The following is a 63871-nucleotide window of genomic DNA, read 5'->3' on the forward strand; positions in this document are numbered from 1 at the left end:
CTTCGGAACGCACTTCTTTTTGTTATTATACGTCTCAAAATTTATAATTTCATACACAACGTTTATAAAAACGAATTCTTACTTACCTCATTTAATCTATTACAAACCTATTATTAGAGGAAAAGGTGTAAATATGGGCACCATATTTATTTATTGTCTTAAAGTTAATTTATTTTAAAAATATTCTAGATTATTGAATTTCATTATCTACTATTACATGTTTACTACATTATAGGTGGCAAAACTATTATTAATATCTATTATTTCAATTCCAAAACAAAGATTTACAGAAAGCTTTAAAAAATGCCTCTAGAAAAATGGAGTGTAAATATGGGCCCTCTCCAAAAAAATTCTTTTAAACCTTTTTAAAAATATATAAATAATTCAAAATGTTACACAGAACATCACACCAAAAATTATTTACAAAAATCACAAACATAAATGTCTCTTTCAGCCCTGGCACAATCTAAGTGTGCCCACATCTGGCACATAACACATTTAACCCACACTTCTCCACGTGTGTCTTCAGAGAACTTCATATCGCAAAAGATGCAAGTTGCATCGCTCGAATATGGTGTATCCCCATCATTTATATTTAATTTATCGCTGTCAACAAGGGGAGGGTCGCTGGAGTCTGATGAGTCTGATGATGAAATGTAGCTTTTCGTGGGTTGAATTTTCTTTTCCTGAAGGACTTTTGTCTTTCTGCCCCTACCTCCTGGCTGGTCTCTTGCCCCGGGAAAACTCAACGACCTCTTCTTGTGAGCACTTTCGTCAAGCGATTTGGTCAATTGCATCTTGTATGGTGATCCAGTGATGAAGGTGGCCCTTGCTGCTTTGCACCCCCGAGTGGTGGTTCTCCTCTTAATGTTGGGGACAGGAGATACGTCAAATGGTGAAACTGCATTTGAAGTTCCTGTGGAACATTTTGGTGTTTCAAGAGCCTCATCAACTGGCATAGAAGGAGCCTGATGTGCTTGTATATCAGGATAACTTGAAGGAGAGGCAGATTATGTTGATGGTCCAGAGAAAGCAAGTAGAGGAGCACATGATTCAGAAACATTATTTGCCACTATGGAGCAAGTTTTTCCTGCTACCTACTCAGCAGCTATAAAGTCAGCGTCATTGAAGATATAGCGATTCATAGGGTATATTCCAGTTACTCTGAACCCATTTATTGCTATCTCAGCCATTTGGGCACGAACATAGGCTTTGCCAAAAACCTCCATAACATCATAGGGTGTGAGAGGATGCCCATTCTGTTGCAACCATACTCTCACTGCCTCGCTGTAGTACAACTTCAGAGGCCTCATAAAAGTTTTATCTAGGGGCTGTAATTTGTGGGTGGAATGAGGAGGAAGCGAGATGATAGTCTCATGGTTCTGCCTTGCCAAGTCAATTACCTCTGGATTACGAACATGGCTATAATGACCATCCAAGATGAGTAAAACAGGCCTTTGTTCAGTAGGGCATGTTTTCTCAATGAAGTGAGTGAACCATTCTGTGAACAAATTGTTTTGAACCCATCCAGAAGGATGGGCTCTACCAACTGCACCATCGGGACATCCTCTCATCAGAGCATGGGTCATATTTGTTCTAGGGAAAATTATCATTGGTGGGACATAATGACCCGAAGCGCTCATGCTTGCGATAATTGTAAATGTAGTCCCTCTTTCTGCGGATGTTAGAGCTGCAATTTGTTTCTTTCCTTTCATCCCTATCACTTTATGAATTCTGCTCTGGACAATGGACAGTCCCGTCTCATCCACGTTATACACTCGATCTGCTGGAAATGAGTGTTTGTTAAAAGTATCTTCCAAGAGATCAAATAAAGCAGCTACATTCTCTTTATTGAAACCCAAAGCTCGAGCATAGGATGTTCTACAGGGTTTGCGAATTGATAGCCGATCCTTGTCTCTCACAAGAAAAAGGTCAGCCCAAGCTCGTCCTGCCTCTCCATTTTTGAAAGGGGTTGTCAAGCCATTTCTCTGGGCAATTAAATATGCCATTCTTCTCAGGTCTGTCAAAGTGCACCCAAAAAAGTTTTGCTCCATCACAAGGAGGTAAGAAACTAACTTTTTTTTTCGAGCTCTGCATTAAAAAATGGTTTACTTCCAAGCCTTGACTCTTGAACCACTTGCTCGGGGCTTTTATCAAGTTTAAAAAATCTCTGCAGAGTACTACGTGGTACTCCGAATCTTCTTGCGGCACCTTTCACAGAAACCTCCTTTGCTTTTACAGCTGTGATAGCATGTACCATCTGAGATTTATCCCACTGATTCCTCTTGTTCTTGCATTCATAGCGCTTCTTAGTCCTTGGCATTCTGCAACAACCAGAAAATAATTACTACATATTTCAATGGGGAAAAACTGCTACAATGCCCTCACATTGATTTTTTTAGCTCTTACTAAGTGAATAAGATAATGTTTATAATGTTATATGCTGCACATTACCCAATATATTATAAAATAAATCTTACACATGCTTTGAGGAAGGAGAACTTTAAATGTCCATATAATTGTTTAAGATAAATTTTATGAAAAAACATGGTGTAAATATGGGCACTCTTTAAATGGAGGCCCGTATTTACACCAGTGAAGAGTGCCCCTATTTACACCATCATCACCAGAGAAAGATGGCCTCTACCTCACATAACCTAAAAGCATGCTCGACTAGAGGGGTGCTTCTATAGGTAGCCTAGGATCTCTGATTACCGAAGACCACTGTGAATTTATTTTGAACTAACACAAAGTACATGAAAATAAAACGATTTCACATACCTGCCAAAGGTTTGCAGGCCAGAACAAACACCAATTCACACATTAACTGAAACTGTTTCCACCCTTCTTGAAATAAAGATTCCAACTGATTGCTGCTATCATATAGCAACAATGGCCGCTGTTTACATTACTGGCCGCCAGTCTGCAGCATTTCCAATATCCTCTTCTTGAGGGGTGTCCATATTTACACCTGTGCCCGTTTTACACCTTTTCCTCTATTATTAATAGAAGAACCAATGTAACATGCAAACCTTTGGTAAACACTGGTAGAGAATTGTTTGGAATAACTGTAATGCTATGCATATACTGACAATGTAAGAAACTTTCAATTTTATTAATTGTTTGCATAAGAATTAATAATTTAAAAAAAAATCATAGAATAGGCCTTTATAGACTGAAAACCTTTCACGTAGTTTCAAGTCGCGTACATAAAAGTTTTTTAATATATATAAATACCAAATATTGTTGAATATATTTAACATTTTTATACATGTTACAACACACATATAATAACAAACCTATATAGTATATAAAAAGACAAACGCCAAATTTTAGCATTTTGTATTTCTTTTCTCTGTGTGAATAAAATATTAGTTCTTAACGTATTTGCTAATACTGTACTATATTTCTAAAAAAAATTACGAAAACCCCTGACATCGTCACCATAACAATGATAAATTTGCAAAATAATTAAGGCACATCTTTTAATGCTACAAAGCACACTCTTAAGAGAAATGTTTTAAACTTATGTTGGGATGTAACTAATATCTTAAAAGCATTGTGAAACCGTTACTTTGAGGGAAACCTTAATATACCGAACACCATACCATCCTTTAATCGAGTACGATTTTCGCTTCTTAAAACCCATTTGTCTTCAAAATGCACTGTACTGTGTAAGTACATAATAAATCAGTCTTAAAATAAGTTAATTATTTTGTCTTCCTATTTCGTATTTTAATTGAGATAAATATCAGATAAGCATGTGTTACTTGTATCACATCAAGGTATTATTTATCAGTAATTAATATTTCATTTTATTTTTTTGTTAACTAATGTGCATAGGGCAGTGCACTAGACATCACTACCTGTGTGTAGTGTTGCGTTACACTTTTTAACGCATTAGAGTTTACATAAAATGATAAATCCAAAATTTCGTTTAAAAGTATAAATATCAGCAATCAATTTAATTAATGTTCAGTATAACTCAGTCAGTAAAACATTCGGAAATATGTATAGGACCTGTTAACCTAAATATTTGTTAACAGTTAAACTGAACTATGATGTGTTAGAGTGGTTTTCTCTCTCTCCGTATATTAGAGGTATGGGACATCAAAATACGCATCTGTCACCCATTTACTTTAAATACAGAATTATAAACTACATATTGTGAAAACATTCTGCAGCAGTTTTTGCTGAACGGTAAAACACGGATGAGAAGACAGACGAAATGTGTTTGGTAAGTGATGTTTCGTCAAATGAAATGGAACAGGACAGTGCTTATCAGAATGAAATTACAGAACTACTTTTGTGCAAGGAAATGTATTTTACAAAGACATTTCAAGAGAAATCACCTTTAAATGAAATAGATCTTGCTGACATGGAAGAAATAGACTTAGATTTAGAGGCCAGGCCCCTTTCAAGTGACGAAATTTCTCTTGAAGGGCTGAAATATGTTTCTGGCTATAAAGCTCACCGTTTCAGAAATAAATATCCTGACCTTAGCACTACGGATTTCAATTCGGAGGACGATGGCTGGATACATGTACAATCAAAGGGTAACTTAAAATGTCCCACTAATGAATTTTTTGAATTAATAAAGATCGCTGAAATGTGTTTTGATAATGTTCATGGCAACAATTTGTGCAAAAAAGAGCGGATTTTTGAATCACTGACTAAAATTATTTGCGGAACTACTGAAAATAAATATCCAGAAGAAGTTATATACTGTTTTGTCAGGACAAGAACGTATATGCATATCAAGTATTTGAACATGAAATATTTTAACGAACAAGACCAAAAACGCAAAGAAAGAAATAAGATGAGGAAAACTACCCTCTAAGATTTTTCAGTGTGATAGTGTCCACTTTCCTTCACCATAATATGTATGTTCATAATTTATTTACGATGTTTTTTAATTACTATATTTAAGAAAATCATTTATTGTGAATATCGCAGCAATTATGTAGGCTTAAGGTATTTATTGTATTCCAAATATTGATTGTGTCATTTTTATTGCCTTTATTAAAAATAATATATATGTTAACAATGTAACAAAATTGCGATATTTTTGTATTGCTATTGCAATTTCGTTTCTTGTAAACATTATTATAGACTTTATCATATTGAAATTAAATTTGCTATAGGGTTGTTTGTATTTTAATTTTACAGTTATAAGATTTTTTATATTGACGCCGACCGCCAATGCTCCTCTATGTCGCATAGACCGCTATGCCTCATCAACGTCTCCTAGAAGCGTGTGCACCGAACGCGCCCGTGCGCGCAGCAAAGTGCAGTTCGTGCGACGAGGCGAACGCCATACAACGAGTGCTACACCGGCGCAAGGATCCGGCCGGGTGTGGCATATCCTTCCGCCGCACTACAACAAATTGTTATAATTATGTTTTTCCACAGGATTTTATTAAACATTATTTTTTATTAATTAATAATTAAGTCTTTGCAAACTCATGTTTCAATGTGCGATTTGTCCCGAACCTGGCCGGTTCAGTTTCCCGCGAAATTCACACGTTTCCGCGGGAGGGCTGGCGGGGGAGGGGGGTCGTGCGCGGCGACACCTGCAGTGTCCTTCGAGAGCTCAACCAGGCCGGCAGCCTGCGCGCAACGCGGAGCCTTCAACCTTTGCATTCACCGACATGTAGTTTTCCATAGTGTAATTTCTTTTCAACCTTTTGTACAGTTCCGCGGTCGGCCTAAATTTACCATGAGGTACTTAACTTAATTCAATCAGTGCTCCGAGATGAGTGTTTTACGTCATACGTAAGTACTGTGGGGAGAGTATGTGTTTTTACGTCGGCGCTTCACGCCCAACCTAGCCTACAGGCTACTTAGTTTTGGCCCGCACGGGGCAGCCAGCAGGCGACACGTGCCATCCAACTTAATAACGATTCAGTCCCTGGGACACACCTAGACACCACGTAGAGTCGCCGGAGACACGGGCCTACGTGTTGCTAGCCCAGTTTATCAAGTGTAATGTGTTAGTGGAATAGTTGTTCGCCTAAGTGTAATTCGTCATGTCAGGGCTTATGTATCACCGTCGTACGGCAGTGCGCCACCAAACTTAATAACGATTCAGTCCCTGGGACACACCTAGTCACCACGTAGAGTCGCCGGAGACACGGGCCTACGTGTTGCTAGCCCAGTTTATCCAGAGCTAGGTATTAGTGTAGTGTATTGTGCTTCAAAATATCGTGTGCCATGTCAGTGTCTTTTGTAACTTTCGCGTCACGTATACGAGTCTGCCCCTCACGCGCATAAGAATCGTGAGCCGCCACTGAGGAAGTGAGCTGCGCGTGTGACTAGTCGCGTCGGGCAAACCGTTACGGCCAGAACGGGCAGCACCATGTATTGGGCTGTGCTGTATTAAATTCACCAACTATCTGAAGAGGTTTTGTGTTATTATTCAGGCGTCCCGATTGGCCTCAACAGCTCGGGTGGCCCTACTGCGTTGACCCCTACCTCTAGCCACAAGGCCGAACCTTCCCTGAGAACACGAACCTAACAAAATCTCGTCTAAATAGTCAGAGGTAGCGGGGACGGCGTCAATATGTTGTTTACTGTTTACAAACATTTGAAAAATATTTCCTTAACCATATTTCCATTTTCATGGCAATAGTCTTGTTAGCTTTTCGGGTAACTCTTCTACATGGATGATAAGATGGTGCGACATCTAAAACACATTACACCACCTTTACATAACTATAAAACTAAGAGGTGTTTTCTTTACATAATATTAAAGCACAATGTTTCCTTGTGGCGTAGGTGATTTATAATTTCCATTTATCTAGAAAAATGGGCTTTCAGAATGTTTTTTAACACACAGTGTTTCGGAAGGTTTTTGAAGAAAAAAATTGACTACCCCTTTTATTTTTTTGCAGCTGAATTCGGGCACGTGCATGAAATATAATTAATCCGTAGGAAGCGCAATGGTTTAAAGTATTAATGTTGAAGATTTGAAAAGATTAATTGAAATAGTGTGAGAGAACGAGCGAGTTGAGTGAGAAGATGTGCGGGAGTGGAGAGGTTAGCTCTTAGCCACATGTGCGCAGTTACGGACAAAAAATAATCCATTCCGCCTCCCCATGGCGAAGGATGAGTGAAAGAGAAACCTGCTAAACCTTCCCCTCCTCCGGGCACGATAGAACCTTATCGGCTGTGTGTTAGAGGGAGAGCGAGATACAATCTTCGAGGTTTTGTTAGTTACAGCTAGATAGCAGGCCGCAGAGCGACCACCAGCGACACCCTTCCTGTATGAAGGCCATCTCGCCACTGACGAGCTGGAACTAAGCTCCTGACCTCCCTACATAGTAACGGTCACCCACATAGGCATCTAGACTCTTTAGTGGTCATATGATACAAAATTCATTGTTTTCGGGCCTGTGACCGTTTTTTACCGCGCACCAATCGCCTTAATTGAATTATGGGTTCGAGCCTCCGGGGTTCCGTACCTTTAAATTTCATTACGTCTATTGGGGTCACGCCCGAGGCGCTCGCCTGACTCAATCTGGCTGGGCAAGGGGCGCATTCCGAAAACGGGATACGATACTGGCGGTGCGGAGCACGGGCTTAACGGCCATGGTTGGTACGACATCAGTGTAAACATTGATAGAAGAATGACCTAAGTAGCTATTTATGCTAAAACCACATATGTCACAAGCTAGCATTTTCGTACACGTGGCGGCATTGTATTTTACTTAATACGTAATTTTATACTCTATTTAACAACATACCTCAATGAAAATATGGCCAATAAATAATTGAATAAATAAACGCCAGATATTTTCCAGTTTCCACCTATGAAGCAATAAGCAAGTAGCACGCAAATAACCTAAAGTCTTGACGCCGTCCCCGCTACCTCCTATGATTTTTACGCGATTTTTGCTTGGGTTCGAGATCTCAGGGAGGGTTCGGCCTTGTGGCTTGAGGTAGGGGTTAACGCAGTAGGCCCCCCCGAGCTGTTATGGCCACTCGGGACGCCTGAAGGATAACACAAAGTTTCTGGAAGATATTTGATGAATTTATTACTGCACAGCCCTATACATGGTGCTGCCCGTTTTGGCCGTAACAGTTTTACCGACGCGACTAGTCACACGCGCAGCTCACTTCCTCAGTGGCGGCTCACGATTTTAATGCGCGTGAAGGGCGGACTTGTACACGTGATGTGGCGGTTACAAAAATACACTCTAACATTACGAACGATATCTTGACGAACAAAACACTTCACTAGTACCTAACACTTAATAAGCTGGGCTAGTGGCATGTAGGCCCGTGTCTCCAGCGACTCTACGTGATACTTAGATGTGTCTCAGGGACTGATTCGTTAGTACATTTGGTGGCACGATACCGTGCAGCGGTGATACCTAAACTCTAACATGACAGATTACACTTTGACGAGCAAACATTTCACTACTACATAACACTTAATAAACTGGGCTAGTGGCACGTAGGCCCGTGTCTCCGGTGACTCTACGTGATACCTATATGTGTCCCAGGGACTGATTCGTTAGTACATTCGGTGGCACGTGTCGCCTTCTGGCTGCCCCGTGCAGGCCAAAAATAGTTAGATGGTAAGCTAAGTTGGGACGTGAAGCGCCGACGTAAAGTCTCGTAGACTCCCCACAGTACTCACGTATTATGTAGAAATGAGCACTGATTTAATTAAGTGAAATAATTCATGGTAGATTGAGGCTGGCCGCGGAACTGTACGTATATGATTAAGAAAATATACTATTGAAACTACATGTCGGTGAACGCAAAGGTTGATGGTTCCGCGTTGCGCGCAGGCTGCTGGCCTGTCGGCGCTCCTGAAGGACACTGCTGGTGTCGCCGCGCGCGACCCCCCTCCCCCGCCAGGCCTCCCGTGGAAACGTGTGAATTTCGCGGGAAACTGAACCGGCCAGGTTCGGGACCAAGCGCACAGTGAAACATGATTTTGAAAGGACTGAATTATTAATTGATGAAAATAATGTGTAATAAAAACCTGTGGAAAAATATACATAAATTAATTTGTTGTAGTGCGGCGGAGGGATATGCCACACCCGGCCGGATCCTTCCGCCGGCGTAACACTCGTTGCCTGGCGTTCGCCTCGTCGCACGAACTACACTTTGCTGCGCGCTTGAGCGCGTTCGGTGCACACGCCTTTGCGAGACATTGATGAGGCATAGCGGTCTATGCGACATAGAGGAGCCTTGGCGGTCGGTGTCTGTCCTAAACAAAAATACGAAAGAAAAATTTCCGCCATTACAAACGAGCCTTGGCAACGAATCGTAAACAAACATTGAGCAGTGAGCACACTAGCGCTCTTACGGCCGTGCACACAAACAAAACGTTGTTCAAGCATCTCTCTAATGAGTGCACATCCCGTGTAGTAATGGTAACTGGATAAATCATTATAGACGAGTTTGCAACCTATCCTGTTCGCGGTCAACGTCAATGTATTGAACCAATCGAGAAGTGACGGTCTGACAACAGACTCGGCCAGGCATTGGACAAGCAAGTGTATCAGTCTTAATAAAGTGCAGTAACTATTCAGTCGGTTTTCCTTTTATTTTTAAGACATCCTGGGTGGCCTGAACAGCTCAGGTAGTTTAAAATCGCGACGCACTCCTGCCTGCAGCCACGAGGTCGAACCTCCTTTTTTGCCCCCTGAGATTATTTTCACCTTAAAATTCACTCAAAACTTAATCAGGCAGCGGGAGTGTCGTCAAAATAATTTGTAGCAATTGTTTAAATTATTATTATGTCAGCGTAATGAACGATATAATTGTTGTAATTTCAAACGTAACATTAAGAACGCAAAGTTGCTGTTTAGTGTAGAGTGTCAAATGGTACCGTTCACACGAACACACGCAATCAAAGAGAACAAAGGTCAATTTTGTTTACAAATAATGAAATAATGGTCTAAATAGTTAAAGTTCAACAAAGCTGTAATATGGCAAACGTAAACTTTTATAAATGAGAAGTATGGCCGTGGGAAATATGCAATGTCGTGGTGTTTGTGGGAAGTGAAACGATGGAAATTTTCAAAACGGAGTGTTGAAATTTTTCGTGGTTGTTTGGTCCCTGCACGTGACTATTCATTTGTGGTAAAGTTACCAAGACCTAGAATTGATTCGTTTTGTGCAACAAGTAAAGTCCACCAAAAAATTATGGGTGTTTTGGACGTAGCAAAGAAAGCGGCTGCGTTCAAAGCCGTTGATGATTACGTCAAGGTAATAATAATAATATATTTTTTTGACATTAGTCGTTGCATGAAATTTCTTAAAGCTTTTCTCAATTCCAGGATAATTTATTTTTTTCTCTATACCGGGAAATGAAACATTTTTACATTTTAGAATATATTTTATTCACTTAAGTTTCTTACTAAATTTCCTTACACTATTCACCATAAAGCCCAGTACACATATGGAAATGATATGCAAGGGTAAATATGTAGAGTCGCGGTATATGCGAAAAAAATGCTAAAAATCCGAAAATACTTTTATTCTATGCTCTTTCACTTCCTCTTTTCAATAAACCCGGCGGAGATAAGAAATTCCAAATACTTTAGGAGATATCAAATTTTTATTTTCCATCACAATACCGACCATTGTTGCTGGTTTACGTTTATGATTTTTTTATTTTCGCGACGTAGGTAGAACGACTACATCATTTTCTACTAATGGCAAAGGAATTGTAGCCGCCTCTGCTCTAACGTAGGTGAGTTTTAACATTTCAAATTTTAATGTTTTATTTGTTGCGCAAGTAATAAGCAAAAAAAAAAAATTACGTGAGTTCCTACCGTTAATCCTTTGTCCCGGTTTGTTAGGTCAGGTCAGCTACATTATAAATACTTTAAAACTAAACAACCATTAAAATTAATTTATATTATTTTTAATGTCTGCTTAGTTTGAAAGTATTTATAATGTAACTGACCTGACCTAATTGACCATTTTAATTAATTAGGCATTCACGAACGGTAAATCAAGATGCACATAAAGTTCGCCATTCCCGATTACACCCGAACAATTTACCTTTGGCCAACCTCAGGTTTATTTATTAATATTTATATTTCTCTGTTTATTTTAATGTAGCTATACTAACCTAACTAACCGTCCATAGTGTTTTAAAGTGTTTTAATGTAGCTAACCTAACATAACATAACTATAATAATAATATTTTCAGATTTTAATAGATACTCCTAAACAAGCAACAATGTAGTCGTTCACCTACGTCGCGGAAAAAAAAAAATCATACTCGTCTCGTAAACAAGAAACAATGGTGGCCGCCTGAATTCACAGGTATTGTGATGAAAATTTAAAAATTCGATATCTCCTAAAGTATTTGGAATTTCTTATCTCCGCCGGTTTTAATGAAAAGAGGAAGTGAAAGAGCATATAATAAAAGTAATTTCAGATTTTTAGAATTTTTTTTTTCGCAAATACCGCTACTCTACATGTTCAAAATTAAAAAATTCCATATCTCCTAAAGTATTTGGAATTTCTTATCTCCGCCGGTTGATTTGAAAAGAGGAAGTGAAAGAGCATAGAATGAAAGTATTTTGGGATTTTTAGCATTTTTTTCGCATATACCGTTACCCTACATATTTACCTTTTATTTAAACTTATAGTTTCAGTGGCAATGATACAGCACCTGGAAGAAAGCAACACTTCCTGCCAAAAGGTACCTGCTGCTAGGGCAGTACTTAAGGACTCTCCAAGACCCTGCCTCTCTCCCTTTTGTTTCACTATTCATCCCTTCTTAACCTTAATCCGCCTGAACAGTTCAGCTCAATTTTTCTTCACCCAGTCGTACCAGGAGCATCTTTCTACCTTTAATATTAATATCCCGCATAAATATTTTATGATACTTTGTCCTCAGCTGCTCAGCATCATTCAGGGCTCCGTGTTTCTATGGCAACCATTATATTCATTCCATTTGCGTCTAATCTACCATAGGAACTGTCCAACTGAGTATTGCATTATTTTCTCATCACACACTCTAATGTTCTCAAATATGTGTTATGTTTTTGCTTGGTCATCTACCTACCTTACTCTCCCTCTCCCTGTTCAACTCCCTCCCTTCTGATCCTCGACCGCTGTCAACTGGCTCTGCTCTGCAGATATACCCCCTGTCTCACTCAGGAACCTAGACTAATTTCCTACCTTTGTATGGGTTTCCAGTTCGGTAAAGGCTCAGTCTCACACACTATGTTGCCTGTTTCATTTTATGGTCATTACTATTATTTGAGGGTTTTACTGGTAATTCACCACAATAGGTCTCTTGTTGTTAGGTCTCAAATTTTCTTAAGAGCTTTTTACTTAATGTTATCTATTTATGGCCATAAAAAAATCACACTGTTGTTTATAGTTACGGTTACTTGCGTTTGAGGATAAAGTTTATAAAATATCTGGTGAAAAAATAAGTGACCCAAAATAAAATTTTGAGATAACTAGGTATTGGAATACAGAAATGACAGGAAAACATCTTAACAATTATAATAATAAAATTAAAGACAAACTCAGAATGTGAGACAAAACCATAAGTATATAACTAAACGCATGTATAAAGGATCTTGGTGATTGATTGGACTGCTGAGTCATGTTTTGTGCCTTTTGGTTTTGTTCTAGGACAACGACATAATTGGAATAGGGAGTGGCTCAACTATTATTTATGCTGTGGAAAGGTTAGGTAAGGCATTGGTATAAATTAAACATTACCTACCAACCTCCCAGTGTCCTGCCAGAAGAAATTATGGTGATACTGTACTTAAAAAACAAACTTGTGTTCCCTTGCTAAACCATGACATATTGGAAATGAGATGTAATTTAGTAGTAGGGATTGAGTATATATAGGAGTATACCAAGAATCACACATGTCTGCAGATCAAAGTTTTACACTTGAGGAAAATCAGAATCTGGAAGATTTGTTAATTGAACTGTAGAGATGTTAGTGTTCTTTTCAGTTACTGTTATGACCCCTTATTGGTTTTTATGACATCAAGTAGACAGATTTTCCTTTGAAAAGTTATATTTTGAGTGTTTTTGTGATGAACAGTAATGAATAAGAGCAACTGGATTTATAACAACAGCAAAATGGTTAGTTTAAAATTAGTGCTTAGCTGTATGAGCATGTAATATTTCAACTGAACGTTACACATAATATCTTTGTTCACATGTTCATTCCTATTCGTGTAAGCTACATCTAGTCATTTGATTCTATGTCATAATACCAGGAGTGTGAATCTTGAGTCTCAGACCAGTTCAGTTCAAACTGAAGAAATTGTACTGGTTGTAATATTGATGACTGTGACATTGGGCACCTAATGCAAATAGAAATAAGAAAATTATATAAAACTCTACTTTTTAATAACAACAGAAGTTGCAAAATACATTACATGTAATAAGACTTCAAAACCGTAGGCTCATACAGGGCAGTGCACACACATATAGTACCGACATTCAACCCTGCGAAGGTTCAGCGGATGTCCGGAGGGGATACAAGGGCAGAAAGCCACTGGATGTGAAGCAAATTTATCAATGCAGCTTAATTTAAGTTGATTTTTTGTTTTGAAAATATTAATTACCTAAAATTAGTGTTACTAGACATCACTATAAAGGAAGTACTATTTTGCAAAGTGACATGCTACATAATAATTATTCAGAATTTTTTATGTATTCACTTTTTTTTATTGCCAGTAAGAATTTTTAATTATTTTATAATTATAGCTAGTCAGAAATAAAATGTTACAACAGAACATAACTTACAGTGATACTATCTGAGGAACACTTTACAGTGCTCTTGCTCTGAAAATTTATGCCATCTTCATATAAAAAAAGTTTTAAGTCCAGTGGTTAATTTGTTAAATGTGATGCTACTATAATAATAATAATTATTTTCATTGTAGTTTTTAATTTTAAATATGATTTATTTAGTGTTTTTTCTTGTTTGTGCCCTATTTCAAGCATTTGTAAGTTTCATTTAACTCTAAATATGTTTTTTTTTCTCCCCAGATTGTATAACATTTTGGTATGGCACCCTTACAATTGAAGTTTTTTTCTTCTTTAGAATCATTAGATTCCATTCTAACGTAAGATAAGTCAGATGGAAGTATGCTTCCAAATTAATTGCTTGTGTATGATGTTTTTTTTCCCCTTCTGTTAAGCATGCAGTTAGTATGCAAAAATTGAGATAGATGTAATTGGATGAGAGAGATAGAAAATGATCGGTAGATTGAGAAAGACGGATATAGCCTAGTTAAGGGGATAGAATTGTTAGTTGAAATTGACAAATACCAATAAGTTGAAAGTTGTTCCAAATTGGGAAGTGAACTCTTCCTGAACTTCTTGTATAATAATAATCTAATGTTATAAGAAAAAAAATAGTTCATTAATTAGGATGCTGGACAGATGGATGTTAAAAGTAAAGGGTGATGATGTCTCAATGGATTGTGTTGATGAAAATGTGAGCTTTATGTGCTTAGCTGAAAGAGTGGAGAAGGAGCGCTTGCGGCTGGTGTGCGTGCCGACATCGTTCCAGGCAAAACAGCTGATCCGGCAGTACAAGTTGACGCTCGGTGAACTGGACGCTCACCCAGAGGTACTGGTTCACTGTATTGGCCTGTTTCAATGGATTGCTTAGAGCAGATTATTTGGCCAACTGGGCCGTGGGCCGGATCCGGCTAGCAGCAACGCTATTCATGGCCCGCCTAAGTAATCTTTCAACAAATAAATATTATCATGTAGGTATATGTCGCATATTAGCATTTTTTGTTGCATATGTATAATAAGTTGGCAGGAGATAATGTTATGAAGCTGTTGTATCCTCACAAAACGTTGAAAGATATTTTTATTATTATTTATTATTTTTGTACATTATGCATAGAGACAAGATAATGTCATGAATTGTGATAAAACTGAACTGCATGTTGAAACACCGCGTAGCACTGAAATGTAAGTTAAGGTAAATGTACCAGTAGTCGTCATGCTAAGAAGAGTTTTAGAAAAAAAAATTGTGTACATAACCTCATGGTGTATTACTGCCCCTACATGTTTGTTTTTAACCTCAAACTTTACTCTACAATGCTATCCAACACTCTTCGATAAAAACAAATAATTTTTGTAGATTTATAATTTTGAAAAAAGTGTGATTTCGAGCCAGTAGTCATCATGCAAATTTTCGTGTTTTGCCAGTGTTCGTCACATGTTTGTGCCAGTAGTCGTCATGTGCGATTTCGGCTGCATTAGTTTTAATTCATGGATCCAGAATGATAGTATTGTACTATTTGGGCTTCAAATTTTATTTGGTACTATATTTTAAACATCAAAATGGCAATTCATAAAGACCGTTTAGTGATATAATGAATAATCCTCATTAAATTTTGAATTTACTTACAGCACTCATGGAACAAAGAGGGACAGCACAACTAACATGAAAATGTATAGAGCTGTAGCAAACCGTATGTATTCGTTACTGAGTAACGGGTGCGCCGTCTAGTAACGAGTAACGAAACGTTACACACGGCTGCATTTTGTTACTCGCATTTCTCGTATATTTTATGCATGCGCGCGCATATTCGATGAATTTACGTTACAAAGCACGATGTTTGTTTATTAAGTAAAGTATAATTTGTAAATTCCACGTCTAAGTTTTTTTACTGTTTATTAAAGGTATTATGTGTGTAGACAAAGTTTGAGATTGGAACAGAAACAACGTAACAAAGTATTTTTTTGCAAATTAGAAATATGTGTGTTTTTGTTTTTCACTATCGCGTATTTTCACGTTTTTTTTTGTTCTTATCTTAAAAGAGATATAATAAAGCCGCTCTAATGAGATTTAATTGTTTCTTGGTTAACAAAAACTGTTTAATTGTCAAATATTGTTAATTGTTTATATTCTATTTATTATTATTTACGCGACGTCATACTGTACGCGTACGCAATACGACTCAATTCATTGCTGCAACATAACATAGCATGTTATGCGGTATCAGAAGTAAAATTTAAAAATGAATCAGGGCCCATCTTCCTACCCAAGGGCGATTTGCCTTTGTGTTTATCGTACAATGTGTTTCTTGGCACACTATTTTTTTCCTCTGCTCGTTTTATACTCATACCATTCGCTACATCTTTAAGAGCAGCTTCCATGGCTGACTCTTCATACAACAGTATTTTCCGTTTTGGCATTTTGCCCTGTAATTAAAGAACGAGACACATGACAATGTTTAATTTAATTATTAATGTCAAAATATTTATCGAATGACCCCTGAATTAATGTAAACAACAATGCCTACAAAATTTCTGCAATCAATAAAGTAAAGTAATTTCCGACCCAGAAGTCGTCATACACATGCATCGGAAGTCGTCATAGGTGACGACTACTGGATCTGAACATAATAATGTACTTTGTCTATCAACAACAAAGAACCAATATTATTTAAGAACTCTAGGGTGTAACTTAGCACAACTTTAAATAAAATATTAAATGTACCAGTGCTCGTCAGGTATGACGAACACTAGCAATACAAGGTTTTTATTGATCCAGTTTTCGTCACCCTAACTAAATCATACAAAGAAAACGAATTTTTTTAAATAAACACTTTCACCTCTTCAAGAACATTTAACTAACACATTCAGCACAAAACATCACGAATAAACATGAAAAATTACAGAACTAGAAGTAAAAATGTGCACTTACGTCCTTAGTGTTTTAGTATAGGAATTCCCCTATTTATCTTCACTGCTCTACGAACTTTTGATGCATGGACTTTTTTTTGATTGAAAATAGTGTTTGTTCCGAAAACTATTGTGGTAATTTCAGCTAGAACGTGGACCAAATTTTTGTCAATATTTAAGTTGGCGATATATTGAGCTACTTCTCTATTATTTACATTTGAAGTTGCTAGTGACGACCATTGGAGCAGTGACGAGTACTGGTGCACTTACCTTATATCATGGAATTAAGTAGCATTTAACCAAAACGTAATTCAAATGGTAAAAAAAAATAATCTTTTAAATTTGAAATTCAAGGAATGCCCTTATTTCAGGACAAAATATTGTACCTAGGTAAGTGCATGGATCAAAGAAATATATATTTTTAAATTGTGCATTTCTTATTTAATCAATTTTAAACCATAAAAATGTGCTAATTTATTTTTATTGTTCTGAATGTATCTGTTTTAGAATAATTTATTAAAAATTATTTTACTGTAAAAATGCAGCATATAAGTTTTACACTTATTTTGGTGGAGCAAGTATTACAAAACAGGTTTTATGAAAATTAAAACAATGCTGAAGTGCTCTTTTTTAATAACAAATTGAACTAAAAATAAAACCATGATAAAAGCTTGTCTCTAATTATGCATTTTTTCATGGTTATTCATCTTAGATTTAATTAATTTATTTTTTGTACAAATGGTTTATAAGATAATTATTTTATATTTCTTCATCACATGCCACATTTTGTATTAAGTTTACTCAACATAATAATACAACATAAAAAAAAAAGGTTGTATAATACATTTAATACTTATTCATACATTTCTGGCCCTTGGTTTATTTAAAAAAAATATATTTCTGACCCTTGAAAAGAGAGAAGTTGGACATCACTGGTTTAGAAGAACCAGATTGGGTGGTGAATTTCATTGAAATAGAAGTCGGGACAGAAAATGTAGCTAATTGACAGTGAAGCAACAAAACAAGAGAGTCGTCAGAAACAGTGATCGCTATGCATCGCACCCACGTGGCAAGGCTTGTGGGTTTGATCCCAACACCCTGATAAGACTCGAGTGTATGAACACCGAGTCAGCACTTCAGTTGATAGAAAATATAGCAGTAGAACTGTTGTTTAGTTGTTCTGATATCTTATTTTATAGTAATTCTTACATCTATGGCATAGCTTGTGCTAAAATTTGCTCTATGAAAATATTTGGATAAAACTAATTTTACCATTATTATGCATATACTGTACAATAATTGGTCTAGAAATTTACTATTATTGTGTTTTAACTTTTGAGGAAGTAATCATGTTTGTATTTTTTTATTTATTTAAATGGTGCTTATATTTTACATTGTTAGACTTCATGTCTCATATCTATTGTGTGGCATCCACAGAACAAAAAAAAAATGTATAAATAAATAAAAATCATGGATATCCCATCTCCTTAAGACTCTGTGCATAACTGGTAAAACAAAAAAAAAAACTTTCCTTTACATAATTACAATTATGTATGTAGAGTTATAAAATAAAATTAAAGAACTAATAAAATTCTTAAAATATGTTATCCATGACCTTTTACATTTGATGAACCATATTATTTTATTACTTTGCATCAATAATTTTTATATATTATGAATGTAAGAATAAAATAGTGGTATTTCCTGTTTGATTATGTAACTATTAAGACATTTTTTCTATTTACATTACTAATTCCAATATATATTTCACACCCACAATTTATTGCTGTTTTGATTTTAGTATTATTTGTGTTGTAAATATTTGTTAAAAATTATTCTATTTAAAAAATAAATTAGTGGTATTGTTAAATTTTGCCTTTTTAGTGAAACACACGGGACCAATCAAGAGACGTTTTAATCTGGTGGCTGTTAGTTGCAGGATTTTGCATTCTCTGAGGGTAGCCACTGACTTGGAGAGTAACGTGCTAGTCTTTGTGTTCTCATTTTCAGATGGGCTTGTAATTTTAGTGTTCTAATTTTTAGGTTGTTGTTATATCTAGAATAGTTATATCTCATGAAGTACATGGCCTCTAATTGTGTGTCCATATGTAATGTGATACAGAGTATTTAAATCTACTAACAACAACATTATTAATATGAAAATTTGACCGAGGAGAGAGAGAAACAACCCCATTAATAGGGGCTGGAAAAATCAGCATCTATTATTTTTTAAGTAAGCATTTTTATTGCAACTTATTTAAAACTTAATATTTACATTCCAAATGTTTGTTAACTAAATATCTATATTATACAAATACATACAAATAACCCTCTTGGTTATGTACAAAAAAAAATTTTCTTCATTCATTTTTAATTAAAATTATATAAAAAAAATTAATTTTACTAAAAAAAATCCAAGATGGTGACTTCCAACAGACAAAAACAAATTGACAACCTCCAATAGATGAAAACCAAATGGTTGCTGTGATGTAATTTCCAATATTTCTGAATCCAAGATGGCGACTGGGATCTAAGATGGCGGCCGTAACATCACAATCTAAGATGGCGGCTGACCATCCATATCCACACAAAGGAACCAGGTGTAGGAAATGCATTCATATACAGCTATTGGCTTTTTATTCGGGAGAAAGTAGAGGAAAACATAAAATCTTGTTCATGCTACCTTTGAGAAAAGTAGATTTATATGAGAAAATTTACGTACACTGCTAAAATGCAGTTATATTAAAACAAAGAACCATCACCAGAATTCCTCACAAAAATATGTTAAAAAGAAGAATACCCAGAAGGCAAATCTTTAAACTTATGGAACTTATAAAAGATTTAGGAAAACAATTACTTGCACAGAGACATAAAATTAGAAATTGAAACAAAATAACTAGAAATCCAAGAATCAAAGCATTAATTTCCTTCTTAATAAATACTCAAGAAATCTTGCCTATTATTATTGAGACTATATCAGAATAAATGAAGATTCTTAGACAACTTGTTTTTCATACCATATTTAGTCATTAAATTAAAAATCACAATGTAATTTTTGTATGCTAATCATACTTAATTAAAATATTTAATTAATTACTTAAATACTTAATTAAATATTTTTGCTATAAATTAAGGACTAAGAGGATTTACCTCACACACTCGCCAAAGCAAGATGCAAACGAGTGTAGCCTGTTTTGTTTTCATTTTATTAATTAGACAATCATACATCTTTGGTCTGTGAGATGAGAAAATCTGCAGCAAAGATGGTGGACGTGTTGTGTTTGTGTATTAACGGAAGTGCAGGTAAGTATAAAGAGTCAAAATTAAATTTAAATAATTTAATTATACATATGCATGTGTCCTAGACAAACTTATAAGTATGTCTATAAGATGAATATGATCACTGAAGTCTACAAGCCAGGGTTTTTTCTTTCAAGTGTGAGAAGTTACATTTTATACATCAATATTGAAAACTGACAAAAAATATGTAGCAGATATGTGGAATTTTATAAAGGATATTTTTACAAATGATATTTTCAACTAATTTAGTTAAAAAAAAAAGTTTATTCAGAGAATTAGCTAACATAGCATTTTTATTGTAATTTAGCAAAAAAAATCTATAGTAAGATGCTAATTTTTCCGGCCCCTACCCATTAAGGACATACACAGAAAACAATTGAAATTATATGGTCTGTAAATTGGAAAAAATGAAATTAATATTGAAATAAATAAAAGGTGTTTTTAAAAGGAAAACAAATGCAATCTCCAAATCAAAAGAAAATTCTAATGTGTCCCATGTAGGACTCAACCAGTACTCTTCAAACTCTTTCGTTTAGACTTATCCATTTCGTAGACAAGTTCATGTATCACACATGACATAATGGATTTAGACACAAATTATTCACACCATCATTTTTTTTTTTTTGTATTTTGGTGCTGCATAAATTTTGTTGTTAGGTACTTTTTTTTTAGGTTTTGAAATAATCATTGTTAAATTTTTAGTGTTTATCTACCTGCAATTTTTTTCTGCAACTGATTAAGATGTGAATTTTGTTTTGGGTATGTTTTAGTTGAATTGTGTCATTGATGGTGCTGATGAAGTGGACTCGAACATGACTGTGATTAAGGGTGGAGGTGGCTGCTTGACTCAAGAGAAGATAGTAGCATCATGCACTGATAGACTGATAATCATTGCTGATTACACGTAAGGTTAATGATCTCATAAAATAGCAGTACATGCTTTAAAAAAGAGAGATGTGTATGTGGCAGGACTGAAGTTGAGCCCGCCAAAGGTTGAAACTGGAACCTGAAAAATTATCTTTAAGTCACTACTACAAGTAGAGGCATCAGTATTGGTAGAGCAGGTACTCTGGAAGGTCTCCATCCTGTACAGGAAGGGTAAGGGGTGTAAGATTTATCTAACGGCAAAGAATAAGAACAGGTTATTCCACTACAATCATTTCCCTTTTTATTACGATTAAATAAATAGAATAAATAACAATCTTTACATAAATAAATAATAGATTATCTCACTTTACACACACTTGCACACCAAAGAAAAGATCCCTGGATCCTTTAAAATGAACATTAAATCTTAGACTACTTATTTTAGGACTAGAACGAAGTTTCATCTAAGAGTCAAAATCTCTTTCACGCCAAAAATAACATAAATAGAAACCTGTACAAATGGCCACAGACCTTAAGTGTAGCATCTACATTCATTTAAATTTTACTTTTGGGGCCTTCTTCCTGTTAACTTCAACTCCATCAATGTCCTAGGCAGCCTCACTTTTCCCATTATCTGGACATAGTCAAGTTGAATTGGATTGGCAGAAGCTGATTGTGCCAATATTTAGTTGTAGGCCTATCTGCGCTTCTGCCAATATTTGATAAAACCGTAATTTTTGGCTGATACAACTTTAAATGACAAAATGGGCTGCTGCAAACATAATAGTATGCAACTGCTTACGTACTTAACTTTTGTTTTGTGGAAATTTTTGTTTTTGTAATCATAACCTGTATTTGAGATTTGCATATATCTCATCATCATAAACAACTTGTAACAGCTAGCTCACAATCGGTTTAGATTGCACATACATAAAAAAAAATACGGAAGAAATTTGTTGGGTGCCAAGAACAGTTTAAGTTTCATAGAATATTACTTTTTGAGGTTCATTCTGTATACTTCAAAGATGGTATTGCAAAAAAAAAAAAAATTCAGGAATAAAGTTTGTCTATTTTTGTCTTTACCAAACACAGTTAACACAATAAATTTTACATCATAAGCACAAAAAAACTTGCAGTACTAACAAAAATTTCTCTAACAATTCACTTGGGGACAATATTTTACTCACAGTTTGTTAACGAAAATCCCATGATCACTTGCGACACACATTACAGATGGCCGACAAACCTTTGTCTGCTCAGCGTGCCACAGATTCTCCAGAATGGCTCCAACTGGGCCTATGGTGCTGTCTGTGGTCATGTGGTCACACCCTTCTTTTTAAAAAAAATGTACAAAACAATGTTCCTCAGCACGTTCCAGATAACAGACGTGAAATTCTTCTCAACACTACATAACATTGTTACATGCGTGCTAGGAGGCAAGTCCACGACAGGTGCCAAGTACTTGAGCGCACCTTCCAGCGAGTCTGGTCAGCTGCCTCGCACGGGCACTGATGTCATGCATGCCATGCGTGCTTGGCCAGATTACAAGGGTCTGACTAACCTTCTTCTTCTGCTCCCCGCTCACTGTCTCACCTCGGACTATTTTCACTGACACTTTAAGCGGCCTGGCAATTCAGCTGGTTTCCTGAGGCAGCCGCACGAATAAACGCTGCCTTTCTGGACTTTTTTGGCAGCCGCTCTCTTTCCTTCGAGAAGGACAATATGGGGATGTAAGCAACGATGACGGCCTCCGCAGGAGTTCCAAGGGTTCTGAGAGTAGAGGAGAAAGTGTCTCCCCCTCGGGGAGTGATACTGGCGATACCCGTGCGATCAGTGAGTGGTGAAGAGGGCAAGAGGCCCTTGGTGAGCGAACCGGACCTATCGGGAGGCGATACTAAGAGTGAAGGCCTGGTGAGCCAGTCAGGTGCGACGAGCGATAGTTGGGGACTGTACTGCGGCGCGGTGTGGGTGAGAGTGCGAAGGAAGCGGACAGAGGCGGACAGAAGAGCGAGTCACTGTCGAGCCAAGCTCCAGTGGATAGTGTTAATGTTTCAATGATCAGTGTAAGACTAATTATTGTGGACAGAAATCTTGAGTGTAGTAATTGAATTTATAGGGTAGACATTAGTAATAAATAAAATTGTACTAATTAATTAGGCTATCCCTTATGAACCCAGTAGTTTTCCCCACATTATTCGTAACAATATGTTAAAATTGGAAAGCCGCCACTCACGTTCCAATTTGCAGATGCCCAAGTAGCAAATAACATGGCCAACTTTCTTTCTGAGGGCCCTCATGTGACATAATTTTCAACCTATACAGAACAACTTACAATTTTGTCCACAAAAAACATCTAGTTAGTTAATTTCCCCCACACCAAATACTCCCACTTATATTGATTCAATTAGCAAAACTATTGCATCATCCTATTTTCAGAAAATAACCCTAGCAATAAAACACAGAAGAAAAACATGAAATCACATAAAACTTAATGAGTAATAAAAATTAAGTAAAAATTTTTAAGTGACTTTTTCATAATAAAGTAAACAAACAATCAGAAATATTAAAAACATTGTTTAAAAGTAAATTATTTTCATCAAACCTGTTGCAAATGCACAAATACTATTCAAAAGAATATACAACTATTATTTCTGATCATAAAAACTTAATAATTAATTAGTAAACTCAATTACATAGTGGGAAGGGCAGTAACCTGCATTTTTACACTCTTTAGCTTTTACTGCTTTGCATTTAAGTGGTGGAAATGACACCTGGCCCAAGCAGATATGAGATGTAACCATTTCTAAAAACACTTAGTTTTCGAAGTGAGTTACGTCGAAGTAAGTGTTTGATTGTGCAGACTTTTGCTCTGCATTGCACGTTGATTACTTTTGTAACTTTTATTTTATTCAAAGGAACATTATATCTGTATTAGCAAAAAAAAACAAGATATCGTTAAAGGTAATGTATTTGTGTTTCTGCAGATAGGCTGAAAACGGTATCGGCTCAGCTCTAATCACGGCACTGCTCTTCAGACACTATGATCTCTTGAAGCATGGGTTATGTTCTGATTAAAATTGGAATTCATTTTTTAAACACTTCTTTCATAATTGGTTAGCCTAAAATTAGTGTGTATGTTAACTTAAATTGCAAGCTAGCCTCCTTAAGTGGTGTAAAATTAAAAAAAAAAAACTTGTTTGGCTAGAAATTAGCACTGGCTAAGTTATTTTAGATATAATTTCTAAATCTATAAGAACTTATATAGTTGAATTGACAATATAAAATATAAAGTTTAATGTATGTTAAAAATGTTCACAAAATTTCTGACAACTTTCTGAAGTGAGCTGACTAAATTGTGTTTCAGGAAAAAAGTAAGCTATTTGGGTGAGCAATACACAAAAGGCGTACCCATCGAAGTTATCCCTTTAGCTTGGGTGCCTGTCAGAAGGAAGATAGAGAAACTTATGGGTGGCCAAGCTGAGCTCAGGATGGCAAAAGTGAAAGCAGTAAGTTTTCGGTGTACTATAATGCATATTATACATATTATTATAATACATACATTTAGTGGTAAAGTTAAGTAATTTGAACCTATATAAAATACCACTCTCCACATTTTAATAGAATGTAATTAATTTAATATTATGCATACAACTTCATTGCTTGTAGTTGAACATAGTAATTTTAGTTTTAAGTGTAAGTATTTCAACTTATTATTTTCAAACAGAAGGGATAAGTGTGTTTGAATGTTAGGTTATTAAATTGGGCTTTGCAGAGTATTCTTATGGCATGATGTTTTTCTGGGTGACCTAATTCTGTATTTTACTGTCTTAAATATTTTTATATAGTTTCTGTTATTTGGTTATTTTATTTAGCAAATCTTTATTTACTTTTTGACTGGTGTTCACATTGCTTGGCTATTATTTATGTAAACATATTTTCCGGTAGTTTATTTAATTTAAATGATAATTTTATAACTATATTTTTATGTGTGTATTTCATGGTGTGTTTGTGAAGTTTTTAGAATGTGGGACAGTGGTTTCTGTGAAAGAGAGAAAGAAAGTAGATGTATGATGCCGTGGCACCGTTGCATTCTGGGTTAGGAAGAGAAAAAGATGATCACCAGGACCGTGGGAAAGCCGTCTGACCGAGGAACCATAGATTAGTAGTCATATGAAGAGCATTTGTAGCCTGTAGGAAGATGTTTTACTGGGGAAATCTACATTTTTCAAGGATTCTGTATATGTTTTTTACTGTGCTTTGTTTGGCTAGTCATTGCTCGGATGTTGCCATGATATGCTTAAGCTGGTTGGTGGTTTACAAATCTAACATTTAATGTATTGAGGAGGATAACTTCACATCTGTGATCCGGGCCGTGCCTTTTCTGGCCTTCTTTCAAACATTGTTTGGAGTATTTCCACCACAGACATCAGCATCAGCATAAGCCTTCGGCAAGGCTTTGGTGTGCCTTTGTTTTCGCCTGAGAATACTATTGTTTTCGAACTGTCGTGAGTTCAATACATTAAGGAAGTAAACTAACTGTGAATAACTTGCAATTTGTTTCCAAGTGAAGAAATGCCTTGGTGAGGTTAAATTTTTGTATGGAATTATTTCATTGTGGAATTTTGGTAATAAAATAATAATAAATTAATAAATCTTTATTTCCACTTTTTGTTTATTTTTACAAGAACATCATCATAACTTCTTAAATAACATTGACTACCTTAATTATCGTGAACTATTTTGAACTGCCGCTCATAGTACTGAATCAGTTTTCCAAGTGTTTTATTTACGTGAACACAATTACCGGAGAGGTCTGGATTGTCACATTTGGTGCCCACATTGGCTAGCTCAGATTGGTCTAGATTGTACATACATAAATACTTGAAATAAATTTCTAGGTTTGAAAAATTTATTTAGGTTCCCACAAAAGTGTTATTGTCAGTAATTAATTACTTAAATAATGTCTCACTGACACAAACTAATTTAAATTTTTACTATTTTTAATTATTCTTCACTGTATTCACAAGTCTTCTGACCACGAAAAATCAAGTACGTTACAAAAATACAAATTTGTAGCACAAAACACCTCACTGTCTCAAATAACAAATTCACTGTTTGTTGTTATGAAAAGTCCAAAATTAAATACTGTTAGAAAGTAAATCCCATTATTGCTTGCGACTCACAGTATATGCCGAAATACTTCGTCCTCAGAACAGTGATTTCAACCTACCATTTATGTGGGCTATTACAGACAACCGAGGCCAAAATTTGTTAACTAAAAGTTGGAAAAGAGGAAAGGGGAAAAAAATGGTTAAATATACATGGTATACCGTATTTACCCGCATATAGGTCGCGGCAATTTTACCAGATTTGATGGGGAAAAAATGAAGTGCGACCTATATGTGAAGAAAAATTTTTTAAAATTTTTTTAAATTTTTGAGGTTTTTTTTTTAATATTTTGCTTTAAAATGCGAAAAAGAAGTTTATATAATGACGCGAACCCCGCTACCTCTATTAAAAGTTACGTGGTTTTAGTATTGTTCGAAATCTCAGGGCAGGTTCGTCCCTGTGGCTAGAGGTAGTGGTTCGACACAGTAGGGCCCCCGAGCTGTTTTGGCCACTCGGGACACCTGAAAATATCAAGAAAAGACCAACTGATGTCTGATTAATTTATTACGGCACAGCCCTATACATAGTGCTGCCCGTCCTGGCCATAACGGTTGTCCCGAATTGAATTGTCACACGCGCGACCACTCTCTCAGTGGCGGCTCACGATTTTATTCCCCTGTAAGGTCATACACTTGGACACGATGCGGTGATTACAAAACAAACCCTAACATGACATACTATAATCCTGATTAAAAAGTACACGGCACAATTACAAATACGTATCACAACAAACGCTCGTCTTGGAGCACAGAATAATTAAGTTAAATACCACTTGGTAAGTCGAGGCCGACCACAAAACTGAAAGAAAAAGGTTTGCGAAAAATTAGAACTATTAAAACTACATATCTGTGAAAGTAAGAATAGCTGGTCCCGTGTTGCGCGGAGGCTGCCGGTCTCTACGAGCTCCGGAAGGATACTGCCGCTCTCACCGCGCGCGACTCCCCTCCCCCGCCAGCCTTCCCGCGGAAACGTGTGATTTTCACGGGAAACTGAACCGGCCAGGTTCGGGACAAGGCGCACGGTGAAACATAATTTTGGAGAAAATCAAGTATTAAATAATGAAAATAATGTCTAATAATATCCTGTGGAAAAAATTACGTACATTAAATTTGTTGTAGTTCGGCGGAGGGATAAGCCACACCCGGCCGGATCCTTCCGCCGACGTCGCACTTGTTACCTGGTGTTCGCCCCGTTGCACTTTCTACACTCCGGTGCGCGCACAAGCGCGTTCGGTGCACACGCCTTCGTGAGACTTTGATGAGGCATAGCGGTCTATGCGACATAGAGGAGCATTGGCGGTCGGCGTCAATAGGTATAGGCAAATTTATTTACAATGTACACATACAGCGAAACCCCTTATTTACGTTACCGTTATTTACGTTTTCCCGTTATTTGCACTATATTCTTCAGGTCCCGTTTAGTTCCCATTTAGTCCAATACAATACTTTCACACGAATTACGTCTCAAAAATTGAATCCATCCCGCTACTTACGTCACGTAACAACCATAAACAACCAGAAAATACCATGGGTACTTTAAGAGTAGATAATATTAGCTAGTAGGCCTAAAAACATAGTGAAAAACGTAACGTTTATAGTCGGCAATGAACATTTTAAATCGCAAAATATACATATTTTATAACATGAAGAGTTGCTTTTATTTCTAAACATGTAATAATTTAAGCCTAGGCGTGTAAAAGTCAGAGTAATTATAGCAGGAGACAATCTAAAATGCACGAGGGAAAAACGTAAACTGACGAATGTATAAATGTGGCTGATTGTTAAGTTCTGATACTGTATTTATGTCACAACTTAGCCGAAATACTGGTACTAGACAACTTCACAAGATAAAATGAGCGGAGTCTTGGTAACTGTTTTATACGTATTTTATAATTTCGGAAGTTTTGTACAGTTGACGCATATTTTTGAAACTAACAATTTATTTCTGGGGATCGTAATTAATTAATTATTGGTATCAAGACATCAAGATGAACGTAAACTTGAACATGTCACGGCAGCGAGAAAACTGGTGCGTATACCAATAAACTGGTATTAGAACTAGACAAAACTGGTACACGGGAGGTGGAGCTTATATTTTTTTTCCGCTAAGCTGGCATCTATTGGCTGGCTGCTGATGGAAGGTCACGAGTCTGGGCGGAGCATTGAGTGAGTTATACTGCGCATGCGCAACTCAGAGAACAGAGAGAGAGAGCCGGCGGCTACGCCGCGCTGTAACGACAGCTGATTGAGTACAATGACCTTTCTCCGCGCACTACGCGCTATTGACGGTAAATTTCCATTAATTTGCGGCCCTTTTTTAAAATTTTTTTTACTGTAGTGCAGTGTGTATGTGTAATGAATTACCGCTGCGACCTATATGGGGGAATCTGAAATACCAAATTCAAGACCTCAAATTATGGGTGCGATCTATATGCGATGGCGACCTATATGCGAGTAAATACGGTAGTCTAGTTTACAGAAGCAAAATTCTCTGCCTATAATTTACTTTGTTTATTCTGAGCCACCGCCCTACATGCAACCACTAGGTACCTTTTACAGGTGCTGAATAGCTACCATGGCCGCTCTTTATCCTCCGAAAGGGCCAAGTGCTCATGTGATGTAATTTCTGACCAATCACAAAAAATACAAATAAAAGTACACTCTGGTTTGTTACAAAATCTATAGTAAAAAAAAATTGTATCCAGTGTGTGTATTTGAATTTTGTCTTCATTTTCAGTGAAGCCAAAACCTAAGGAGTTTGCGATTTATTATCAGAATGTTAGAAGATTAAGAACTAAATCTGTTGAATTCTTTGATAATATAGTCAGCTTCAACTATGAAGTTATCTGTTTGACTGAGACTTGGTTTAATGCCGACAGTATAACTGTTCACTATTTCACTAATAATATCTTGTTTTTAGAAACTGTAGAAATGCACAACTAACTATGAAGAAAAGAGGTGGTGGTGGTGTTCTCTCAGCCGTTAACAAATCTAAATTTATATCAATACAGCCTAATTATGTCCTTGACTATCCTGATAGTGAAGCCGTCTGGCTGAAAATAAAAACATCTCCTACTAAATCCCTAACTCTCGGTAATACCTATCTACCCCCGGACATTGCTTCTGATGTTTACCTAGAATATTTTGTGTTTTTAGAAGATAAAATCATCTCCTGTCAAGACGACTTAGTGATTCTTGGTGATTTTAATGTTCCCGGTATTGACTGGAACAACAACCACTCTTCTAACATTCTACACGCGTATGTCAAATCTAAGGCTCATCACTTACTTAATTTTACATCTACCCTCAGTAGTGCAATAAAACTCAGCCACCTAAAAAACTTTTAGATCTCTGTCTAACAAATTTACCTCATTGTTTAGTGATTCAAAAATTAATATAATTATTAAAAAAGATCTTATCATCCGGCTTTAACCATCATCACTTTAGACAATTTCACTATAACATTAATATGTCATCTGCATTCAGAAATTAAAAGATTGTGATTTCCTTGATCTCTACAATTCAATCAAGAATCATGCGTGATCAAATTTTTATAATTCTTCTAATGTCAATGAGCTTGTTGAACAACTAACTGCATATCTGATAAAATTAATCCCTCTATCTAATGCTCTAAATAATTAAATATCCTCTTTGGTTTTATATTTGAACTTATGGAAGCTTTAAAATCTAAGAAGCATTAATAATAATTTTTATAATTATTCATGCTTTTCTCATTTCCGTATATTAGTTAAAAATCTAGTGCAAAGTGATAAAATTCATTGGATTAGATCTACTAACAATAATATCAAAATACACTCTTAAAAATTTTGGCATTATGTAAAACTAACGAAAGATGGATACTATGAACAACATTCTCTAATGTTAATGGTGTTATATCAAATGATCCAGTTCAGCTGTCTAATGTTTTTACTCAGTATTTTTCTAGTGTCTATGTGTCTTCTTGTTGCAACCCACAATCTTTTTCGCCTAATAAGTGTTCTGTGACCATACATATTCCTACAATTTCTGAAAGTCTAGTTTACTGAGGTATGAAGGCCTTAAAGACATCTAAATCCACAGGTCTTGATAGCATCCCCAACTTCATTAACAAATTTTTTTCCCATTTATTAGTACCTCATTTGCAACATATTTGTAATGCTAGTTTGAATACCCTAATTTTCCCAATAAATGGAAAATAGCAAAAGTAATCCCTATTCACAAAAATGGTTCTAAATTAAATGTCACAAACCTTTGGCTAATATCCTTATTTATCACCTTTTTTCTAAAACATTTACTTTAGCACACCAGTGTGCTTAGTACATTACCCTATGTTCGCAAAATGTGCAGGGGTGCATGTTGCCACATGTGGGTTTGCCATCTTGATGACTTTGGCTTATGGCTATAGCAGTTTTTGCATGCATGTGCATTGGATTTTCAACCTGTCATATTTCCGCGGTGAAATGTGCACTCGTTTCATTGGATTTCTGGTGCATACTAAAATTTCACCCTTAATGCACCTAAAGAGTATAACCTTAGAAATGCAGGCAATGATAATTCCTGTCCAGGGAGAAATGCCACATGTTCAGCATTGAGGCATTTGCATGTGACACATTCAGTACTCCTGTTGTTCAGTTAGCCTTAAGGAATCATTCTACCATCTTGCTAAACAGTATCGAAGATAGTTTTTAATAAGGGGAGTTATTCCCTAAAAACAATACTTTTCATATATTTTTCACACTCACCATTATTTTAAAAAATTCCACGTTAAATTTTGTGTCAGATTTTTGTATGTTTATTTGCAATATGAGAACACATGAATATGCTTGTTACCGAGGTTAGAAAGAAGATTACACATCACTGGCAAGTACTAAAAGACTTTCACATTTCCCTCCACCTCTCAGTCCATTAAATGACATATTGGTACAAACTTTGTGACAAGTCACAATTGTGCTCGGCTAAAACTACAATCGTTCCTTGCACACACTTAGGTTAGCTCGTTAACTGAATAAAAAGATTTATAAAAATTTTCTTTGATTTATTCTTCATTCTACACTATTTTTATAAACCCATCTTGAAGTTACTAAATATGTTTTAGATCTTTATTTTTATAATTTACACGTGGCAATGCCACATTGGCCAGTGAGTTGACAGAGAACTAACAAAAACTTGTCTCCATCCATGGGGAGGAAACTGACCAATCACAACACAGCTCTTACATAAAGGACACTCACATTTTGGCATTTCTGTAAAAGAACTCACACACAATTACAAAGTCTTTTATGATTGGCTGTGATAATACCCTAATAAATTCACAGTCTCCCGTGTGAGCTGACACCTGCCATATTTCCATCATAAGAATATGTACAGAAAGCACCAGAACGTCTCTGTGACTGAAAAACTGTCTGACAACTGACGCCAGAGCTTCGCACATCTGTTCTTCCTTTACCGAAACACCACCTAACGTTCTAGATAAATAATGTAAGCTGCTAATTGAATACAAATGTAAATATAGGCATTTAAACAATTTAAAATAAATAAACTTCTGAAATGCATGTAAACAAACATTAACCTAACAAAGTGTAAACCAGTAAAAATATAGGTAGTTAAAAGATGTATTTAAACAAAAAATTTTAATATCGGAAACAATTACAATATATTAACAAGTACAAAACAAGGTCACTATGAACTTAAAACTATATAACCAGATCATCTGAAAACAACACATATTTATCTCGAAAAAAATCTCACAAAAGCTGGGGAGGGCAGGGTCCTGCAATGCTACAAATTCATGCGGAATAAATTACTTTAATTGAATTGAATTGAATACCTACATTAAATGATTACTTTTTGTGATTTGAATTAAGAATTGTTAGAATGCTGATTAATATCATTATTTTATTTGTATTAAATTGCATTCAGTGTTATATAGCGCATTGGCATGTTTTTCTGTATTATTTTGGTTTTATCACAATTCCCATATTTCTACTGTGAAATTTAATGAACAGCACAAAGTATGGTATTCTGAATGTATGTATGAATGGAAATATGGTATTCTGAATTTTAGAAATGTTTTGTCTTGAGGATTGGCTGTGATAATACCCTAATAATAAATTCATAGTCTCCCGTGTGAGCTGACACCTGCCATATTTTCTATCATGAGAATATGTACAGAAAGCATAGTAAGATTATGTGTGTGTGTGTCTGTGTGTGTATAAATTATTGTATTGTGGTGGGAATATCAAAATGATATAATGGAAATAGTATATAGAAATTTAATAAAATTAATTTCCTCAAACCACTTGATATGATAGTTGTAAAATGGAAAATTGTGTGTGTGTGTGTTTTGTCTGGCTAAGAGGTTTATAAGCAATACCTCACATAAATGCTTCTTACTTAATTTTGTACGTCCTTGTCTTGTATGGGTCTCAACAGCAAACATAAACCAATAAATATAATTTTGAAACTTTATTGAAATATGTTAGTTTTAATTCCTCTTTTATATATATTATTAATGTAGTTTAAAAATAATCTTTACAGTTCATAATGGAAAAGTTTCCAACTAAATAGTTTAAGTAATTGTTTTAACTGAAAGTTAATATTTTAATAGTTTTACAAATTATGATAGTTAAGTGAACGACCCAAGTATTCAGCTGAACTAGACCTACTATAACAGCTCAATATGGTCTTAGAGTGACTATCTGCGTCAAGTATTTCACACAATTCCAGAGTAATTTTATGTTGCATAACTCAGGGAGTAGAAATGAAGATTCTTGGTGTTCAGGACCTTTGGACCTGTCCCTTGTTGATTCAGGACATCTGGAACGAAACTAGGAATGTGTCTTTCATTATAACTGAAGTGAGAAGCTGTAGTCTGGAATACTACTGTCTTCCTTCGGGTTGGCTGAAAACTTCTAAAATAGGATAGATCTTACCAAGGATGACATCAGGAAACATCTCAGCTCAGAAGAATTTTTGAGGCACTTACCATCGGCCAATCAAAGGACGCGGTTGTACATTAGGACTATGACTACTACCTAAGTCTGATAAAAATACAGTTCAGACTTTCTAGACTTTGACTCTAGGTGACATCTAGTTAAAATCACTGTCGTTGCGCATCTTCCTGTCCCCAATGCTGGATCCCTGGACCATCGTGACCGCCACACACGTGGGAGACGTCTTGCCACGTCCAAAGCCTAGACTTGACATTCCATTTTTCTTTCTGATTATTGAAGAAAAATTACTTTTTAAGGTCATTCACAGACCAAGAAAACCATCCTAAGAGAAACTATGGAAGACTTAGAAATTCCAACTTAGCTTAAGCTTAGTACAGGAGTAAGTGAATATAATGAATGAAATGTGAATTGATGCCTAGCATAGCTAAAACTTGAATGTTTAATCAAACTTTAAAAATACATAGAGAAACAAAAACCAAAGATATATAGAATCAAAATTAGAAACCTCTATATAAATCATATCTGGATAAGTACTGGGTTGCTCCAATACACAAACTCATTATGACGACTATGGAAATTGACAAGTTAACATATTTAAGATTTAAATAAACACAGATTTATGAAATACTAATAATAAAAATAACATGTAAACATGTTAACAGTATTTTTGATTAGTTCCAGAAAATGCATTTACTACACAAATTATTTGAGAAAGATAATCATTTATACAAAAAACAATTTTTACTTTCCATATTTCAAGTTGGCTTGAATTAAATCACAATTTACCCTCATCTGAACATACTTCAAAGAGAATAGTGATCTTAATTAAATTCTAAAATGACAGATATTTGCACTAGAGTTAAGCTCTATGTATAAAGACTAAATTTTTATTGGGAATAACTAAATGACCCAAGCCTTTAGCTACAAGATAAAAAATTCATCTTTAATAGAACAAATCTTTTTACATTATTCACTTGACTTGTAGTTTATCTCACAAATATCTGTAAAATAACCATGATTACCTAGGACTTTAACCCAAAACCCCTCGCACTGAGAGCGGGTGTATATCCAACTGCACTATGGAGAGACGGCTACTCACTCCAACGTGTAAAAACTCCTTTGCCTTAGAGTGTTTTACTTTAATTTAGCATGCACTTTTGCACATGCATACAAATCACTAATATGGACCACATTAGTTACTTTGTGGTACATACTGTAACCAGTACAACTGTTTACAGTTATATATTATTATTTTTTTATTATGATTGTAATATTAATTGTATATTCCATGAGGGAATATTATGTATTTAATTGTTTTGATTGTAAAGAGGACAACCAAGGCATAACAAATATGACACATCTTATTACCATAGACGACATACTTTCAACTTCAGGGTCTTCTAAGAATTATTCCTTGGAAACTTTATTCATTTGGTCTTAGTTCGATTCTTTTACACTCCAACATCCACGTTTTTATTTCACTATGCAGCTTATTCTGTTTGCTGATATCGATAACTCCTTGGTTGCTAGGGAGGCCAGTAAATAGATATTAGGAGGAAGAAGGGAGACGCCATCGCCATCTTGCGGAAAGAAGACGTTTCTCGGGCTGGGGCGAACCAAAGCCTTGGTTGCCGCCCGAGAAATAGAAGATTTCGTGTCATCCGCGATCGTGTCCTGCTTAGAATTCTCCTCTCTACGAGTTGAGATAATTGTATCTGGATTAAATAAATCCTAGATAGGGAGTATCGGCGACTTCGAGTGCCAACTTCCGCGTCGGTCCCGTTTTCGTCTCGTAGTGGTTCCAGACATCTGAGGGCAGCGCCAGCTGAGATTCGACCACGAAGATTGGTGAGACCAATCCAGAATTAGACCAGACTTTCCAGGACGAGAGGGATGTCGAGTCTTCAACTGATACCCGGCGACCTCAGCACCTCTTTAGTTCGCTAATTACAGCATTACAGCATCCAGAGTTCCAGTGTAGCAGCAGACCACCTGGAGGTCCTGTGAAGAGAGCCTCAAGCCTCCGACTACGGATAGCTAGACCCGGCAGTATATTCGACGTGTTCTAGTGACGTCATTTGCATCTAATTTCCGACACCTAGATTTGATACCTTGGTTGTTTCTCAATTAATCTCATTTTAAACGTAACTTCACACCAATATTTAAGAACCATTAAAATCATATGTTTTTCAATTATTATTATTTCATTTATATGCAAATTTCCACTATTCACGTAACATCACTAAATTTCCTTTTTATAATTACTCTCCATACAGTAACCCAGGGCAGTGACGTGCTAGCTGGACTATCAGTCTGGGCAGACCATCCAGCAGTAGCGGTCCTGGTATTTACTGCGACGAGGGTAGGCGCCAAGAACCCCATGAGAACGCAACAATAATTATTTACAGTTGGTCACACAGCAAGGAGATAACTTTCAATACCTTGCAAGTTGTTGCTTATTGGCCAATTAAAAATTGTTTGGCTAATTTTCTTACAGGGCCCAGTGATAACAGATAATGGTAATTTTATCCTAGATTGGAAGTTTCCACCTTCAGATTACAATTGGAAAGAAGTCAATGAGAAGCTTACAATGATTCCAGGTTTGTCATTTCAGATTTATTATTGTAGTAATAAGGTGAAAGTAATTAGAAATAGCATCATGCAAAGATACCATAAAAATACATTCATTAGTTCTACACCAATTGAGCACTCTAAAGTTTATTTACGTGTTGAAATACGTGTATGCTGCAAAACTTGTTGAACCACGAGTTACATTTCAAAATGTTAATGAAATCTGTTTCCTCTTATCTTTGTTAAAAAAATATGTTAATGGGACACTGTCAAATATATACAAATACAATGCACGTGGTGTGAACATAACATCATTTTTATGTATTCTTATGATAAGTATCTCCTGCAAATATCTGTGACAGTCATACGTATGTAAATATTGCCACACTTCGGTATGTGTTTGAAAAAAAATTATGTTGTCCATGCATGCAACATTTTGCTTATTTGTTGTATTTCATATTACCTTCATCCTTGCAGTTGAATATTTGTAGTGAAAAATATATATATTATTTTCAACAAATAAAAATTGATTTTCATGATATCAATGAAAAATTAATAAAAAAATCCTGGTATCAACCCCAAGTCATCAGCATGGAAGTTAGATACTCTTACCACTGGCCCATGATGCATTAATGTTTCCAAGTGCGACCATATGGGTACATAGGTTGTGCGATGTTTTATGATCAGCTATTTTCTTGAGAACAATTGAGGGTTGGATTTCCTCCTTTACAGGGTAAATTGCTATTGAGAAGTACTTTACTCTCACAAAGGGACAACAACATGGCAACCTGACGTTTGTGCCCTCTCCTTGTCAGCCAAGTGTCTGGTTAAATTACAGACAACTATATATAGTATTTTCATTTTATTCATTTAACTTCTCAGCTTGAGCTTCAATCAACTGATTGGCAGTAATTGCTCATACACCGTCACTGCTACAAATCATGCTTTTGTCTGTGTTTTTTTCAGTACAAAAACAGTTCTCTCTTTATAGATATGTTTTTCTTAGGTTCAGTTCTCTTAACAAAAAGAATTGTACCCTGATCCTTTCAAATTATGAGACACTTTAATAGATCAAAGAAAAATATACAGGAATTGTTCCCGTTGTTCTTTTCTTATTTCTCGCACCTTTATCCTAAGCATTGATAGTCCTTTTTTTGGATATGCCCTTTCCGCAGATCTCTGTATGTTGTGCTATGGACCTCCTGTAGTAAGTATTGTTTCTGTATCCTTGCAGGCGTGGTGGAAACTGGGCTCTTTGTCAACATGGCAATACAAGTGCTGTATGGCCTGTCAGATGGGTCGGTTCAACGACACATTCAAGACTGAAATATTTTCCGAAAAAAGTTTAATTTTATTTTTTATATTTGCGGTGTTGGGCATGCATGGTGAAATTAATTTTTACAGGGTCAAATAGTTCAATTTTATTTCCACATGACTTGCCAAAAGTTTATAAGACTGAAACTATGTTAATTTAAAAGTTTTCTTTAAATCAAATTATGTATGAATGCTATTGTGTCTAGAGCTGGTTTCACCATCAGAGATCAGGGATTATCAGCTTGTTTAAGTACTAAATTGTCTCAATCATCTGTCACTTAACTTTTCAGTGTTCACTGTGGACTGCAAATTTTTCTCAGCTAAAGTTAAAATATATAAACCTTTACATGGTCTCTTTTACATGATAAACATGTAACACATTGACTAAATATTCTTGATTTTGCCTATTTTTAATTCCTTAGTTCTTGTATGTTGAACCAGCCCGTACGCTGCCTTGCACAGTCAGGTAAGAAAAATCCAAACAAAAACTTTGCAGGTTAATTATCTGGAGAAATAGTTTTCTTGCCTTAGTCATTGACTGTACACGTAAGGCTAAGTTTTAACTTCTTTGATTTGAGCATTAGTAAAAAAAATTAAATTTTCTGAAGAGTGATAAATACAGTAAATGTATGTTTGTTTTATGTAGTTTAAAAATATAAACATAAGTGCCATTCTAAAAGTGTGAAATATGTCTTAACTTGCCTAGTTTAAGTATGAGTAGGTGGTTAAATGCTGATTGACAAATTTGTATGTACTAGGGGCCTATCTATTAAGATTGTTTGTTTATGGGTATAGTTGGTTTTTATGATGTAAATTGATTTACATCAGTATTTTAATTGAGTAGTTAACTGAAACTTATTAAAGATTAATAATAAATTATGATTTCATACATTTTAGAATTTTAGGTAATGCCATTGTCAAGGTATTTTTATGGAATTGTATATAAATCGCTTGGCATATTTGGTGATTTGATTGTATTGGTATAGTTTGTTGTGGTAATTTGTTTTTGGGTAATAATTTTTTAATTTTTCTAATACCTATTAGCTGTTTTTTGAACACTAGACTACATCAGAAAGTATGTCACCATTTTTTGAATGTTATTTTAACAAAAAAGGTTCTTCATAAAAACTTACTTTTAAAGCTACTTTCAGTGAAGTGACAGTAAATTTCATTCGTAAGAAGCCTTTTATATAAGCCTGGTGAATGAAGTTTTAAAATGTTCTTTTGTTGTGGTTTTTACATGCATATTTTTGTAACCTTGACATTTTTTCTATGAGTGGGCCATGTTTGATGTAATGTCTTGTTATTTAAACTAGTATATGCTCTGCTGTAGTCATTTTTTAAATGCTGCCTTTATTTCTGGTTGAAATCTTGTTTATATCATACTTACTCTGTTGGTTATTGTTTTTTTTATTAGTGAAATAATTTAACCCTCCTACAACTACAAAGATTATTAAGCACCTTAGTGTTATGATATATGCAAGAGGGAGGAGTTAATTATGTTACCCCACACAATGTTTATTACTAGACTAATTTTAATATAAAAAAATACATATATATTTTTTTATAACTTTTTCATTTAAAAAATTATAAGTTTCAGTTATATTTTAACAGTTAAATAGCCAAGTTGGTTGGTTTCAACTGTAGATTCAAGTAAATAGCCTACATACTTGCCGACACACTTGCGCGCGCACACACACTTACACACACAGTGTGTATCTCTATCTATCTTCCTCGGGCAACTGGCAACACAAGCAATCTTCATGTCTCAACTGGTTTTTGTGATGCAGTATGCGTGTCTTCCCAATGCTACCTGCTTTCAACTGTGCCCCAACAAAATTGTTTTTGCTTGCATAGTCCCACGCTATTAATGGCAACATTTAATCCATTACACTGCAAACAATTCTCAGCAAATAAGTATTGTAGCAACTCATTTTTTAATTGTGTAAACATTCTGGTCTTATCGTGATAGCATCTGAGCATCTCAAAATCATATTTGTATTGTAGTTGTAGTAGTTCGATTCATTTTGCTTGAAAGAAAAGAAGGTGGGGGGGAAGGCGACTTTCACCCCTTACTCCTGTAGTAATAATGTGGCACTCAAGGATACTTTCGCTATGTTCAGATGCGTCACACGAAGACTTCACTTTTATTAATCACATATTATTGAAGGTGTGAACCTTACTGTAATAATGTTACGTGTGCCAAATTTACGTGTGTGTACGGTTTGAAGACAAATGAAAACCCCTCACAGTAAGTTATATGTGGCCTGAACACTCGGGATTTCGTATCAGAAACAGCATCAGCTTAATGCAGGGAGGATGGCAGATGCCCTTCCTATCTTCCCTCCCATCGTTATTTTCCTTTCACCACTCCACTTACCTCCCCTCCCCCCCCCCTTTCTTTTGATCTAGCACGGCGACAGTGACAGCTGTATCTCTGAGCTTGTTCATGAGTCAAATCATTTCATTTGCAATTAAAACTAAAACCATTGCAGATACAAAAAAATTCGTAAAGACCTTTTCTGTTGTAAATATAATTTTCTACAACTTTAATTCTATGCATTTTTTCACTACAGTGCATGTTTTTTGAGTAATGGTGTGAAATTAAGACATTTTGGGATGCTTTAGGATTTTAACTTAGAATTAAATCTTCTATCTGCGGTTCTTACAAGTACTTGAAGTTATGGAGATTTCTCCAGCCATTGTCTGCTTTCATAGTAGTGACATCGTCCCGGGCTGCGTCTTTCTGAGTCCGATGTGCCACCACCTCTCTCCTTACACGCTGCAAGCCCCCTCCTTCCACCACCACCCTCTATGACCGCCCGCTGAAGTGTGTGTGTGTGCGTGCGTGCATGTGTGCGTCGGCCCGCGCCCGCCAATGTGACGTCAGTGCTCCGCTCCCGAGAGTTGCCGAGCGAGGACGAACGGGCAGTGAGTCGGGAGCGCTGCGAGAGGAAGGAGCTTCATGCACCTGTCATCGTATTTCAGAGGTTTTGAGTGATACAGGGGGAAACGGGCCTCCACACACGGGCTACGTCACGGCCCTGAGAACAGAGTAGCCGGGTCCACATGCCCATTATACATATGGTGGCGCCCTAGGATTTGACGAACACTTCAGCCCCCATTGCGGTAGCAAATGGCGCCCATCAGCGTGTGGCGAGGCAAGTGAAAGATCGGTAAACGTGTACTTGTGCGATTGTTGCGGAGCCGAGAGCACCGAGTGCGGGTAAGAAGACTGATAACGTGGCCACTTCGAGCACGCGGGATTGTTGAGCCGAGTCTTTGAGAACAGTGTGCAAGTGAATGGCGGACAACAATGAAATAAGTGCCGGGGCGGGCAGAGTGAAAACTGAGTTCATGTTAGACATTAATAGCATGTACTGTGTAACGTGTGCGCGACCCAAGTGTGTAGGTGGGATCACGGGTGCCTTGTGGACGGACACATGCGTGTGTTTGTAAAGCACCGAAACACACATCAATGGTGTTGCTTGGCAAGGAAATGCGGCAGGACTAGAACATTTCAAAAACACAGTGACCAGCTGTATGGGACTAATATGCGAGGGGGTATGGTGCCCGAACTACCGGTCCTTTAAGCACGTGCAATGTATGTCCAGAGAAGAACAGAACTCTTTTCGGGATAATTGGTACCACTGTGCAGCATGTCAGGACGTAGCACAAGGAAAGCGGGGACCGACATCCCCAGTTTTGGCACGTGCCAATGTGACACCTGTGTGACATTTCGACCTGCCTGAGTTCGTGGGACGAACGTGTGACGACCCGGGAAAGTTTTTCCGCATGTGTCGTGAGAGACTGGAGTGGGCTGGGCGTGTCGGGCGTGCTACGCGAGGACGCGAAGGCATGGTGGAGCATTGTTAGCGAGTTCGACATGCCCTGGGCAGAGTTTACCCGGCGATTCGAGGCACGTTTCGCCGACGTAAAAGCGAAAATGAAAGTCAGAGCTGAACTGTACTGTCAGGAGCAGACGTCGGCGGAGTCAGGAAAGGCATTCATTGTTAAAAAATTCCGATGAAAACCAGTAAATAGACTTGTATATCCTATAAGTAAGAATTTGTGGCTTATCAATGTTGTGGGTCAATGTTACCCAGTCTTGGGGTTACATTAGCCCATCTAAATTTTTACATTCACAACAATGTATTCTGGCAATATGGGCCCAAGTAAGCTTCATTTTGGGGTTACTTTAACCAAGTAACTTAACAGTACTGTCAATTCCCAACTTTAACGTTCTTGTAATTATTTTTAGAGTCAAATTTAAGTTTAATATTATCACACACACCAATAAAATCATTTAATAATCACTTAAGTTTCATGTAAATGTTCCCTTATGACAAGCATTATTATGCCACTTTTCTGAAAAGTCATAAATAACTGTTGAGTTCAGGCACTGAATACTGTCCCCTTTTATTTAACAATTTTGGGGGACATGTTTTAGCTTTCACGTTGCACCACTTGTAAAGTAAAACATCCTTTTCCGGCTATGACCAACATTTACTTCTCTTGAACATGCAGTCTACTGTAGGACCTTCTTCATCTTCTGATGGAAGTTTGACTATCACCCCTGGATAATCATTTCTATCATAGAAAACAATGACGAAATCCCCTTCTTTCAAACATCTTTTCTTCAGTTGAGATTCTTTCACCAGGAACATTATCCTCTTCACTGTCTTCAGACAAAACGTTACCATATGAACAGGTGTCATCATAGACACTGTAATCAGAACTTGAATCTGAGTCCGAAAAAACAGTAGCTACCCTGGCTTTGGCTTGTTTTATAGTGGATACTGATACTGGTCCTTTTGAAGTTGTTGGTTCTTGAGTAGTGTGCTCAATTTCTTCCACACTGATGCTTTTACCTGGAGTAATCGTCAGTTTATTTCGCTTTTTCTTCACAAAATTTTCACCAATAAGTTCATCTCGCTTTATTGAAATGTGTTCTATGAAGTTGTCACACACCAGGTTTTGATCAACTACTGTTGCGGGCAGGCGTACAAGTACCTGATCTCTGTCTACTGGAAATATACCACATTTTCTGAAGCCAGAAATAATGTTATCTTTCTTAGCATCAAATAGATCATGTCAGTTTCTTCAGGAGTTTTGGGAATTGATCCTTTGGTAAATTAGAAAGTCTGCTTCCACTTTGGGACTCTTTCCAAGCACACAGAATTTTCCTCCTAGAAGATTTCATAGGACCAAAGTAGGCCAGGTCGAGTGGTTGTGTAAGATGTGTCGAATGAGCTGGCAAACAAACAAACTGTATATTTTCTTTGCAAGCCTTAAGGACCTCAATGTTTATGTGCGATGTTAGATTATCACCAATTACAACTTTCTTGCCTGGCTGTTTTTTCAGAGTGGGCAGTAGACAACTAAAAAGCCAGTCTTCAAATGTTGGGATGTCAAACCACCCAGACTTTGTCCTATTGTATCTGCAACCCTTTGGACCACCTTCAGTCCAAGTTGACCACACGTGCTTAGACTTATAAACAACATATGGACTCAACATTTCACCTTCTGCATTGCCACACATCATTAAGGAAATGCACGATTTTGTGAAATTCATTACCCGCTCCACATATTTGGTTCCTCGCTTACAGATGACTTTTCTTGATCCAGGGTCGTCTCCCAAATTAGTTTCATCAAAATTCCAGATGTTCTGAGGAAGTACATTTTGTAGTGAGATTTCCAAATTATTGAAGTAATCATTCAAAATATCCTTGTCAACTGCTGCACAGGCTTTTTGATGTTGGTGCACTGTCTTACTGTCAACTCTGGGTGTCGTTTACGAAAAGACCTTTACCCAATCAGCTCCTGGAATATTATTTTCAAACTTCTTTACTGTCCGGCCTTGTTTATCAAGATAGCTTTTCGATGTGAGCTACAAAAATTTTCTCTTCTTCAGCTGAAAAAACAGGTGGGCATCCTGGTGGTTTAGAGAATATACCTTTCAGTTTGTTTTTGATGGAGCTCCTTGGGATATTGTAATGTTCAGAAGCTGCTCTCTGTGTTCTTCTTACATTACGAATGTCACTAAGGCACTGAAAGTTTATCATCTGAGTAATCAGCATACCTGCGTACACCAAGTTTCCTTTTATAGAATTGTGGCATTTTCTTCTTACATTACCCTATTTACCTGAAAAGAATAACATTGGTTAAAAATTACTCAATAAGTGTTCTTTTAAGTGAACATTTTGAATAAACATTATATGAATACAAAGTAAACGTTATTAAAAGTAAAGTAACATTCTACTAGAAAAAGGTTTTGGGCCAATCTTACCCCAGAATAACAGTTTTAGGTTATAAATATATAAAATGTAAAATTGCACGACAACAATGCAGAGCATTGCAGTGATACTTTCAAATGTTTGTAACAAGTATATGAACACCTTAATTACCTACCTATCATGAATACAATTTGTTAAAACTGATACTGCAGAGTAGAAGTTTGGAGGACTAAAAACAGCTGTTCCATCAACCTTTAAACAAACCCGTCAGTACTGCCAACCTGCAGAAACCAAAATAATTTATAAAGTGCCTTCTCAGTTAGCCAGAGGTGCCTACTACAAATCCCACCCAGAAATTGTTTTAAAAAATTGTTAATTGTAATAGAAAATAATATAAATGTCTTTTGGCAACATTTGGGCTAAAGTTACCCTCAAGGAAGAAACCCCGTCTTACGGTAGTTAAATTGAGTCCAGGTAAAACCAGCAAAGACACAGGGAAAACCCTGGGCACTTTCATGCAGGATGCAAGTTTGCATGCATTAAATGTAGGAAAGTACAGGAGACAGAGGATGGTCTGGATGAAGAGTTGGTCTGAGTAGAAAGAGTCTACCATGCGGGGTTTGGGCACTTGGACTCAATGTCTGCTTTGTTGTCTTCTCTGGGACTGGAAATTAATGGCCAGGGACGCAAGCGCCCCTGGTGTGAGTGTAATCACGAACCACTCACATCCGCTGCAGAAAACAGCACCTATAACTAGAAGGAAGAAAATTAAACATCTTACATACTGTTGTGGCCGGGGGTTGTTCGGACGGTTTTAAGGTGATAAGTTCGTGGGCGCCACCACGTGGTGAGGCACGTGGACCCGGTGAGACTCCTAACTCGGGGCGTGACGTCGCCCATGTGAGGTGTGATTTTACCCACTTGAAAACACTAGCACTAATCCCTGCCCGCTCTCAGCGTCGGGCACGCTATTCTCTACGCAGTGGGCTCTTAGGCGTCCCACACGCCGTCACACTCCACGTGGCCATACAGATTTAAAATAATACGTTAGTTTTACACACCTTCTTTATTCGACTAACTCAACTCATACACTTACAAGATTAAAACTGTATTAAATTCCCGCAGCACGAATCGGTTTAGGTGTAATGACCCGCCACGTGGTACAATCCCGAATTACGTATTACATAGAAAAAAGACTGTTACTGGTCGTAAGATAATTAATTAAACAGTCCCCCGACCGAGAGGAGCTCCGAGGACTAAAAGAAAACGATTTGGAAAAGATTAAAGTTAAACAGAATTACTTAGCGGTGAAAATAAGCGGTGAGGTCCCCGGAGTGCTCTCGGGCGTTGATGGCAGAAGACTGGGATAAGTTCATGGCTTGGCTCGACTAACATGGCGTCCTCCCACCGAAACAATTGCCGTTAAGATATTTGTGAATTCGTGCCATGGGAAACTAAAGTAACATGACAAGGATGATTTAAAAATTACGTGACATTTTCTGAATAATGAAAAAGAATACTACAAATTACAATTATTAAGAATTACATTTAAATATTGTTTGGCTTCGGCTTTCCTCGGGAATGTCCGGATACGCTATTATATTTTAATACATTATTGTAATTAAAAGTACATAAAAACCCTCCCAGCTGATCTGCCATCACGTTGCACTCGGGAAATATTAAAACAAATTGAACAATTACATTTAATTATGTTTTAGGGGTGCGGCGCACTGACTCGACAGCGCCCTCTTGCGGTCGAACACACACGTACGCACGGGTAGGCGGGAGGTTTGAATGGAGGGTGGGTGGTGTTTCGGCGGTGGCATGTCGGACTTAACAGGGGCCGCAGGTCCGGACGATGTCAATACTAAGCTTATTATAATAAATGCATGTTGCGTGGGCGAGGCCGTGCTAACATGCCTTAGACGTACTTTAATAAGCATAACTAAAACTATATATATTTAAATTTTTTTATTAGTTTTGTTTTTATTTTTTATTACTGTTACGAGCGTAAGCAAGGCTGCGTCACACACAGGTGCACGCCGTAACATGAGATGTGCCGTGCGCACCTGGATCGCCGCTTTATCTCCCTCCAGCCCTCCGCTCCCCCCGCGCGGCACTGTTAGTTTGACATCCGAAACCTGCCAGCTGCGGAGTTACGCGAGCTGCCGACACGTGTTTTCGAGAGATTTCTGCCGTCGGGACGGCTCGGAGTGACGCGACTGGCCCCGGCCACTCTCGTGAGTTCTGGAATTGCGCCGGGGCCTATATATATGTCCCAGGACGTCAGGGCAGTCAGTCAGTGGAGTTCAGAGTGAAGTCGGGAGTTTTCCCGCGGCGGATTTTCCGGGCGATAGAGCGGCGAAGTCCCTAGACGAAGTTTTCAGTTCCGGGCGATAGAGTCGCGGGCGCGGCGGAGTTCCGAGCGAGACGTCGAGTGGGATCTCGACGAAAGGGAAGTGCGACGGCGGCGGCGGAGTGCGGCAACGGAGTCCTGCGACGGAGGACCACGAGGGGTGCTGCGGCGAGAGTTGCGCCAGAGGTGCGGCCCAGAGAGGCGTGTGGATTGTGAGAAACGAGTGACTGGAGGAAGCAACTTTTTTTTATAAGTAGAATTGATTAATTGACATTTTTAGATTATTAGCTAATAATGTAAATAGTGGCAAGAAATAAAACTGTGTGTGATAAAAATCTTTAATTGGGCTATCCTTTACGAACCCACAGTAAATGATACATTTTGGGGTCAGAAGTGGGATAGCCTTAATTTAAAGAATTTAGGATTAGTTTATAGTGCATTTAAATTTATTTAGGTTTTCGAGATTGCAACAAGTCTTAGGAACTGTAGTTAGTTTTCAGTGTAGTAGTTTGGAGATTAGTGCTGGTGTTTAGTACGGGTTTTGGTTAGCTCGTAGAGGAAATTACATTGTCATCATAAGATATTAGTGTTATAGGCTTGTAGTATGCCGTCGTCCGGGGTCTCGGGCTCGAGTCCCGGAGTGGCTCCTAGTGGGAAAAGGCGGTTCTTGATCTGTGTTGTCCGGGTGGGCGCCAGACTAGCTCGTTTCTAGTCGTGAATTTGGGGTCGTGGATGTATGTGCCCCTGCGTGGCCCACTAGGGCCGGCGGCGGTGTTGCGTGAGATGATTTTAAATAAGAGACGTGGAGTTGAGGTGGCGGTGTCGTACCTTTTATTCAGAGGAGCGAGTCGTACACAATACAACACTCTACAGAGGTCCCCGGGGGGTTTTACTTGTTATTCCGTGGCGCCGTATTGTTTGTGTTCCGCGTTACGTGGCCTCGGATGCTGTTATGTCTCAGACGTCTCACTGGGTACGCAGGTAACGTAATTTCGTAACACAAAGGCGGGACACAAAATACACTGAATTAAGGGGGCGCGTACAGGTTACGTGGCACTCGTTACTCGGGTAACGTAAGTTAGCAATACAAAATACGGGATACAAAAATACACTGAATTAAGGGGGTGCGCACAAGTTACGTGGCACTCGTTACTCGGGTAACGTAGGTTAGCAATACAAAACACGGGATACAAAAATACACTGGATTAAGGGGGCGCGCACAAGTTACGTGGCACTCGTTACTCGGGTAACGTAAGTTAGCAGTACAAAATACGGGATACAAAAATACACTGAATTAAGGGGCGGGCGATTGGAGACGGCCAATCCCGTATGCAAATGTCTCGGTGCGGGTGTTGTGCCCACTGTGGTGAAACACGCACCGCAATTAAGTTTACCAAGTTCCCTTGCGGGTTTGTGGTCAGCGCCGTGCGCGTGACCTTAAACAAAGTTCTGTACGTTGCGGGAGACGGCCCGTGCCGTATGCTGAAGAGCAGCCCCGCTGACCAAGTGTGGTGCGGGGTGTCCTTAAGTTGATGCGGCCGGATTAGGTCCGGGACCGAAAAAAGGGACCGGGTACTCACGGAGAGGTTAAGTAATAAAAGGGGTTTGGTTAATTAGTGACTATATTTACCGGACGTTACTTTCAATGTAGACAAAGGATGTTGCCTCTCCGTGGGACGTAGGTCCGCCCCGGTCCATGAGCTGCGCTGAACTGCCGAACTGGCATGGCGTCCGAGGGAGGCTCGGCCTCTCTCGCGCCAGGCGTGACCTCATTACGCTAGACTCCAAACGGGTGTGTCTGGAAGAGATTTTATTGTCGCTAAAATCCTAATTTAATGTTTCAGGAGGAATGGGTACGGTTCTTCTCTTGTCTACTCAGGTTTCCGCGGCTTTGTCTTTAATTGCTGTTCGGGTCGCCTGACTCGGGTGGGCCATGGCCAGGGGTGTGTTCCGTTAGCGGGAGCGTATACTGGCGGGTGCAGGTCGGGCTCTGGGGTGGTCGTCGGCCAGACGACGTCAAGTATATGTGGACAAGAAAGATGGCTGCTAACAAGCAAAAGAATTTAATGGCATTCCTGTCTGAAATGAGAGAGAAGAAATTAAGAGTTACCAGGAGAAAATGGAAAATAGGCTGGACGAGATGAAGAATAGCCAGGAAGAAATGAAGAGCGGCCAGGAAGAAATAAAGAGCAGCCAGGAAGAAATGAAGAGCAGCCAGGAAGAAATGAAGAATGAAATTGATAATTGCCAAGAGGAGATGAAGAATGCTATGAAGACAGAGATAGAGGACATCAAGAAAAGCCAAGAAGAGATGCGAAACGAAATAGTTGCTGCACAAGAAGAGACGCGAAACGAAATAGTTGCTGTACAAGAAGAAATGAAAAAGAAGATCGATGAAACCAGCATCCATTTGGAAGGCAAAGTGCAGTGTTTGGAGCAGCATCTTGCAGAACAAGAGCAACCTGTAGCAAAACAAGAAGAACTAATGGCACAACAGCTAGCTCAGCTCAAGCAAACCACCGAGCCGTAAGTAGCAGCTGTAACTAAAGAGTGCCGTCGGATGATCAAGGAAGCTGCATCGGCTACGAAAAGAAGCAGTTATTCTGGAGATGTGAAGGTGGAAAGCGCAACCAGTCACCCAAAATTCAAGCCACCCACCTTTGATGGCCAATCGTCATGGGCTGTCTACAGGCGAAAGTTTGAGGCAGCTGCTGAAGTAAATTGGTGGGACGATGAAGAAAAGGCTACGACACTCGTCTTGGCCCTGCGAGGATCTCCACTAGAGCTGCTGCAGACCATACCAGTTACAGACCAGAAAGAATATGGGAAAAAGAAAGAAAGAAAAAAAGGAGCGAAGGTTCCAGCTGCGCCTTCGTGGAGGACGGATGTGTCCCGAAGCTGCTCTACCAGACCTTCCAGACCTTCGCATCAGCTGTGGCTAGCACCTAGTGCTGCCCAGCGCTCGACGCACAAGCTGTGGTTAGCACTTATTAGTGCTACCCAGCGGTTTCGAAAGGTGCCTGTGTGCTAAATGCGCACAGGCGGTAAAAGTGAGCTGCGCCAGGTGTAAGTTTTGACGACCAACGAACTCGGCAACACCCGGGGAGTTAGATTCCCTGTAGCCTAGCCTGAACCCGGCTAACTAGCCCCGGGGGACGGTCAGTGGGTGGAACCGAGTGGCAGGCGACAAACAAAAGAACAGGACAATGACCAGCGAAACTTTCGACATGGCAGTGAGCGAGGCCCCTTCAGGGCCGAGCTCTGACGAATCAAGTGGGTGGACAATGGCCACCGGCAAGCGCGCCAAACGCCTGCGCACGGAGGTGTCCGGTGCAGGCAGTGACGACGAGGCGGGCCCCTCCCCCCGCCCTCAGCAGCCAACCACGACCAAGAGGGCGCCGCGCGTAAAGCCCCTGTTTGTGTTCCTGGATCAGGGACACCAGTACCCGCGGGTGTACACCGCCCTGAAACAGTCAGTGGCAGAGAAATTCACGTGCCAAAACCGCGGCCCGAAATGAAATCCAGGTTAACGTAGCCTCAGTCCCCGACTACCACAGGGCAGTCAAAGCACTGCAGGCCATCGGTGCCCAACACTCCGTCCTCCTTCAGAGGGACGAAGTACCGAAGAAGTTTGTATTGCGCGGAGTGCACCGCCACACCCCATCTGAGTTCCTCCAGGAGGAATTCAGCGCCCTGAATCTGCCGGTCCAGAACCACTGGTTCCTGGAGAACCGGCAGCACCGCGAAAAGTGCGATGCACTTGTGATAGAGGTGCCTCAGAGCTGCGACTCTGAGCGCATCTACGGCCTCAATGAGTTCGCCGGCATGCTCGTGCGTGTCGACGACTACCGTCGCCCCTCAGGCCCCTCCCAATGTAGCGTCTGCCAGCGCTACAACCAAGTTGGCAAGGCCTGCCACGCGGCCCCTGTGTGCCGGTGGTGCAGCGGGCCACACCGCGCTCCCGACTGCCCCAATTGGGGCAACCTGGAATACAAGAAGTGCGCGCACTGTAAGGAGGCACATTGCGCAAACTACAAGGCATGCCAGGTCTATAAAAAAGAGACCCGCAGGCACCTTCCGCCCCAGGTGCGCAAGCAGCGCGAGCAGCAGTCTCGCCGCGACTTGCGCGACAACAGGCGAGCTGCAATGCAGCCCCAGCCGCAACCGTCGCCAAGGCCCCCTCCGGGCTACTTCGGCCCCCGAGGCAAAACCCCTGGGGCACACCGAGGTACCCTCCTCCCCAGAGCTTCGGCGACTACCTGCAGCAGGCAGGTGGCAACCGATTTGCGCCCCTGGAGCAGCACTGCGAGCCTAGCTACAACGAGCTGGACTACCCAGTGCTGGCAAATAACCCCTGGCAGCGGAAGTGGTATAAGAAACATCCGACGGGCCATAAAAATGGCCAAGGCAAGCCCCAGCGACCCACCCAGGACAGGCCCCCGCAGCCTGGGTCGGACAGGCCGCGACAGCCTGCCCAGGAGAAGCTCGTGGCAGCCAAGGCTGCGCCAGCCCCGGCGAGGCGCACGACCGCGCTCTCCCGGCCGCAGGTAGCCCCCGCACCTGAGACTAGCATGGCGGTAGACGCAGCTCCAGTGCTGCCAACTGCACCGCCCGCCCCCCAACAGCAGCCAGCCTCGAAACCGGGCCTGGCTGACTTCCAGAAAGTGTTCGAACAGTCGCGCACTTTCAACACAGATGCAAATCTGGTGGCCACAATTGTCCCCATGTGCCAGCTTATGGTTATATGGTGCGACCCATCTGTTGCCCTAACAGAAAAAGTCCATGCGATGATGGGCTTCGTCCAGTCACTGGCTGCCAAGCTCAATGGCAGCCACTAGACAGGCCCCGAGTTGCGTAACAACCCCGGCCGATAGGTTAAGCTTACACTCCCTCCTCTTCTGGAATGCACGTGGAATTAAACATAAATTACCGGAATTCATCCACCACATGGAAAAATATAAAATCAAAATAGCTGCGATTAACGAAACACACTTGCAGCCGACCGACCGACTGACAATACTAAACTATACAGTTTATAGGCGCGATAGAGAGCACAATAGATGGGGAGGAGTAGCTCTAGTAGTTCACCGTAGCATCAAACATACTGTATGCCAGCTACCCATTTTTCAAAATTTAGAAGCTGTTGGAATAAGCTTAAACATTAACCAACAAAACATTAAACTCATTTCAATGTATGCTCCACCAGGTAGGTCCCTCAGTGTGGCGGATCTGGATGCCCTGTACGGGGCCGCTCCGAACTTCCTCGCTGTAGGTGACATTAATGCTAAACACCTGGAGTGGAATTGAAGGCGTGCGACGGCAAATGGCGGGCTTCTCTATGCGCATCAGCTTGATAAAAACTATCAGGTTCATGCTCCTACTGAGCCCACATTTGATTCAGGCAGACTGAACCAGCTGCCAGACATCCTAGACATCGTGCTTAACATGCATGTCACCTCGGGGTTCGAACTCGAGGTCGTACACGACATGTCGTCCGACCATTTCCCTGTTCACTTACATTTCGACAGTGCGAACACGAAAACCAACCCGCCTCGTAAAATTCGGGACTACAAACACGCCGACTGGGAAGGATTTAAAACTCAAGTCGCGCAAAATTTGTCAGACATCGCGGACATAAATAATAGTGAAAGTTTAGACACCGCAATAACTAAATTTACTGCGGAAATCCAGGATGGTATAAGCCAGTGCATCCCAGAAAAGGAGGTTAAGTTAGTACACGAGCTGCCAGTATACATACGCGACTTAATATCGCGCAAAAACAGACTGCGTCGTGAATACACACGACGACGCACTATCCAAACAAAACAAAGAATAAATGAATTACAAATAATTATTTCAGACGAAATTTCACTGTGGCGAAGCAGCCAGTGGGAAGCAAAAATCGCTCGTTTAAATATTCAGGACGGGAGTGCCTGGACTATGACGAAGCGATTTTTAAATAAATCTGAAAAAATTCCGCCCCTTCAAACCAATAATGGCCTAGTCTTCAAACCTCTCGACAAAGCACAAGCATTCGCAAATACACTGGAAACAGCCTTTCAGCCAAACATGGTGTCTTGCGATAGGCAATTCACAGCGCAAATTTACCGCGAATTACGCGACAAATTGCGCCAGCCCACTATTTCTGAGCCTCTATTAACTCAGGCACTGGAAATCAAGCGAGCTATTAGGAATATGAAGCCGCGAAAAGCACCTGGGAATGACGGCATACAAGCTATCGTTCTCAAACAGCTCCCAGATGAAGCCCTGGAATATTTAGCTGAATGCATTAATGCAATGCTCAGGCTCAGTATTTTCTCCTCCCAGTGGAAGGAAGCTAACGAAATAGTTTTCCACAAGCCAGGCAAAGATAAAAAAAAAACTGCCCCAAAATTACAGACCAATAAGCCTGCTTAGTACTGTGTCAAAAATAGCCGAAAGCATAATATTGCATCGTCTAAATTGCCACATACACGAAAATAACTTGCTGCCAAATGAGCAATTCGGCTTTCGCGGTGCTCATTCGACCGTTCACCAGCTAGTGCGTCTCACTGAAGAGATTACTAGTGCATTTAACGTACAAGACTATGCTGTCGCGACGTTCCTAGACGTAGAGAAAGCCTTTGACAGAGTGTTTCATGCAGGGCTTCTCTATAAATTATACCAAGCTGATTTCCCTGACTGCTATGTCAAGCTAATCACGTCATACCTAGCAGGCAGAACCTTCAGAGTATCAACTGAAGGAGCCACATCAGACCAAAAACAGATCAGAGCATGAGTGCCACAGGGCAGCATCCTAGGCCCTGTTCTATTCAATATATACGTGCGTGACATGCCACGCCCCGCACATAGACTCGTCAAGTTAGGCTGCTATGCGGACGATACTGTCCTATATAGCAGATCACATAACCTACAGCTGGCCACGACTAGGCTGCAAGTTGCGCTCACTGAAATAGAACAGTGGTGCACAACGTGGCGCATTAAAGTGAACACGACGAAGTCAGAAGCTATTGTGTTCACTCGTAAACACCTCCCGCCAATAGACCGCAGGCCGCAACTGAGTCTGTTCAACGAACACATCCCGCATAAAGATGTGGTTAAATACTTAGGTGTACACATGGACAGGAAATTAACATGGCGCCATCACATAGACACTAAGCGAGCACAGGCTCAGACTAGACTGTGCTCCTTGTATCCAGTTATGAGTAGACAATGTGGCAGCAGAGTCAAAACCGGCCTACTGCTCTACAAAGCCCTCATACGACCAATAATCACGTATGCAGCCCCTGTATGGGCCACTGCAGCAAAGACACAATAAAATTACAGCGAATTCAGAATAGATGCATTCGAATCGCCACAGACGCCCCAGTGTACTGCCCTGTCGAAGCATTGCATCGTGAAACCAGATCGGAAACTTTGCAAGACTTTTACATTCACACAACTCAGACTTTTTACGATAAATGCGTAAATAGTCTGAATCCACATATTACTTCTCTAGGAAACTATGATCCGGACGTAGATCAGAAGTATAAACGACCAAAATCACTCCTGGCGCACCGGCCGCCGTAGTGGCCTGCGATTGGCTGGAGGCTCCGGCAATCACAGCGCAGCGCGCGCGCGGCCGAGGCCAGACCCCAACACTTCGGTTGCGGACTGGCGACAAAATTCTGCCTATGCTGTACCACGCACAGAGACACTCGTATTTCTGGCAGCTCGTCCAATTTAATTTTAAGAATATTATTATTTTCAGAATATTATTATTACGTTATAACATTAAGTATTAATCAATAGGATTCTGACCATGTGCCTGACCACGTCTTGCGGCGATAATGCCCAGGCTGGCAACATAATGTGTCGGAATTAAGGCCCCCCACAACCCCCCAGTATACTCGCCGCGCCGCTCACTGAATCTAGTCGTGTTTTTGGCCCAGCGGGGCTCTAATGAAACCAGTCGCGTTTTGGCCCAGCGGGGCTCTAATGAATTACACACATATGTCCTGACATTTATTGACCCTTAGATTAAACTATATATAATTATTCAGTGAGTAGACTCACTATTGATTAATAGGTGTCTGACCATGTGCCTGACCACGTCCTGCGGCGCAAATAAGCAACATTGGACTAGCCGATGATTGACATGCCCAGGCTGGCAGCACAATGAGTCGGCACACACGACCGCGGCAACTGGGGCAACCTGGGCGTTGCGGTCGTATAATTATATATAATTATTATTCAACTATTCGGCTGGCTGGCAGCCTGGCGGGAAACGACTAAAGTCGCCCCCAAAACAACCAGTGCCACCAAAACCAAATGCGGACAAAATGTCCAAGCTCCCGCCCATTTGCATAGTAGCCTTTCTACTCTGTCCAACTCTTCTTCCAGAACCATCCTTCTGTTCCTGTAACCAACCTGCTTGTAATTAATGCATGAAATTGCATCCCGCATGTCAGTGCCCAGGGTTTTCCCTGTGTCTATGCAGGTTTTACCTGGGCCCAACTTATCTAGTTTTAACTTAGAATATTCAGTGAGGGGAGTTAGTCATGGCTAAAACTTTGCCATGGCTGGCCAATCCCCTCCTAGCACATGATGCATGCTTCCTCTCCTGCATGGTTCATAACCTGCATGCCTAGAGCGTATAGGCTTCGGCCTGAGACGCACTTAGAGTCTTCCCTACCCAGACCCCTCCCAAACACTTAGTAATTATTTAGGTTAGGAAAAAAAAGAATATGGGGTATTAGTAGAGGCCCTTGAGCTGAGGTATGGTGACCGACACATGGGTGAGGTGTACAGAACAGCCCTGAAGACACGTCAACAGAGATCTTCGGAAACCCTCCAAGAGTTCGAAGCCGACATCGAGCGACTCGTGCACCTCGCTTACCCAGAAGCACCAACAGAGTTCCGCCAGCAGTTAGCCACCAGTGCTTTTATAAATGGGCTCCGATATGCGGAGGTTCAGCAAACTCTTCGTTTGGCCCGACACAAGAAGAGCTGCGAGGCCTTGGTTCATGTCCTGAAAATCGAGGCAGCACGTAGTGCCTCAAGAAACACAAGCATCAGGACAAGGAGAACTGGACTGGAGCCCTTCAATTCAGCAAATGCTAGAAACACCACTAATGAAGTTGATATTCTAAGGGCATTGAAGAAGCTGCTGAATTATAATCCAGCTAACCAGATTAAAATAGCAGGAGGACGTCCGCGGTGCTTCATCTGCAATGAACTAGGACACATCAAGTGGAACTGTCCGACATGCATGAAGACAACACAACAGGAAGAAAAACAAGATCAACAGGGAAACGAGCAATAGCTGGTATGAAGCTCTACAGGAAATGGTAACCCCTAGGGTTTTTCCTGTATTTGTATTTCGTAGAGGCCATGACAGTTTGCTGCTCAATGGATGGATCAATGACAGACAGTGTTTACTTACTGTTGACACAGGAGCATCGGCATCTATTATTCGCACAGATATTGTAAATAGAGAAAAACTGAAGAGAACACCCATTCCATACAGACTCTAAACAGCAACCGGCGACACCTCACCTGTGCATGAACAGTTGGATCTGGAATTAAGGATTGGAACTTGGACCTTATCACAGACCTTTCTTGTTGCTGATATCACCGATGAGGTAATATTAGGAGTAGACATCATGAATCGATATGGATTCGTTATTGACATGGAAGGATAGGTACTGTGTATTAAAGATGAAGAGGTGGCTTTGTTTACTCCCGACTAACTAGAAGTTCCTGTAATGCAAGTGGTAGTTAGCGAAACTGTTTCAATTCCAGCAAATCATGAGAAGATAATAGCAGCTATGATTACGGGAGACCCTAGGGGCAACATGAGCTACCTGATAGAGCCAGATATGAAGTTAGGATTCAAGACACTCCTGGTCGCTCGAAGCATTGAGGGATGCGGCGAGGTTGTACCAGTCAGGGTGGCCAACCTTGACTCTCGAACAAAGGTCATTAAACCAGGGGACCCAATAGCTAGCTGCGAACCAGTCTCTTGGGTAGGCCAATGCGAGTCTTCCTCACCTGTTAGACATGATGCGCAAACACTGAACCCGAATCTGGAGCAACTACTATGGCGATGCCAAAATAATCTGACAAATGGGGAAATAAAAGAAGTAGCAGCTTTTCTGGTAAACAAACAGGATGTATTTTCCTTAGGGGATACTGACCTTGGGAGAACAAGCCGGGTCTATCATCGCATTAACACAGGTGATGCAGAGCTGATCCGACAGGCACCTCAACAGCTGCCTCTAGCAAAACAGGAAGAGGCTGAGAAGTTGATCGCGGGTATGATTTGAAGGTGGTGGAATAGACCATCAGCAAGTCCTTGGGTTTCCCCAGTTGTTTTAGTGGCGAAGAAGGACAGACAACTGAGGTTTTGTGTGGACTACCGGAAGCTGAATGACATCACCAAAAAGGACAGCTACCCCCTCCCACGTATCGATGACACACTTAATACACTCTCTGGCACCAGATGGTTCTCTACATTGGACCTGAAGAGTGGTTACTGGCAAGTGGAGCTACACCCAGAGGATAAGGAGAAGACTGCTTTTACGACAGTTAGTGGTCTGTTCCAGTTCACTGTGTTACCATTCGGGTTTTGTAATGCCCCTGCAACTTTTGAGAGATTGATGGAGCTTGTCCTGCATGGCTTGACTTGGAAAACATGCCTAGTATGTCTGGACGACATTTTTGTAGTAGGTAATACAGTGAAGGAACATTTGCAAAATCTCCAAGATGTATTCGACAGGCTTCGCCATGCCCAACTTAAGTTAAGTCCTAAGAAGTGCTTCTTGTTCCAGCATGAGTAAAATTCCTTGGGCATATAGTATCGCAGGATGGAGTGCGATCAGGTCCTGAGAAAATCCGTTCTGTTATGGAGTGGACTCAACCTAAAAACAAGCATGAAGTAAGAAGTTTTCTGGGACTTTGTACTTACTACAGACAGTTTGTGCCCGGGTTCTCGACAATCGCAAAACCACTGCATCAGCTGACTGAGGAGAAGAGACAATTTATTTGGACCTCGGCATGCGAGACTGCATTTCAAGACCTCACGAAATCCCTGTGTTCTAGCCCCATACTTGCCTACTCCAATCTACATGGAGAGTATATCCTCGACACAGATGCAAGTGGAGGTGGTTTGGGCGCTGTCCTGTCCCAGGTTCAGGGTGGAAATGAACGAGTAATAGCATAATACAGCAAAGTTTTGTCTAAACCTGAACGCAACTATTGTCTCACAAGACGAGAACTCTTGGCTGTAGTAAAGTCTTTGCAACATTTCCACAAATATTTATATGGGAGAAAAAAATTTTTATACACTGACCATACTGATCTTAAGTGGCTACTACAGATCCAGAATCCAAAGAAACAAATTGCTAGGTGGATTGAACCAGTGGCGGACCTAGACTCTGCGGGGCCCTGGACAATTTATTTCAGCGGGGCCCTTGTATCTCGGAGGGAGGGGGGGTCCTTATCAGACTGGAGTATGGAATACCACTGGAGAAAGGGGGATGTGTGGTCACGCTCCCAGAAAATTTGAAAATTAAACTTTTGAGCCTATATGAAACCTAAATTTCGACGGCGGTAAAGAAATCTTCTGTTGTGGTAAATTGTAATTGGGTTAGTTTTATTAATGCATTCAATTTAATTCTGGTGAAATCAGGTCATTTTATAAGTCTATAAAAGCTGTCAATATTTTTAAAAGTGAAATCATTAAAAAAATATAAAAATCAAAAGCAAAATCAAAAACTATTTCCTTTTTTTCATTTACATACATACGATATTTTTTCACATAAAATACAATTATACAAAGAAGAAAAAGAAAAATACGAAAATAAATTTGAATTGTTTTTGTACAAATACTCAAATATATGCCACATGTAAATGAGGGTTAATTTATATACATAGCTGTTTAGGCTATATAAATATGTTAATTAATCGTAAAATATTTGGTACAAAATCACATGGGTGAATTTTTTTCCTTCACTTATGAAAAAAAAAATGGTTTTAGGGAAAAAAAACCCAACTACAACATTCCAAGGCAAAATATTACAACACCAACTCATCTCACAATACAAGCTCTTGTGAATTTTTGCTTTTACTGCATTTCATTAAAATGTAAACCTGCGACATTTTTTCCTGCTGAAGTCTTCTATGAGATCAGTGTAATCTAGACTTTGCCAACTCGTTTTCTATGGAGAGGAGGGCTAAAGATGATAGTCGATCTTGTGTGATGGAGTTTCTTAATATATAAGTCTTAATAAGCTTTAACTTGGAGAAACTCCTTTCTGCAGATGCTACTGTCACAGGAATTGTACCTATTATTCTCAATGCTACAAAAATGTTTGGGTAGGTATACATCTATCAAGCTATTTTGTACAATGTACTTTAGAACTGAAAATACATCGTCTTGTTCTCCATCGCAGACAAGGGCCAACATTTTTAATTCCTCATAGAGTTCCACAGCGTCAATATCACTTTTATATCTGGTGCTCAATGAAATTTGTAGCTCTTGACAATTATTCATCAGATCTTCATCACTCATGTTCTGTGGGCCCTTGATTTGATACATAAAGCCAAACTTGCTTTTATAGGTCTTCAAAGCTGCAAATCTTGGCTGACAGCTCATTCGTACTGAATCTACTACCACCAGAAAATAGTTTATTTTGAAATTATCTTCAGGTGGAAGCTCGGGAGCTTCATCTTCTCTTTCATAAAAGAACATTTTCTTTTTATACCGTCTTCTGCTGTTCTTAAACACGCTATTGATGCCAACTTCTTTTGCTACTTCTCTTGCTGTTACCAATGCAGTGTTGAAGCCACTGAGACGATATTTATCTAACCACTTAAAAAAATAAATGTTTCTAAGTGCTTAACTGCCACACCTAAAATGCACATTTATGTTTTGCCATACCTTACTTATGGTGTTTATTTTGACAAGAATATCGTACATCACAAGAGATGCAACAAACTCATACGTAGTAATTTCGTTTTCTAACGATTGACACTCACTTATTAAACCACAGTCTGTGTTACTCTTACGAAGACTTGACAAAGCATCACAAACATTGCTTAGCTGATACCTCGCAGCTTTTACAGATTCAATTCTGGACTCCCATCTGGTTTCGGAAAGAGGTTTGAGAGAAATGTTGACATACGACTTCAGAATACCCCATCGTTCACTTGAGCAAGAGAAAACTGTGTACAGTCTTCGCAAAAGACCAAAAAATATCTGTGCTTGAGCACAAGATGAAGCAGCGTATCCCAATACTAAGTTCCATCTGTGGCTTCCACATGGTACAAAGAATGCAAGAGGATTAATGTTGAGTAGCCTTCTTTGTATACCGCTCTTTTCCCCACACATGTTAGCACCATTGTCATGGCCTTGACCCCTACAGTTGACAATGGACAAGCCTAACTCCTCCAATTTGTTTATTATGTAATCGGCCAGCTTTTCACCAGTAGTTTTTCTACAGCTACAAATTCTACTAAATTTTCCTCAATTTCTGCAATGTCTTGGTTTGTTATTCTTAGAATTATTGACAATTGTTCAGTCCGAGCTATATATCGAGTGCAGTCCAAAATGATTGCAAAGTACTTATTCTTTAATACTTTATCTATTATTTTAGCTCTAACATGATTGGCCATTATGTCGATAAATTCATTCTGAATAGTTTTACTCAGGTAGTTTTTTCTGGCAAATGTCTTGTTTATAGTTTGGTGCAAGTGCTCTCGCAATGTTGGTTTAAATCGTGCAATCAAATCAACCAAATCCAAAAAAAATCCACTGTTATTCGAATTGGACAACCTCTCTTCATGCCCTCTGAAAGCCAACTTATGATTAGCCAAAAACTGTACAATGGCTAATAGCCTTTCTAAAATGTCTCTCCGGCATTGTTGTTCAGCTCGAATCTTGGCCTGGGTTTGTGAATGAATAGTTTTTTTTCACAAGAAAGGCCGTTTTTTAAACTAAGCCATTTTACCATGCATTCTTTGTGACACGTGCTCTTTTCGTGAGACTTGAGCACCTCGGATAGATGCTTCCAGTCACTCATACCTTCATTAGATCCAAGGGCACTGTTGGGATTAGGTCTTAGAGAGAATAAACGACATGCAAAACAGTAAACAGCATCTTTTGACTCGGAATAAACTAACCATCGCCTATCTTGCCTTCACCATTTATAAGTATTTTTATATAATTTGTGTCTGTAAAATGTCAACCACTTTCATTTTTGGGGTAAGATTTATTGTATACCCTCACAGGGCCGTTTTGAACTATACTAGTTATTTGTAAGACACTTAATTGTTTAGGCCATAAAAAAGGGTCACTCACAGTTACATTGGTAGCAGGGGCGCAACAACTAAATTCCTAAAAAGGGGGGGGGGGCAATATACCTTTTTATACAGAATCATCGATCCCCCCTATTGAAGCGGGGGGTCGGGGGTCCTCCCCCGGGAAAATTTGTATTTCAAGGTGGAAAATGGTGCTATTTAAGCAGTTTTATTATCTAAAAATTGATTACACAGCACTTTCTTTGCCCCCTTTGGCCCCCACTTCAAGGTTTCAGAAGGGGGGCAAAATACCCTTGCCCCCCCTGTTGTTGCGCCCCTGATTGGTAGGTAAGGTATCGATTTCCTCACGGATGTCGAAGACCGCATCGTTATCCTCTAATGGCACATGTACAGATTATGATGACATCGACTCAGGATACATCACCTCGTTGCTTCCGAAAGGTGTATCACTGTGGCTACTGAGTCCTACCTCTGCAGCGACAGTAACTTCTTCCTCTGCCATCGTTGAATCTCGCACGCACAGATGTTCAGATGACGCAGACATACACTCGGAACACAACACTTCATTGTTTTTCAGGGGAGATTCACTTTGGCTACTGGGTATTTTTATGTCTTGGTATTGAATCTTGAACGCACAACTGTTCGTTATCAACAGTAATTTTATCAGTCTTTAAATATGTTGTTAAAGAACCACTTAATTTTTTTTTTCAAGTTATTTGCGTTTTATTTTTTTTTATTTTTCCGTTTGGAAAGGCCAGAATCATATTTCCTACCAAAGTCACGATCACGAGAGGTCATTGTATATTAATCTGACTGAAACTAACAAATAAAAATTTCAGCCTTGATAATGAAACTGTCTAATTAAAAATAACTAGCCCTATTAATAAATATCATTGAAAGTAGTTACAACAAAATAACAGGACGAACGAATAGAGATGACTTAATATTTCCACTGATCTGGCGACACTGCAGTAACAACATCGGTCTGTAACGTGTACGTTCACACCCCTTCCACTTTTGAATATCGTAAAAGGGAAGGGAAGGCTAATAGCAGCCGCTGACTACAGTCACGTAAATTGAGAATGTTGAAAGGAAGTTTAGGGTATACATAGCATCCTATACTTTCAATTCCTTTGATAACTGGCAGCAGTAATATAAACATAAAACAAAAAAAAAAAAGCACAACTGTGTGTACTTTTCACCACCCTTCCCCAGAGATATATCAGAGGAAAAAGACACTCAGAGCAAAGTCTTGTTGTCGCCGTATCTGTGATAACTGTAACCTAAAGCAAACACTAATCAGCATCGCCGGCTGGCAAGTGTCCCATATTGCCAACCCGATTATCTGACACTCGTCCCCTGCATGTTGCGGGTAATACATATAAAAGAGGTTCTAATAAACAACTTAATTTCGAACACCTTACATGACAGGTGCCAGGGTGAGGGCAGACGCGGGGCCCCACTAGGCGCGAGGCCCTGGGCGATTGCCCGGGTCGCCCGCCCTGGATCCGCCCCTGGATTAAACAGATACAGCAATATGATTGTCGGATAGAACACAGGAAAGGCCAAATTCACAGCAATGCTGATGCCCTCTCCCGAAGGTCTTGCAAGGTAGACTGTAACCATTGCAATAGGGCAGAGAAAAATGAGGGATCGAAGATATTCGGCGAACAACGATAATTAATGGGGAAGAAAAATGGGATAGTGCCAGCTTGAGTGCAGCCAAGTGGCAAGATCCTGACCTGGCACCTATCATAAGCTGGTTAGAGAGTGGTGTTGGTGTCCAAATTTGCATGAAATCTCCAGTGACCGAAGGGCGGTGAAAGCTTACTGGGCACAGTGGGATGGGCTTCTAATGAGGGTTGGGAAAGTCCGAATGGAAAAGTAGTTACCATGCAACTACTCCTTCCAAAGAGTCTAGTGGCAGAGGTGTTGAAGGAAATGAATGATAGTACCTCTGGTGGTCATTTAGGGGTGAACAAAACTCTAGCCAAGACCTGTCAATACTTCTATTGGTTGAGGTGTCACCAGGATGTGGAGGCTTGGTGTAGACAATGCGAAGCATGCTTGGCTAAAAAGAGGCCACAACACCGGAGTCATGGGAAAATGAGGGCATACAATGTAGGGACCCCCTTTGAGAGGATAGCCATCGACATCGCTGGACCATTTCCCAAGACTAAAGATGGTAACCGGTATATTCTGGTAGCAATGGATTACTTCAGCAAGTGGCCAGAGGCTTATGCACTTCCTAATCAAGAAGCCTCCACTGTTACAGATGCAATAGTCAACAACTTCATTTGCAGATTTGTGGTACTAATGAAGTACCACTCAGACCAAGGCCGCAATTTCGAGTCGACAATATTTCAGGAGGTGTGACGGTTACTGGGAATAAATAAAACCAGGACAACAGCCCTACATCCTCAGTCCGATGGCATGGTGGAGAGGTGCAACAGAACTCTGGAGGAACACCTTGCCAAAGTTGTGGCCGAGCATCAACAGAATTGGGATCAACACATCCAGTTGTTCCTAATGGCATATAGATCTTCCATCCATGTCTCCACTGGGCAGACCCCTGCGAGTATTGTGTTTGGAAAGAAGTTGAGGCTGCCCTGTGATGTCCGGTCGTCCTCGCAAGGAGCCGACCAGCACCACTGAATATGTAAATCATCTAGAGGAGCGAAGGTCACTTGTACACGAGGAGGCCCGCAGGAATCTTTGATTAGCGACGAATCGAATGAAGACTAGGTATGGCCTGAAAGACAATTTATCCGGAGTCCAGAAGGGTGATTTAGTGTGGTTGTATAATCCGCAATGAAGAAAAAGGAAGGTACCCTAAACTTCAAGCATCATGGGAAAGGCCCCTATGAGGTCTTAAAGTGCCTAAATGATGTGGTTTACATGATCCAGAGAGGAAAGAGGGGACGTATGAAAGTGGTACATTTGGACCGCTTGAGGGAATATGCAGGAAGGTATACGTTACCTGTTCGAGACGAACAGGTTTAAGGAGGGGGCAATGTTACGAGTGTGAGCAAGGCCGTGTCACGCGCAGGTGCACACTGTAACATGAGATGTGCCGTGCGCACCTGGGTCGCCGCTTTATCTCCCTTCAGCCCTCCGCTCCCCCCGTGCGGCATTGTTTGACATCCGAAACCTGCCAGCTGCGGAGTTACGCGAGCTGCCGACATGTGTTTTCGAGAGATTTCTGCCGTCGGGACGGCTTGGAGTGACGCGACTGGCCCCAGCCGCTCTTGTGAGTTCTGGAATTGCGCCGGGGCCTATATATATATGCCCGATGATGTCAGGGCAGTCAGTCAGTGGAGTTCAGAGTGAAGTCGGGAGTTTTCCCACGGCGGAGTTTCCGGGCGATAGAGCAGCGAAGTCTCTGGACAAAGGTTCCAGAGCGAAGAGTTTAGTTCCGGGCGATAGTGTCGCGGGCGCGGCGGAGTTACGAGCGAAGTTCCAAGCGAGGCATCGAGTGGGATCTCGGCGAAGGGGAAGTGCGACGGCGGTGGCGGAGTGTGGCAACGGAGCCCTGCGACGGAGGACCACGAGGGGTGCTGCGGCGAGAGTTGCGCCAGGGGTGCGGCCCAGAGAGGCGTGTGGATTGTGAGAAACGAGTGACTGGAGGAAGCTACATTTCTTTAAGTAGAATTGATTAATTGGCATTTTTAATTTATTAGCTAGTAATGTAAATAGTGGCAAGAAATAAAACTGTGTGTGATTAAAATCTTTAATTGGGCTATCCTTTACGAACCCGCAGTAAATCGTAACAATACTATATTATATAGTCTAATGTTATGGTATTAAGATTTACTCGCTTAATTATAGTGAAAGAACTGTCGGTGTACCTATAGGTTGACAGGCGAATGAAGAAGGAGAATTTGTATTTTATTATTTTTATTAATTGGGTTTTATAGTCCTGCCACTTCCGGAGGACGCCGCCTATTAGCAACAGCATGCCACTCGTATCGCTACTCGATCGGTGTTTACTTTCACTGATTGCCTAGGCAAGCGCCTCCATGCATTGCACAGCTTTCATTGCTGAATAATATCAGCCTACTTGTTTATTTAGTATTAATAGGTTAAATAATTATAAAGTAGGAAGTTTTCCAGTCCGGGATCTGTACGCGGCGTGCT

The 63871-nt window shown here is 39.5% G+C and overlaps 1 protein-coding gene across 1 annotated transcript; it reads left to right on the forward strand.

Annotated features, from left to right (window-relative positions):
• The first annotated feature begins 9832 nt into the window (after positions 1–9832).
• Positions 9833–38186, forward strand: LOC134535594 (ribose-5-phosphate isomerase). Its single transcript, XM_063374802.1, has 7 exons — positions 9833–10227; positions 12625–12685; positions 14478–14593; positions 20739–20872; positions 24200–24341; positions 35454–35556; positions 36762–38186. Exons 1-7 carry the CDS (start codon positions 10000–10002, stop codon positions 36851–36853), a joined length of 876 nt encoding a protein of 291 aa, XP_063230872.1. The 5' UTR covers positions 9833–9999; the 3' UTR covers positions 36854–38186.
• The last annotated feature ends 25685 nt before the right edge of the window (positions 38187–63871 follow it).

Source organism: Bacillus rossius, chromosome 1 (genome assembly GCF_032445375.1).
Source record: "Bacillus rossius redtenbacheri isolate Brsri chromosome 1, Brsri_v3, whole genome shotgun sequence".
Taxonomy (NCBI): domain Eukaryota; kingdom Metazoa; phylum Arthropoda; class Insecta; order Phasmatodea; family Bacillidae; genus Bacillus; species Bacillus rossius.

Bases quoted from the DNA above. Each gene is read 5' to 3' on its own strand.
- LOC134535594 (XM_063374802.1), top strand. From the start codon at position 10,000: ATGTCGTGGTGTTTGTGGGAAGTGAAACGATGGAAATTTTCAAAACGG. The intron at 12,686-14,477 runs GTAAGGCATTGG...TTATGTGCTTAG, and splicing joins TTATGCTGTGGAAAGGTTAG to CTGAAAGAGTGGAGAAGGAG. The intron at 20,873-24,199 runs GTAAGGTTAATG...ATTGTGTTTCAG, and splicing joins ATAATCATTGCTGATTACAC to GAAAAAAGTAAGCTATTTGG.